This window comes from Pyrus communis, chromosome 16 (genome assembly GCF_041283825.1).
Source record: "Pyrus communis isolate YQ-2024b chromosome 16, ASM4128382v1, whole genome shotgun sequence".
NCBI lineage: Eukaryota > Viridiplantae > Streptophyta > Magnoliopsida > Rosales > Rosaceae > Pyrus > Pyrus communis.
The window spans coordinates 27991489-28063577 of NC_142580.1; the positions used below are offsets into that span (position 1 = coordinate 27991489).

A 72089-nucleotide genomic window follows, 5' to 3' on the forward strand; every position below is an offset into this window, starting at 1 on the left:
ATGCACACTTTGAAGATTGCCTGCTCGTGAAAATCGTCTCAGGTGTATTTTTTTTTTCTGAGATTTTACTCCATAGAACCCTTTTCTTTTAACATATTTGAAAATGGCTAACCCTCTAACATTTGCTTAGATTTGAGTCTCAGCGGTGATACATGTGCACCGCGTCAGGGTAATATATGGTGCCCGTCCTTCTTATCTTCTAATGGCCCTCTTATAGGTGAAGACTCCGTGATGAGGGGTGCAACATGGCTATGGTAATAGCTAGGAACCTCTTCACTCTTAGAGATAATAGGCTGCTTTCAAGACGATCCGATGAGTTGGCCGTTTAAGAGTCCTTAGCTCTCAGTGTTCAGTGTACGGGCTCTGTGTCCAACATGGGCCAACGCCTACTTGCTCGAACCGTCAAGTTGAATCATTGACGGCCGAGGTGGAAAATTTTAGATAAGAGATCATACAACTTAAGCGCGAGAATAGAGATTTGCATATGCTTGCAAATAATTATTTGACGAGCATGAAGAGGAAGCTTGATCAACTGCAAGAATCTAAAGGTCGAATTCAAAGTGACCATCAGAGGTTTGTGGCTTTCTTCCAGAGGCACCTTTTACCTTCGTCATCTAGTGTTCAACCAAGTATTGAGGCCTCGAATAATCTATCTTCAATGCCTCCCGCTGCTGGGGTTTCGCCAAGTAGTGAGGCTTTGCGTGAGCAACCTTTGTGAAGGCTCCCTCTTTCTTTCTTTCTTTCTTTCTTTCTTTTTTTTTTTTTTTTTTGTACTTATTTGTAATTTCTCAGAGATATCAATAGACATGCTGTATTTCATTCAACGTATTATGTTAAGTACAAACAAAACATATTAAGATGTGTTACTTCCTTCCTTTTTTTTTTTTTTTTAAATGATACTTTTGCAAGGTGGTGCCATGCACCATCCTTCCCCTATTTTCTTCTTTTCAATAATTCTGTCGCCACCATCTCTTTTCCTTTTTTTTCTTGACTTGCTAACAGTAGCTTGCACCTTCTTTTTGTGTGCGTGTACATTGTTCTGATGACGAGTATGGTAGATTGGCACTGCTGGGTTCCTTGCTGCACTGCATACGGACCATTTTTTTTTAATATTTTTTTGCACGGTCATCTTATTACATTCTTTATTGCATGTGGATTGCTGTTTGCATAGTCACCACACCATTATTTGCACAGTCATTGCACTTCATTTACTTCTCTAGGTACCTCAATGAGATTCCTCGCCTGCATCCTTTTCTGCATGCGGACTCGCACAGTCACCGCATCATTACCTGCACAGTCACCGTACTCCATCTGCTTCTCTGGGTTCCTGTACACACACACATATATATATATATATATATATATGGGATCGCACCATCACTGCGCAACCATTGCATAGCCGCTGCAATATTTGTTGTCTTGTGGTGGAGGAATGAGAGAAGGCATCACTTGAATCAGGCAGCCCTTTATTGAAGTCAAAGCAACCCAGCAGCTGGTGTCTTTTTAATGTTATTTTCTGCTTGTGGTGTCCTCGTCGAGGAAGAGGGAGACTCGGCCTTTTATGGTTCTGCTTCAGTTTCTGCCTGTAGAAGCTTTCACATCTTTGGAGCCGTATATAGATAATATATATATATATATATATATATATATATATATATGGTAGGTGTTTGTTCCACCACTTTGCATGCATATATATGGCAGGTAATGGTCATGGCTTTGTCCCGTTACTCCATATATATATATATATATATATATATATATATATATATGTTGATTGTCTTGTAGCTTGTGTTTGTTCCACCACTCTATGCTTTATGTTGCCTAGTGTTTGTGCAAGAGACTGTAACGGGGTTCCGCTGTGTAGTGCCTTTTGATCACAGTTTTCCCTCGATGGTATGCTGCCGTGTAGTGCTGTGCAAGAGACTGCAGCAGGGCTTCGATGTGTAATGCCTTTTGGTTATAGTTTTCCTTTGGTGGTGACGTCGTCATGCGGTGCAAGAAACTGTTTGCGTAATCGCTGCGGCGTTGCGTATTGCGATTGCGTGGCATTTTGGTTTTCTTTGCCACTGTAGCGTGTCTTGAATGACCGTTCTGTAGCTGCCTTTTTTGCCGTGCTGCTCAAGTTTTGTGGCTGATTTTGCTTTGTTGCAGTCATGGTATTTTTCAAGTGTTTTAAGAGCAACACCATCACCATTCTTGCGAAGGAAAGTGATTCGCAAGATAGGGGAACAACGTTGAAGCTTTACGCACCGCTGACTAGTCCTAAGGCGCTTGCTCTTCGTGCAAAAGACAACTTCATGCATATTAAGTCGTGGTCTTCTGAAGTATCTTGGGAGGTGGTAGACTCTGTTCGACCAAATACAAAGAAGCAAGCGTGCATATTAAGGATTCTTATCTTGAACCCTTCGCACCATGTTTGTGACAATCATCCGACTTCGTTTAAGCTTCTTGGTGATCACATTCGCAACGGAGCTATGGCTTGGAATGATACCTTGTCGACTACTGGAGAAGCTATTTTTGCTGAGTCTTATTGGGACTGGTTCAAAGATGTCTTGGGCCGATCTAAACATGTGCTTACTAGCGTGGGCCTTTACCATGTCGTGTACGCATCTTTGTTCAGTTATGATCTCCATCATTCCGTCCTTCATGCGTTCTTCGAGCATTGGTGTTCAGCGACTAACACGCTTCATACAGCTCAAGGAGAGATGTCAATTTCACTTTGGGATCTCCATAGGATAGGGGGTTTGCCAATCCAAGGTAAGTTTTATGACGAGGTCGTTCCTAGTGCGGAGGAACTTTCTCTCTGCAATAGCCGAGGATTGCCTGCGAGTTGTTGCTGTTTGTTTTGGGCGTATCACAAGTTTTCCCAAGATGCTCGAGGTAACTCAGGTGTGAAGATTTCTTCATGGATCCGATTTTGGTATTGGGAGGACATAAGGTACAAGAAGTCCTTGAAGAAAAGAGGTTGCAACAAGACCACTAAGCCAAAGGGAGATCCATATCCGTCTGGTGCTATTGGTTTAGCTAGACGCCGCTCCCCTGCCGAGTTAAGAGCGTTTAAGGACCTTGGCATAACATCAAAACATGTGGAAGAATCTTACATAGCTGCTTTCTTGGCTTGTTGGCTTTGTAAGTTTGTTTTTCCAATAGGCGACGTCAACTTTGTTCGTCCTAGAGTTTTCAAAGTTGCTAGCAAGATGGCTGCAGGTGAATCTTTTAGTCTTGCTATCCCGATCTTAGCTAACATTTATAACAGCTTGAGTGTTGTTTTGAACTCGACAAGCACTGAAGATCGTGCTGTGGTTCTTCCCTACCACTATGTGTATGGTTGGTTGGGTAAGTACTTCGGCACTCATTTTTCTTCTTTAACTTTAGACAAGTCGAGGCCTTCTTCACCGACTTCAGTCAAGCTGGGGCCTTTGATGACGAAGTATTCTGGCATGCTTTCTACGAAAAACCCCGATGATTCCCAGGCACAAGCGCTGTTTAAAAATTGTGAAGGCTTGAGGATGGACCATTTGGCGAGAGTTAGCTCGGTGCGGTGAGGCATCATGGATGATTCACATCTTCACTTCTTGGACTTGTCTTACCTTATAAGTCTTCGCTCAGGGTATGTTTCTTTGCGGCAAGAAGACCGATGCATCGTTCAGTCGTATAGTCCCCACCGTTTCAGCAGGCAATTTGGTTTTGTCCAAAATGTTCCAGGCAAGCTGAAGGAAAAAAACCAATTAGAATCCTTGCAAGCCGCGTATATGCATTGGGAGTCTTGTACCCATGCATGTACAAATGCTTCTATCACCCTGCTGGCTAAAGATGAGTTCAAGAGTAATCTAGTGACCCGTGCTTACATAAGTTGGTGGTCAAAGGTACGTTATGAGAACTTAGGGATGGTAAGTGGTACCAATTCTTCTCATTCCCGCCTTGATGTATCGAGGGGGGGTTATTCTGTGGTTCCTACGCAACTGATACCTTTTGATTGCGCAAGTGTTACTACTTTGCAAGATAAACCAGTGGTTTTAGTCCTTCAATGCCCACGCCTATCTTCTCAACATATGGATGTATCTAAAGAGGCTGGTGATGAAGTTGATTCGCACAAAGATGGACTTGTTTTGCGACAGCGTCAACAAGTTTTAAACAAGCGATGACTTGAAGACGCTCCGGTTGACAGCGATGTCAATTTTTGTCATAAGAAGAAAGAAGTGTTTAGGCTTCCTCAACTCGATGGCAGTGTGTCGTTTGAGAAAGATGTATGCATTTTCTTCTCTCTCGTGACTTCTTCTGCTTTCATTGTTTTAGCTTTTGTTTCTAACAGCTTTTTTTGTTTTCTTTAGATTGGGCCTTCTTGTTCTTTTGACTTGGCGACCACAGGCATTTATTCCTATACGGAGATGTTTGGAGGCGACCTACCTACAGGCGGGGAGATCGGGGATCCGCCTGGTGCAAAGCTTGTTCCAAATCCGCCAAGTTTCCCAAGTTTGCTGTGTGTAGGTGGAGGTATGCAAGAGCCCGTCATGCATTCAATACCTTTGCCAGCTAGCTCTGAGATCTCTCTAAGAAGGCCAAACCTTAGTGGTACTGAGCAGCTTATTCATCGCATCAATCTTCATGCGGCAATGGATATCAAGAGCCATATTGAGGGGAGGATTTCAAAGTGCCCGTTGGAGGACCTTGCGTTGCTTAAGGAGGATTTGTCGAAGCTTGTTTCTGCGATTGACAATCTTAACGTTGATTCTTCATCCTTAAAGATCAAGATTGCCGAACTTATAGCCGCCTCAACTGAGTATTCTTCCTTGCGTGCTATTTCCTCAAAGAAGTTGAGTCCAGATGTTAGAGCTCATCAGCTTACAGCAATAGACTTGTCATTAACCCAAGTCTGGTCTTCTCAGCAAGCTGTTTTGGGAGATTATCAAGCCATAAAGACTTCTTTAGCTTCCGTCTAGGTGCGTCTAGATACGTTGATACGAGAGCAAGAATAGTTAGGCATCGAAACATCACGACTTGAAAGTGTTCTTGGGGAGCAAGGAGCTACACTTTCTCAATGCCAAGAGGAGATTTCATGCCTAGAACAAGAGAAAGGCATGGCTATGGAATTGCCCATCTTGTCCCCCACCGAGGTAAAGACTTTGAAGACTTTGGAAGGCTTGCTTGAAGATCGCCTCCCTAGTTTTAGGGACATAGTTTTCAAGTAGTATCTTCTGCTTTTTTTTTGTAATCAGGCTCTGGGGCTAACCTTTTCCTTTAAAGAAATGAAGTGTTTGCATTCTTGAATTTGCTCTTTATTCTTCAAAGTGTTTGTGTTTTTGTTGATGATGTGAATGTACTTGAAGTTTTGAAGTTTCAAGTTGCCTACGTACCCTTGGTTGAGGAGGGATCAAGTCATGACGTAGTTCAAATGAGTGATGGTTTGTTTTTTTTTTTTTTTTTAATTTTTTTATTTTAATGGTGATTTTGATGATGATTTTGCCATACACAATTTATGCTTTTACGGGCCATGAGCATAGTGCGTTTTTTTTAGGGGTAGTAGCACTTCAAAAATCTGCCGTTGATGGGGCCGATCTTCAAGCCGTTTTCTGCCATGATTAAGTAAGTGCCATTGGTGTAGACCTCTTGTATTATGTATGGTCCATCCCACTTTGATGTGAACTTGCTTTTTGTCTTGTGAGTTGTGATGATAGGCCTACGCAATGCTAGTACGAGATCTCCGGCTTGGAAAGACCTTGGGCGGACCTTCTTGTCGAATGCCTTGGATAGCCGTGCTTGGTAGCATTCCAAGTGTTGTTGAGCTTCGAGCCTTCTTTCATCTAGTGCCTCCAACTCTTGAAGGCGCAACTTTACATTTTCTTTATCAGTCAAGCCTTCTTATACAGCCATCGTTAGTGAGGTGATTTGACTTTCTAGCGGTAGAACAGCTTCCACACCATATACGAAAGAATAAGGCATAGCTTGGGTGGGAGTCCTATGTGTAGTCCTATATGCCCAAAGTGCTTCACTTATTCTTTCATGTCAGTCTCTCTTTGTTCGGCCAACTACCTTTTTCAGGAGGTTACACAGCGTCTTGTTGAATGCTTCCGCAAGGCCGTTGGCCGGAGCATGATACATGGAAGACTTGTGCTGCTTAAACTTGTATTTGTCGCAGAGCTCATCCACGAGTTTGTTGGAGAACTGTTTTCCGTTGTCAGTGATAATGTAGCGAGGCACACCATATCGGTAGATGATATGCTCTTTGATGAAACGAACGACAGTTTCCTTTTTTTAATTCTCTTAAGGGTAAGGCTTCAGCCTACTTGGAGAAGTAATCTGTTGTAGCTAGGATGTAAGCTTCTCCTGCAGATGACTTTGGCGTAATTAGTCCTACAACGTCCAATCCCCATGCGTCGAACGGCCGTGAAGCAATTGTAGGGTGTAATGGTTCAGGCGGTTGATGTATGAAGTTGGCGTGGAATTGGCAAGCTTGGCACCTTTTGGCATGTTCCAGGCAGTCCTTCACTATGCTTGGCCAGTAGTAACCCATTCTTTTAAGCTGGAAATGTAGCTTTGGTTCAGACTGATGTGCCCCACACACACCTGAATGTGCTTCTTCCAAGGCTTGATTGGCTTCTTCCTCACCTAGGCATCTCATGAGCATTCCTTCAAAAGAGCATCGGTAGAGTGTTCCTTTGTAGTAAAGGAAGCGAGCTGCTCGTCTACGTATTTTGGAACGGTGTCTAAGATCATCTGGAAGTTTTCCGTGCTCTAAGTAGTCGATCAGCGACTGTCTCCACTCTTTAGCATCTACTGGAAGTGCTGAGATGACATTTGTACCATCTAGTAACATTTCAGTAACGAGCGGGATCACCCATCTTTGGCAAACCGGCACTTCTGCAGCTTCATCTTTTCTTAGTGTTATACTCGAGGCTAGATTGGCGAAGGCGTCTGCCATTTAATTTTCCTTTCTTGGCACATGTTCTAGTGTCATGGCCTCGAACTTTTGTAGCAGTTGAGTTGCCAGCCGAAAATATGGGACGAGATCATCTTTCCTTACCTCATATTAGTTAAGAGTTGATTGATTATGAGCTTGGAGTCGCCATATACCTCAAGAGCTGTGATTTCCATGTTGATCGCCATTTGGAGCCCGATGATCGACGCTTGGTACTCAGCAACATTGTTGGAGCATAGCTCACTCAGTTGGAAGAAGTAAGATAGTATTTGCCTTTGTGGCGACATGAATACTACTCCTGCCCCCATTCCATCTGCTCGTGCGGATCTGTCGAAAAACATCGTCCATGTCGTGAAGATGTCGATGTAGATCACCTCCTCGTCAAGCAAGTCGTCTGAGATTTTCCAATTAGTTGGGATTGGGTGATCGACAAGGAAGTCTGCTAGCGCTTGTCCCTTGACGGCTTTAGCTGGGACGTAGATGATCACATATTGATTAAGAAGCAAGGCCCATTTAGCGAGTTGCCCTGTCAAGACTGGCTTAGACATAACGTATTTGACAGGGTCAGCTTTAGCAACCAGGTGGATGGTGTAAGCATGCATATAATGTCTGAGCTTCTGAATGGCAAACACCAAAGCGAGGCACTTCTTTTCTATTAGGGAATAGTTCAACTCAGCGTTGGTGAGAGTTTGACTGAGGTAGTACTCATTCTTTCTGGAATTCATTCTCTTATGCCAAAAGTGCTCCGATTGAACTTTCTTGAGCAGTAATATACAATATGAGCAGTTTCTCGGGCACAGGTGCCCCTAGGACAGGTGAACTTGACAAATATTTCTTTATGCTTTCAAAAGCATTATAGCATGCTTCGTCCCATACGAATGGAACATCTTTCTTCATGAGGTGACTAAACGGTTGACAACGCCCTGCAAGGTTAGAGATGAAGTGTCTGATGAAGGCTAGCTATCCTTGTAGACTTTTCAGCTTGTGCAGGTTTCTTGGCTCGGGCATGCTTTGAATGGCCTTGATCTTTGATTGGTCCACTTCATTACCACGGTGCTTGACGATGAAGCCGAGGAATTTTCCAGAGGTGACGCCAAACTCACACTTTAACGGGTTCATCTTGAGGTTGTATTTTCGCAGCCTTTCGAACACTATTCGCAAATCCTTCAAGTGGTCTAATCTTTTCTTTGTCTTGACCACCACATCATCTACGTAACATTCTACGTTTTTGTGTAGCATGTCATTGAAGATTTTCTGCATTGCGCATTGATACATAGCTCCAACATTCTTTAGACCAAAAGGCATCACCTTGTAGCAGTAGATACCTTTTGGAGTACGAAAGGTTATTAGTTCCTTGTTTTCGAGGACCATGAGAATTTGATTGTACCCAGAAGAGCCATCCATGAATGACAATGCCTCATGGCCAGTGGTTGCGTCCACCATGATTTCAATGATTGGCGAGGTTAAATCGTCATTTGGGCAAGCATCGTTGAGGTCCCGGAAGTCTACGCAAACACGTATTTATCTTGATTTCTTAAAGACAATGATGATGTTAGAGATCCACTTGGGGTATTGCACTTCTCGAATAAAGCCTGCTTCGATTAGCTTGTTGATCTCAACCTGGATTTGTGGGATGAGCTCGGATCGATAGCGTCTTTGAGTTTGCTTTATCGGTCGCGTTCCAGGCTTGACCGCAAGATGATGAACATTAATGATAGGGTCCAGGCCGGGCATTTCTTTGTAGGTCCAAGCAAATACGTCTTTGTACTCTAATAGCAGCTGGTAATACTCTTTTATCTCATTCGTACTTAATAATGCACTTACGAAGATAGGCTTTGGTTCCTCGCTTGTGCCTAAGTTGAGTTCCTTGAGATCATCAACCGTGGCTTGCCCCCCATCTTCGAGCTATGGTGGTGCAACAGTGACATCTTCCTTGGGGATTTCGTCTTCTTTGCCTTCTTGAATCGTGATGTGGAAGACATCTTGGACCTCCTCTTCAGTGCTGTCTTCTCGAGCTTGTTGGCATGAGGATTGTCCGATGTGGATGATAGTACGCCTTCTTACTTTCAATGGTTGATAGGAGCATATTTATGCGACTTAAATGGCTTGTTCTCGTACATTTACGTTATGTTTCTTTAGTTATTTTAGTACTTTAAGCTATTTTCGTGTGTTTGTAGGTCCAAAGGGCTAAAGGAGCAAAAAGATGCATTTTGGAGACTTTTGGAGCACTTTTGGGCTAAGGACGGATAGCTTATGCTTGAAGCCAAAGTGTTGGACGAAATTGAAGACCTAATTGGAGCCAAAGTGTTGGAACCTTGTTCTCTTTAGTTTTAGGACATTTAAACCTTTCCTAATCCCAATCATGCCATGCATAACACATATCCATTCTAACACATTGTCATTGCACATGCATTTCCTTCATTAGTTAACCCACATGCACTTATCACTTATCATCACCACATATCATATCACTTAATCACTTATCACTTATCATCACCACTTAACCACTTATCATATCATAACCACATATCATATCACTTATCACTTATCACTTAACATATCATCCACCTACTTCACCTACAACATCCACCTACTTCACCTACAACATCCACTTCACCTACAACATCCACCTACTTCACCTACAACATCCACCTACTTCACCTACAACATCCACTTCACCTACAACATCCACCTACTTCACCTACAACATCCACCTACTTCACCTACAAATGACATAGCCATATGTTCCCTCCACTACTCCTATAAATACCCTTGCATTCATTCATTCATGGACATCTCATTTCATACACAACACACCACAAACACATCCCTTTCTCTCTTAGCCGTGAGTCTCCCTTAGAATCCAAACACCATTTTTCCATTTCCCTATTAATCCAAACACCACTCCCCAAACCATTCACACCATCAAACTATCCTTAGACCTTGTGCTACAACAACGAGGAAGAGAAGAGTGCCTAAACGTTCATACAATTCAAGTTTGAGTTGTTGGAATGTTTAGGTGTTTCTTTGATTTCAATGTTTAAATTCAATTCTCTTTGTTTGTACGTATGAGGAATGGAAGAGAAGAGTGCCTAAACGTTCATACAATTCAAGTTTGAGTTGTTGGAATGTTTAGGTATTTCTTTGATTTCAAAGTTATAATAAACTAAACCCCCTTTAGCTAGGGGGTGATTCGAAATATATGTTTATGCTTGCATTTTGATTTGATTAATTCTAATTGCGTTTCATAAGTTGTGGTTCAATTTGTTTAACCGTTTGATTGATAACTTATTTATGAATGTTTATTAAGAATGCGCGCTTAATTTTCATGCATCAATATGACGCTAGAATATAAGTGAGTTTCACCTAATAGTTACGAACTTATATTCACAAGTAGTGGAGGTTGCTTATAAACAATCGCGTTAAATAAATTCTTGGCATAAGTTTCATGTGTAGTCCATAGTAACGAATGCCTCGTCAACACTTAAAGTTTTCATGATGCTTAATGATCTTTGATTGTATCTTTATTGTGCTTTTCACGTAAAGGACTTTTGGAGAATGTTGTGAATTGTGTTGCGCTAACCCATCCAATTCATTAACTTAAGGAAAACTTGACGGTTAATTTAAGCGGACCTAATTGACCCGGGGCGTTGAGAATTAATGATTTGTTGAAATGCAATTGGAAATCGTTTTATTATGCAAGTATAACATATGTGGAGATGAACCCCGTAGCTAACTTTCCATCCATTTGTTCTTTCTTTTCTTGTTTGTGTTTTCATGTTTAATTTAACTTGTTATTCAATTATGTTAAACATGTGAAACTAATTTCTTTTTAGTTAAAGGCGAATTTGAAGCCATGGACATATGTTGGTTATGATTTGATTTACTCCAGTTATGAATTCATGAACTTTAGATGTGGGTTACTTTTCTGTTTTGATTAAGAACTTGTTTATGTATGTGGGTTGAGGGTCGACACTTAATTTGCATGCCTAAGATTTGATGCTAGGATATAAGGGAATTTCACCTAATCGTTATGAACTTATATTCATGAGTAGTAAAAATCGCTAGTCACGATTGTGTTTAGTAAACCCTAGGCTGGATTAACATGCGTATTCCATAGTTATGAATGCCTAGTCAATGTTTATGATTTCCGTTGAACTTAATGATCTTTGTTGAATGTCTCTATCATGCGTATTCCATGTGAGAGACTTTGATTAGGAATAATTTGGTTGTAATGCGTATCCCATTCAATCCAATGAATCTAGGGAAATCTGAAGGTTAATTTAAGCGGACCTAATTAACTTGGAGCATTGTCATTCATCGTTTGTTGAAGTCATAACTGGGAGTCAAATTATATGCTTATGTTCATGTGTGGATAAGGAACCCTCTAACTAGTTTTTCTTCATTCTATTCCATCAATTTCGTTTGTACAATCTGTTTTGTTTCCAAGTTTCTATTTTAGTTTAATTTCGTCCAAAACCAATCCCCCATTTATTTTAAAGTGTTAGATTAGTTAGAAATACATTTATTTTGTGTTTTTACGTTTTTTTTAGTCAAATCCAAGTGATTAACAATCCCTCCTAATCCCCGGTCCAGAACGATCCCTACTTATACATATACTACAATTTGACGAAAAGAGGGTTTAATTTGTGTGCGTATAAATCTCGCATCAATGGTCCATTTGTGTCAACCTCTAAGATTGCTTGGCGCTTCATCCTTGAAGGAATCAAGCTTCGAACGTCGCCTTTTTCTGCTAACCCGTCGAGCTTTTCTTCATTTGGTGTTGTCTTCCTCTTTCCAGAAGGCTTCTCATTATCTTCAAATCTTTCCAAAACTGATCGTCACGTACGAGAGCTAGTTGTGTTGCTTTGTTTCTTAGGTTTTGACAACCTTTTGAAAACAGAGCTTTGGGATGTTGACACATTAAGCATCTTGAAGATGGAAGTTCGGTCTTGACTGCCAATGTGATTAAGCACTTAAATTCTAGGTCTTGAACGACTCATCCTATCAAAGACTGAAGTCCGAGGGACGGGTTTGGGCTCTTCTTGGTCTTGTTCAATGCTCACACTGACGTATTAAGCGCTAGTGTTTTTCGCTTTGTTTGAAATCATCACAGGTGCATTTGGTGTAAAGCCAAGTCCAGCTTTGTTGTTGTCAACCCCGTAACTATGCTCCTTCAACTTCTTTTGAGTCTTGGTGAGTCTACGTTCTTTGTCACTGACGGTGTTTGAAACCTTCTTCCCAGGATTAAAAGAGGAAGCGAAGTCATACCCAGCCTTATACATGAGTTTGTAGGCGTTTGGATCAAAACCTTCCTCGGTCCTCTTGGTTGGAAGAAAGCTTAATTCTACCCCTTTTGGTAGAGCTTTTATGAAGCCTTATGGTAGTCTTGCAACCTTAGCACCGCCTAGCTGTGTCAGAGGCAAAACTGCATTTATTTTGAGCAACTTCATATTATCCTTGTGCCATTGTGTATCGGCTTTTCTTGCTCCAGTTTCGAATGAAGATTGACCATTCTTTCTTCTTGACATCAGGATGTATCAGAATATGGGTGTGTTCAGTCCTTTTGAAGGCATCCTACTCCCTTTGGTTGTTGTAGGTTTAGCAGGCTTGTCATCGTCTTTGCTTGAAGATGGCACAACTTACTCTTTTTGCGTTTTAGGCATGGCTTGCCACTCTTGCTTTTTAGGTGCTGCTTTGCCCGTGGATCTGATCTCTTCTGGAAGAGCTTCGGGCACCATGTCTTCCTCCATGTAGAACTTGGCGTCTGTAAAGTGTGATTCGGCTTCGGTGAATGGCTTGGTGTCGCCTTGGATCACCTTCACTCCTTCTCGGTAAAATTTTAAGCATTGGTGAAGGGTGAATGGTATTACCCCATTTGCGTGGATCTAAGGTTTTCCTAAGAGCAAGCTGTAGGAAGTTTTTTGCATCAATCACGTGGAATATCGTGCTTGATTTGAGCTCACCAATGGTCATCTCCACTCGGATCATGCCTATCGCCCTTTGTCCTCCCTGGTTAAAACCCTGGATCAGCAAACGGCTTAGGGATAATTCATCTACCTTGATGCGTGGTCATTGTTGATTTTGGCATGATGTTTATGGCCGACCCACCATCTACAAGCATGCGGTTGACTTTGTGTTCCCTTACGTACCCCGAGACAAAGAGATGATGGTTATGAGGCTTTGATCCCAACAGTAAGTCTTTGTCAGTGAAGTTAATTGCGTCATGGGTGGCACAACATGTGGTACATTCATGTGGCTGAAGCTTCAAGTCTTCGTCGTTGCCTTCTTGCACTTCATGGTCGCCGGGACTTGCTAAGACTGCTGCTAGTGCTCTTCGCATCTTTTTTGGCAATTGTAGCGCTTCCTCGATGCTAAAGTGTGTTGGCAGACCTTCTTCGGGTGTGAGGGTCTTTTCTACCTCAGTGGCGATAACTTTGCCTTTTGAGGGCCTTTCTATTTCTACTTCAACCATGTGACAAGCAACGGTAGTGCATTGTTGGAAAAAGTCCTTCAGGAAATACTCGTGCAAGGAAACGAGAATGCGTGGCTTCTGCTCCATAGGATCCCCAGCATATGTTGTCTTATCAACTTTTATGTTTCTTTTAGGCTTCCCATTGTTGCGGCGATGGTAATTTCCTCTTTGTTCCGCATTTGGCTGTATGACTCATGGTTTTGGCTTCCTTGTCTTTTTGTAGGTTACCAATGTCCATCCTCCTTGATCATCGGTATGTACATCTTGGTCGCTTCCCTACAGTGATGATTGTGCAGGAGGTACCGTACAGCTTGAGCATTCACGAGAATGGTCAGGTGTCGCTTGGAAAGACATGGGATCGAACGATCCAAACGCAATTGTAATGGTATGCGTTGCAGCCATGTCTTCAAGGTCGAGCTCAATTTCCCCTTGTTGTGCTCACTTCATGATGAGTTCTTTAAGAACGAAGCACTTGCCAACAGGATGGCTCACAATATGATGGTACTTGCAATACCTAGGATCGTTTATGCGATTCATCTCTTCAGGACGCATGCATTCGGGTAGCTCGATCACCTTTTTTTCCAACAAGTCGTCTAACATTGCAGCCATGTTAGAGTCAAGAAAAGGGTACATTTTCTGTTCCAACTCCCTCAAGGTGCTCTTGTACCTGTCTTGGGTGCGAGAAGGCTCACATTTCTTTATCTCCTTCGCTTTCTTCTTGGAGAAGATCTTGATGGGCGCTGAGGAGGTCTTGATGAGGGTAGTGTTGACGGTGAAAGCTTCCTTAGCGGGTTTTTTCCCAGTCTTGTCTACATGTAGGGCTAACACTTTATCCTTCTTGAAGTTGTAATCGGCTCCTTCTTCCCGTGATTGGCGATACTCAGCTCCATGTCATGGGAACAAGTTGCCAGCTCCTCAAAAGTTCTCAGTTTTTTTCCTTGGAGGATATAATGTAACCCCCAATGCATGCCTTGAACGCACATCTCAATGGCGAAGGTTTCAAAAAGCCGATCTTTGCAATCCAGACTTAAGGAGGACCATCTATTGATGTAGTCGACGACAAGTTCATCCTTCCATTGTTTCATACTGGTCAGCTCTAGCATGCTTACAGTGCGGCGAGTGCTGTAGAAGTGGTTGAGGAATTCCCTTTCTATTTGATCCCAACTGTTGATAAACTCGGGTTCACGGTCGATGTACCAGTTAAAAACGTTACTTTTCAGCGAACACACGAACTGTTTGACGAGGTAGTCTCCCTCTGTCCCAGCATTGTTGCAAGTTTTAATGAAATGGGCGACATGTTGCTTTGGGTTGCCTTTTCCATCGAAATGCATGAATTTTGGAGGCTAATAACCCCTTGGCATCTTCAAAGCATCAATCTTCTTGGAGTAAGGCTTTGAGTACAATACGGAGTCTGTTGGAGGCTCATTTTCTTCGTCGACTTCTTTCTTTAATGGATCAACATTTGGGTCGACTTTCACATCGAGTCGCGCATCTAGTTGGTTGACGAGAGCGGCGATCTGCAAGTCCTTCTCTTCCACAGTCCGTGTGAGCTTTACGATTGCTTCATTCATCTGAGCTAGCTGCTCCTTGATTGAAGTTGCTCCAGTGGTCATGACTTGCATGGTTATACTGCCGCTTGAGTCGGCATCGGAGAGTATGGACTCTAAGTATTTCCTCGGACTCTCCTCTCTTGCGCCCTTAGCGAGGCTAGGGTGATCACAGGCTCGTGCCTCAAGTGCTCTTGTTCCTTTAACAGAGTTAATGCAGGGGCGGAAGCTGCGGTAAAATGAGCTCTTGCCTTGCTTGGGGTTGTGATGCCCGAAATATCACCACTTGCAGGAACAGCTTGAGCCTTTCTTGATGCCATTTGCGCTTTTTGATGATTTGAGGATAGAGATGAGAGGTAGAGATTGTCCCACTAGGCATGCCAAATTTGTAAACACAAATTTTCCTGAAACAAGAACATGTGTACAAAATAATATTTTGTATTGATTTTGGGGTTACAATCTCTTCTACAAATTTAGCCTCTGATTCTATCTTCGTAAGGTGTAGGTTTATGGATGAGTTGTTGATCCCAAGGGCCGTCGGGGCTTAATCTAGGGATGAACAGTTGATGAACGGATCTTCAAGGGCTGCTGGGCTTGATCTTGAAGAACGGGTGTATGGGTTTGTTGATCTTTGTTAATCCAAAGGGCCATTGGGCCTTGATCTTAGGATGAACTGGTGATGAACGATGAACACTTTCTTCAAGGGCCGTCAGGGCTTGATCTTGAGTTGGTGGAAGTTCCTTCAAGGGTCGTCGGGGCTTGATCTTGAAGGAGGATTTGATGAAGAACGAAGAGGGTTTTACTGATCCTTCAGGATTTGTTTGAGAGCTTTAGAGTTTCAAAGCTTCACGGTTTTGGTGTGATGTAAAATTCCTCCTTTTTCTCTTGATGGAGAAGCCTATTTATAGGCTTTGAGAGTGAATCATCACCATCCATTTTTTTGGTGAAGTGAGTGGATGTTGTAGGTGAAATAAATGGAGTTGGTAGGTGAAGTGAGTGTGTGATGTAGGTGAAATGAATGGAGTTTATAGGTGAAATGAGTGTGTGATGTAGGTGAAATGAATAAATGTTGTAATTTTAATGCATTGGTCAACATTTGTTTCACTGAAATTTAGATGTCCACAAGCATATCTAGGATTCTAATGTTATGAATATGTGTGCGCCTGCCCTTGTCGAATGAGGACCTACATATGTTCTAGAGTAGTACTTGTTAATTGCGATTACCAATTTCTAGGATAAATAAGACAACGCCAGTATTTATGATGCCTTGTGATGATTCAAACTCTTTTCGTTCTTAATGATTTCTACTTGTTAAACCTATGAACATGCCATTCTAGATTGCATGCTAGGGACAAGTTAAGTTGAAAACGTCATTCTCTTAACATACTACATAAGAAAGAGTAATAGATTAAGTTCTAACATTGAGCCAACTTGAGCATCTTCATCCAGAAATAAAAGGAATTTGAATTAAACATAACATGTTTGCATGATTATTTGGTGGTGGATAGCAATTCCCCTAACTCGTTTTTCTTAATTTGTGAACTACTTAAAATATGTTATTGTCCTATTTTTGTTCGATTTAATTTAAATAGAAAATCAACTCCAAAAATCCCAAAAATTTGTGTGAGTATAGCTCTGTGTGTCTAGTGTTTGCATATAAAATTTCATTGACTTTAGATAAGTGTAAGTCGGTCAAATAATTCGAATTCTTTTGAATTTGAATAGCTTTGTCATTTCCATTTGAATTTGCAGACCTTAGTGGTTTTCATTTACATATTATTTGTTTATATTTTGTAAGAGACAATTTTAAAATTTCTTATGTATGTGTATATTAAAGGTTATTTTGAGAATAATAGTGGGTGAAGAAATAATATTTTAATTTTTTAACTTTTTAAAATGGGTTAGATTATAACATGGGTGGAAAAATAAGACAATAGGGTGGGTCTAGTAGCTCTCATTGATAAATATGAGTTTTATTATTAATTTCATTTTGTACTAAATAGTAATTATGCAATAGGGTAAAATAGACAATTAACATTTAAAATTTAAGTTGGGTGTAGAAATATGCTAAATGAGTTTAAATAAAATTTCTCTTCTTCTCTATCTCATAACATGCATACATATGGCTGCACATAACACGTTGTCTTACATATATGCATGTTAACATGTTATAGGCTTTTTAGCCGAAATGCTCCTGAAAGTTCCATAACTCATTACTTTGGTTCCTGAGATTTGAAATCAATAGAATTGGTCCCTGAGTTTATCCACCATCAATCATTTTAGTCATTCTTTGAAAAATTATGTTAAATCATGACTAAAAAAAATACTCTCAATTAAATAAACAATGGGCAAAATGATTTGACAAAATTTGAGGGTATTTTGGTCATTTTATCCTTATTTAATGGAGATTTTTTAAGGAATGACCAAAATGATTGATGGTAGACAAACTCAGGGATCACTTCTGTTGATTTCAAATCTCAAGGACCAAAATAAGGAGTTATGCAAATCTCAGAGACCATTTTGGCTAAAAAAAACTTATGTTATATGATTTAGAATATCAATCTCGTGAACAATATTAATTTGATGAAATTTCATTTATATAGGTCCTATTAATTTTATTGGGCGATTAGCAGGAATGATCATTTGTTTAATTATAGTTTGAAAACACACACATATATACATGTCAAATAATGAAAACATATTAATCAAGGGAACTGTTATTAGCACTCCAAAAATCTCATTCTATACTCTTCACAAGTGTATTCTTGGAGTGCCAAAAGAGATTTTTTAGTGCTAATAACAATTCATTTAATCAATTATCGTACAAATATACTTTCTAATTAATCAATTATCTTACAGACACACACACACACACATATACAGCATGAAAATGCTACTATTATTGCATAGTACATGTTTATACATAATATTACTGCAGCTACACCTTGGCGATCGCTGCACGTTTGTTTCTTAGCCTCGAGGACCAAAAGGACATAGACAAACTAGGCCACTCTTTGTATCTGGCTAACGCCGGAGTCATATCGATGCCTATTGACTTTCCTGGGACACCGCTTCGCAAAGCCATCAAGGCCTCCAACCTCATCAATGGGAAGTTGACGGAGATAATAAAGCAAAGGAAGGCTGATTTGGCTGATGGCAAGGCTTCTCTGACGCAAGACATTTTGTCACACATGCTGATGACATGCGATGAGGATGGAACCTACATGAAGGAATTGGATATCAGTATTAAGATTATGGGGCTGTTAATTGGTGGTTATGAAGCTGCCGGCACTGTTTGCACCCTCATTGTCAAGTTTCTAGCTGAACTCCCTCACATCTACGATGCAGTCTACAAGGGTACGTAATTGGACCAGATGCTCCATAATTTGTGCACTTGGGTTAAATGACATCCAAATTACTAAAAATAATATTTACGGTTTCGTTGTTGTTGGATGCTAAATCAAATACTAATTACAGAGCAAATGGAGATTGCAAATTTGAAAGCCCCAGGAGAGTTGTTGAACTGGGATGACATCAGAAGATGAAGTACCTCGTGGAATGTAGCTCAAGAAATGATGAGATTGACACCACCAATTCAAGGATCCTTCAGGGAAGCCTCAACTAACTTTGTCTTCAATGGATACACAATTCCAAAGGGTTGGATATTATATTGGAGTTCGATCACAACGCACAAGAGTGTAGAATATTTCCAGGAACCCGATAAATTTGATCCGTCGAGGTTTGAAGGAACCGGGCCAACACCATACACTTATGTTCCATTTGGAGGAGGGCCAATGATGTACCCCGGCAATGAGTATGCCCGGATGGAAATACTTGTGTTCATGCACAACCTGGTCAAGAGGGTCAAATGTGAGAGACTTCTTCCCCAAGAGAAAATTGTAATGGACCCTTTGGCCATGCCTGCCAAAGGACTTCCAATCCGCCTTTTCCCCCACAATCACATTAATTGAAACCACCATAACCGTCAATTTGTTTGATTACACTGAGATATTATTTTCAATAATTTGTGGTTTTTACTTTGTACAATGATGATGATGTAATAATGTGAATGTGAACTACACATTCTAGCAAGAATGTATTATATGTTGTGTTGATTTACTGCTAGACAATTATCTGTCTTACCAAATAAATTTGAGTAAATTACACATGACTACCTCAACTATCGGTCGAATCACAATCTCATACTACATGTTTTAAACATTGCAATGCCATACCGCAACTTATGAATTTGTTGCAGTGTCAAGTTTCCATTAAATTTTCTGTTAATTTGGCTGTTAAATGATGACGTGATAAGAGTAGAGCCTACTTCTTTGCCAACATGAATAAAAAATTAATAAAATAATAATTATTATTTTATAATTAAAATTAATTAAAAAAAAAATCTCTCTCCCTTCTCTCCCCTCAGATCGCCTGTCATCACTTTTGCTCGCTCCCTCCTACCATCCCATCCCAAACCCAGAAAATATAAAATCATACCACATCCCCACCCTCCCTCGCCTCTTCTACCTATTCTCTCTAACCAATTCCGCCATCCTCCCCTCACCCCTTTCCCGGGCAACCATTCACAAATCCAACAAACCCAAACACCTTGGTCGATGGCTTCGTTTCACGGCATGGAATGGACTTTCTATCCCAATTTCGTGACCTTTCGCGCCTCCTTCCTTGCAAATAGGATAAAGATGAGATCTTTCGTGCCTTCTTCATTCTGCGGCCGTTGCCGCAGGAGATCTTTCGCACCTCCATCGTTTCGTTGCTAGGGTGGAATTGGAGTTTTGGGTCGGGAAGTGGGGGGAAGAAGAAGGAGGTTGCAAGTCAGAGTAGGATTGGGTTTGTAATGAGATGGTATGAAGAGGAGAGAGTGTGGGGAGGAGATGACCGGAGATCTAGGGGGAAAGGAATTGGAGAGATTTTTTTAATAATTAATTAATTCTAATTATTATAAGTAATAATTTTTTAATCTGGTTGGCAAAGGAGTGGGTCGCGCTCCTGCCATGTCATCATTTTAACAGGTAAATTGACATAAAATCTAATATAGATTTGATATTGCAATGAATTCATAAGTTGAGGTATGACATTATTATGTTTAAAACATGAAATATGAGATTAAGGTTTGACCCATAGTTGAGGTAGTTTCATATAAGTTATCCAATAAATTTTCAAAGCACTACACACATTTATATTGGGACAATTATAATACTAAAGGGTATAATTACACTAATAATTACACTAACACTGCATGAAACCTCCTCAGTTTGAGACATTACAGTAACACCTTCTAGGGTTTTAATTCTCTTTCATATAACTCTTGAGTCAATACTCTGCTTATAAATTTACAAGTCTACCCTTATTATTAAACAAAAGCCCATTTCTAAAGCCCAAGGAAATTATTTGGGCGGCCCAAAGTTTCAGCCCATAGGGTTTAGAAAGAAAACTAGGGTTTCCTCCTGGAGTCTATAAATTGCCTCTTCCCGGTCTCTCTCTCTCCTCAACTAGAACCGTCGCCTCTCCTTTCCTCTACTCGCCTCCTCCAAATCCAGGGCTGATTCTCCATCCTTCCCTCCCCTTCATCCTTTCTCTGTCTTGGCATATAATTCTCTGTATTGATGGCGTTGATGAAGCTCTTTGTGCCAAAGACGGCAGCTATCGAGCTCCGTCGATGACGGTCACAACCCTCTAAGAAGTTCTGAGCCTCCTTCCATTCTATTGTTTTCATGTTTTAGTTGGTTTTATAGTTTTTTTTTTTTTTTTTTTTTTTAATTAAATTGTTTTAGGAGTTTGGTTTGATCGAAGAAAGCGAGGTGACGATAGAAATTCATGTCTGTCAATCCACTGACTGGTAACAGTGTGATGTTACTGTGAATCCCGACAGGTTCCGATCGCTTTCTATCTAATTTTCCATTGTTTTCGCAATTCAAATAAAAACCATAATTTTATTTTTTGGTTTGACAAGAATGTGGGGGCAGGTGATGAATCAAATTGGTATTTATGGGTAATTTGCGTCTGAAATTCATTGATGTTTTATCTATCACCTTGGAGAACTGATGCCCTTGTTCCTTTTTTTTTTTTTTTTTACTAATTTTTATTTGTCTGCTTCTTTTATAAATGCTAATTATTAAATCATTGTGATATTTTTATGAAATTTGATAAATTATTGTCTGTGATGACAAATCCAAAGGCTTGTTTCTCAAGAACATTCGCAGTGGCCGACCAAGAGCTTTCGCCTTTCGCCGGGCTTGAGAGCTTATGCTGCTTTTCTCCTTCCTTGGATGTCTGAGAAACTAACTTTTATAGATGCATATAACTACACTGTATGTTGTTTCAGTAGTTTAAGATCTGAACGTCATTAATAATTAACTCACACTTGGATTACCGAAATTCCTCATCAAATTATTTTCAAAATTCGACAAAAAAATTATCTTCAACTAATCTCACGATTTTTTTCATGGTGTTGCATGATTTTTTATTTTTATTTTTAATGTGCTGCACATGGGTATGAAGTTATGTTTAAGAATGTGGTAGATTGTGTAAATTTTCATTATTTATTGGAATTTAAATGTTTTAAGCTTAAAAAATGCTCATAAAAAAATTAAGCTAAAATTCTTTGTAAATATGCTCTCTTTTCAACTCTGGGTAGTACTATTTACGCAGATCACAACGTTTTCTAATGAGGATTATGAAAGAGGCATGGTTCTGTATATAATATGGAGATTGCTATTCAAGTTACTATATGGTGAAAAATGGGTCTTTTGTTCAAATTTAAGGTCTCTTTGGGGCAAGTCAATTCAGACGACAATCAGGCCATGTGGTCATTCGCACTCAGGAGAAGAAGCTTAGGATGGGAAGTAAAGGTGGTCAGTACAGTGCTTGGGGAGACGTGGTTAGGTAACCGAGGCCGAGCAAGCTGCTTGGCACGCACCACTTTGAAAAGGCGGGTCATTTTTCATTTTGATTGAGCACCTATTACTTTATTGCATAATACCCACTCAATAAGTAAAAATGTGTTATTACGCTAGTTTACATAGGTGTGGCACGTTAAATGTAAGATTGGAAAAACCCAAGGCTGGGGAAGGAGGTGTTCATTGATGGTCTATATAAAGGGGTGAGAATCTTTTAAAAGGGGTCGGTCAATTCATAAAATAGAGAATTCGTGTAAATTGTTGAGCGCTAAATTTTTTTTTTTAAACTATAAAAATACATTAAGCGGAAAACCCATGAATACAACTGTTTCTTACTAAATCAAATTGAAGAGCATAAAGAGCAAATGAAGGAATACAGTGATTCCAAATATGACAATCATAAATAAGGCCTTTACAAGCGAATACATTTGCTATAAAGCTAGCATCTCAAAAAATATGTTTCCAATCAATGCAAGCAAAGTTAGTTGCCTTCCACTTAATATCTTCAGTAATGGTAACTAGATTCTATGGCATCACAACCTCGGTCCAACATTGACTAAATGACCAACTTAGAGTCACATTCAACCTCTAAGAGCCCTAGGCTCCACTTCTAAATTAGTGGCACCATCAAGAGTTAAAGCTCCACCTCTAATAAGCTACCCATTATGACTCCTTAAGGCAAACCTTGTCGTCGCCTTGTTCCGAGCCACCGAACTGACACATCCTAAGCTGGAATGTTCACGTGTCCATTTGAATCGTGATGTGCTGGCCAACACCCGAAGGGTGACGAGGCCATAAAGTAAGGTTGATGTGTAAAAGTAAGGACAAATTTAAACTTTAAATAAATAAACCAAAGTGCACAACGTGATTGGATGGTTACCCTTATTACAATACTTGAAGTTCAGAGCATAGTGCAAAAGGATAAAAGTCTCATTCGTAAAGGATGATTATTTAATACATAAGCAACCTACTTTGACCGAAGGACAGTCAGCTATTTCCACTGAAACCTCTTACTCCCACGACTTCAATCTCTATGTTCTGGAAGGGTGAAAAATAAGGGTGAGTGGGCCTATAAAATAAAGTTTTCTTAAACCTTTTTGAAAACGTGTAACCCTTTGTTGTAAAACAAGTTTATGATTTCCCAAAGTAATAATATAATAATAGGTAGTAGGGAACCCTTTAGCACAAATGAGTTAAAGGATATAGGGTGCTACTACGAAATATCTCATTATGAAAACTTAAATAGCTGTCGTAAAATCACAGTTATGAAAAATCACAGCTCATTATTTACGTTCTAGTAGTACATCACTTGAAGTTGGTGCTACGCGCATCACATACGAGTCCAAGCAACAAACCTAGGGACAGGTTGACACTTAACTCTAGATCCAAAGTGAACGTAAACGGTGCATGTGAGCATACACGTGAAGCTAGTCCTTGGCTTCGGACATTACAACTAACTAATAAACAACGTGCACACATGTGACAATGAGTATATATAATGAATAAAGATGTCATGCCACATTTTATACTCGCAGTTAATAAAAATATAAAGTGTAGAAAATCTAATAAGAAGATAACCATGGCATGTTACATCAATTATGTAAGGAAACAGTTATGTGAAAAAAATCACATATATATATATATATTCATTTAAAACCAAAAGACCCACTCATTGATATGTTGCAAGGTCATAGTCGCCTTACCTATTATGCCCGCGGTACTCCTTTGGGTGGTCATCTCCTATATGGGAAATTACTATACTAATTAAACAAATAATAATTGAAGCAAAACACCTAATTTCCCCTTAGTTTGCTCAAAATGGAATTTGGAGACAATTGGTATTGAATTTGGAAAAACAAACTGTGAAAATGGAATGAGCGTGTCGAAATACCTTAAGAAGTGTCCCGGGCAATTTTTCAAAATGTCAACTTTGATCAACTAACCGTCAACAGTTAACTTTAACGGAATATTCCCTTCTCAGAAGATATATTCTATTAAAGTTAACTAGGGGGAATATTCCCTCAAATTTCAGAAATGGGCTTAGGCTGGAACAAAGGCCCAAAGGTTTGGGCTCAGGCCTTTTTTTTTTTTTTGAAAAATGATCTGGGTCGATTTTGCAGATTTGGGTCAAATTTGGCCCACGGATCCAGGTATGGGCTTGGGCCGGTTCAGGTTTAGGCCCTTTTTTTTTTCTCTTTGCTGCAAATTTTCGTCGGAAAATCTGGGGAGGGTTCAAACCCTCCGTTCAAAGCCATTTCACAACCAAAATTCAGCCATAATATATCAAAATGAAGCTTAGGACGAGAGGACTAAGATTACCCTTCAAGGCCAAAAGTTGGTCGGAGATCATCGGAAAGTGGCTTGAAAGTGACGGCCCGAGTTGCAGTTCTCCGTTTTCGTCAATTTCGAAGTGGGTTCGGGCATGCATGCAAGCTCAAACGCATGGCCTAGGGGTAGTGGGAAGTCGTCCTACACCTTCAAACTCAACCACAACAACAAGGTTTTGTTGGGTTTAGCTTGGAAAAACCTACAACTCGCCGAAAAATATGGTGGGTTAGGAACCATACTTCGAAACACGTAGAAACTTGCATGCATGCTAGTAAACTACACAAAAAAACTCAAGGGAGAGCTTGAGGGTGGAAATCTTGACCTTACCTTGGTCGGATAAGTTTCCATTCGTTGGAGTTCGTCCAACGCCAAAACAGAACCTTGTTTTCATTCGAGTATGGCACCACCAAGGAGTTGCAAAGGGTTTGGGAGAATTTGGAGGTGTTGGTCGATGGTTGGTGTGTGTGTCCGAGAGGGAGAAGATGAAGAGAGAGAGAGAGAGAGAGAGAGAGAGAGAAGAGGAACATGCTAGAAAAAGAAAGAGAGAGTGGGAGGGAAAAGGAAGAAAGAGATGGAAAAGGAAAGAGGTATTCACCGAATTACCCCCTGAACTTGTAAGGAGTTGCCAATTTCCCCCCTGAACTTTAATTTTAGCCAATTACCCCCCTGAACTTGTGTAATTCACCAATTTACCCCCTACCGTTATATCTTAAAATTTTCCATCCAATTTTCCATCCAATTTGGTCACATGCTTGGCACATGCTAATGGTGTGAGGGTAAAAAGGTAATCATATACCACAACAAACCTAATCGATGTCGGGTATATGGGGAAGCAGGGGAACGCAAGCCGCATCCTAGGGTTACAAAGAGGAAAGATAATCAAGAAGCAGGGGAATGATGAGTATGGTGGTCAGAGATGGTGGACATCCTCCAAGATACAGTAAGTCTTCAATTTTTCCTTCTCAATTTCCTCCAAGATACAGACCAAGCAAATAATTATCAAATTATTCTCTCTGTCTATCCCTCACAAATGGCAAATATTCATAATGTTGTCCTTTAAAATCAACCGAGCTTCCATCAAACCTTTCTGGGAAAAACTCTTCTGGGTCGTTCCAAATCTTAGGGTCTCGTGCGATTGCTCCTTCATTCACAAGGATGAGTGTTTTGGGGTCCACATCATAGCCTTGGATTTTATTTTAATGCATTTGTTGGGTGAACCATCTTCATTCTGATTATATTTTAATGCATTTGTTGTAGGTAATCATGGAACTTGTTGTATTTTAATGCATTTAATTGGGTGAACCATCTTCATTCGGATTATATTTTAATGCATTTGTTGTAGGTAATCATGACCTATTCACACTTGAAATACACCATGGTGGTCACTTTAAAGATGGGCAGTATGTGGGTGGTATTGTGCAGTGGGTTGACAATTATACTAAAGATTATATGTCCATGCTTGATCTGTATGAGGTTGCTATAGTGCTTGGGTATAATAAAGAGACTGTGGGTTTTTACTATTGGCACCAAATAAAGGGTTTTTTGCAAATTGAATGCGATGCAGATGTGTTTCAGTGGGTTTCACTCATATCTCCTCAAGTTAGGTTGCATTTGTTATACTTGGTTGACTTAAGGAAAATCACAAACAATCTTGCGAGTGATCCGTGTGCAGCTACATTTGTTGATATGGATGTTCAGTTTGAGGGGTTTAATGCGGATGATGAATATGAAGAAAATAAGAGTGTGGAGGTTGTTGGAGACACTGTAGAAGGAATAGATGAAGAGGTTACAGATTCAGAAAAAGAGGAAGATGACGATGAGGTTACTCTTAAGTTCAAGGATTCTGACTATGAACAATCCGAGGAAGATGCTGATAAAGGTGCAAAAAATGTACAGGCAAAGGATTCTATTGAAGAAACACACAGAGAACTTGGTGAGATCTCCACTGAAGAATACAATTCAGAAGATTTAGATAGTGTTAGGTCTGAGTCTGAAGAGCATGAAACCAATGTGAGGGTTAGAAGAAGACTCAAAACACCTAAGCTACCTCAATATAGGAGAGAGTCAGATAAAATCAATCCCACTCTTCATCTAGGGTTGGAATTTCCAAACATGAAACAATGCAGGGAGGCAGTAAGGGCATATGGCGTGTCTGTTTGTCGACCGCTAGATTGGGCAGTGAATGATTCCAACAGATTACGGATCAAGTGTCTAGGAAAAACTGCAGTACCTTGTCAATGGAAATTGTATGCCTCTTTTGTGGGGAAGGGACCAACAGTTAGAATTAAAACCTATAATCCTGAACACATTTGTGTAAGAGAGGAGCATTCTAAATTTGCCACCTCCTCTTGGTTAGCTGATCGGTTCGATGAGGAGCTTAGATCGAAACCCGATATGAGTGTGACTGGTTTCATGGAACTTGTGAGAAAGCATTATGGTATTGACATAACAAAAAACCAATTTTACAAAGCAAAGAGAATTGCCAAAAAAGTGACAGAAGGTAGTATAGATGAGCAATATGCCAAGCTTTGGGATTACTTGGAAGAGTTGAAAGTGAGAAATCCTGGGAGTACTATCAAGGTAAAAACAGATTTCCAAGGTGAAAACCCTATTTTTAAAAGGTTGTACATATGCTTTGCTGCATTGAAGAAAGGCTTTCAACAAGGGTGTAGGTCTATAGTGGGTTTTGATGGGTGTCATATTAAGGGACCCCATCCTGGTCAAATCTTAAGTGCTGTTGGTGTTGATGCCAATAACGGCATGTTTCCAATAGCATTTGCTGTTGTGGAGGTGGAAAATAGGGAGACTTGGACTTGGTTTTTGGAGATCTTTTTCGAAGATGTGGGAATTGAGAATGGAAATGCTTGGACATTCATCACTGACAAACAAAAAGGACTAGGCGATGCTATTCGGAGTCTGATGCCAACTGCAGAACACAGACATTGTGTTAGACATTTGCATAATAATTTTAGAAGTGCAGGTCACACTGGACTTGCCTTAAAACAGAGATTGTGGGCAGCAGCAAGAGCAACTACTGTACCTGCTTTTGAAGCTGAAATTGAGGTGATGAATAATCAATCTGATAAGGCAGTGGAATAGCTAGCTGATAAGCCACCTTGCCATTGGAGCAGATCTTATTTCAGAACATCGGTAAAGTGTGATTTGTTATTGAATAACATGTGTGAGTCATTTAATTCTGCAATTTTAGATGCAAGAGATAAACTGATTATTACGATGTTACAAAGGATTCAAAAATATTTGATGTTGAGAATGGCTAGGCTAAGAGAGGCTAAGTGGACGCAACAAGTTGGACCTAGAATTTTAAAGATTGTTGAAAAAAATCAAATGGATAGTTTCAGTTGTTTTGCCAATTATTCAGGGAATGGTCAATATCAAGTGCATACTTTGGTTGGTAGTATGTTTGCAGTAGATTTGGAAAGGCACACTTGCTCTTGTAGGAAGTGGCAGCTATGTGGCATTCCTTGTCCCCATGCTATATCCGCAATTGCTAGGAAGGAGGCTAGTCCACAATTGTTTGTTCACTCACTTTACAAAAGGCCAGCTTATGATAGGTGTTATGAAGGGTATATTGCTCCTATGCCTGAAAAAGAACAGTGGAAGAGAACCTACCTTAGGCCTATTAAACCTCCTTTTTACCACAAACAACCTGGAAGACCTAAAGGCAAAAGAACAAAAGCACCAGATGAGATAAAGAAGGGGGCAACAAAGCTAAGGAAGTATGATGTTGTAATGCATTGCCAAACCTGTGGAGAGGAAGGACACAACAAAACAAGTTGTCCACAAGGGCTACTACAATCACAACAAGGTTTTGGACTCACAAAAGAGGTAATTTGATCAACAAGGATTGTATTTATTTTGAGTCTTGTTATATCACTTATCTAGTCGCTAAGTGAACATAAATAATGTAGAGTCATGGGCGAACAGTCGGTACAAGCATATCTAAAGGGTCTAGCTCAAATGCAAAAGGACCTAAAACGCCAAAAGGAAATAACACAATAAGTGGTCTTAACTCAAAAGCAAAAGGATTGGCCACAGTTGCAAAGGTAATTGTAAATTGGACTTGTATCAAATACTTATATTGTGTTTGACTCTACTATATATGCAATTGTATGAAATTACTAATTGGGTATAAATGGTTTTGATGTAGGAAATTGGTGCACATCACCACTCATGGGCTGCTCCATCTCAAACTAGGCCACAAGGAACTTCTAAACTACATGTAATAACAAGAATCTGTCTTTTTTAATTTTAAAAAAAAAAATGTTATAGATTAATTTTTGTTGTTTTGGGTTTGCTAACATTTTTGTTGCTTCCGTGTTGAATTGAAATAGGTGAACCGAGGTGGTCGTGTGAATCAAGTCACAAGGAAGGCTAATGAAATGGCATCACAACCCCAACATGTTGCCAAAAAAGCAAGACCATGGAGAGTGTAACTATGATGTGTTGGAGGGCCTTTCGTACTGTTAATGAAAATCTTTGGTGTTGAGGTTAAGTTGTTCTTTTAATGGGATTATGCTGCAGAACTATAAAATTGATAGGTTTTATTGGTTTTGGCACTAGGTGCAAGTCTGTTGCATATTTTTTGTGGATGTTGTTTACTTTATTGTAGTAAGAATCGTTAATTTCGTTTTGGTAAACTGGGCGCTGAGCCAATATTTTGCAGTTGCTAATTAGACTTTTATGGTTAATTTAGATAAAATTGTTCGAAGTGAACTAGCGGAAGAGAAGAAGAAAAATAGAATGTCCACATTATGAATAAAATTACTTTTTTACCCTAAAAAAATTGGCACGTGCTGTGCATGTGACTGAGTTGGATGGAAAATTGGATGGAAAATTCTCAAATCTAACATCAGGGGGTAAATTGGCCAATTTTACAAGTTCAGGGGGGTAATTGGCTAAAATTAAAGTACAGGGGGGAAATTGGCAGTTCCTTACAAGTTCAAGGGGGAAAACGACAAATACCCCAAAAGGAAAAGAGAGAGAGAGAGAGAGAGAATGTGTGACCGGCTAAAATGGAAAAGAAAGAGTGAGTGATGTGAGAGAATTGATGGAACAAAATAAGGGGGTTTTTAAAAAGGAAAACTAATGAAAATGACTTGAAAACTTTGAGTTTTAACGATAAGAACAAAATAAAGGGTAAAGTGAATAGTACTAGAATTGACGTTTTAGTATAAAAATGTGGTTTTTCGTTAAAGTGAATAGTATCATGAGCTTTTCATTAAAGTTCCCTCTTTAAAACCCAAACAAAATAATTTTTTATTTCCACTTGCACATGCATAGTCTACACAAAGCCTATTTAAGGCTATTTTCAAATTTCCCACGCCAAACCAAGGCAGTGGTGCACTGCACGAGGTTGGTTTTTAAAGTTTGAACTTATCTAAGGTGAATTTACACTGTTTTGAATATATATCTTGGTCGTTAGAACTTCGAATTGAATTCCGTTTGCGGCCATATGTACGTAAAAATAAGTACTGTTCAGAAATAATAGAATACGAGTGGGAAAGTGAAAGGAAAATTGAGGTCCACATGGAAGGCTTATGTGGCATCTCAGAGGTAATTTAGAAAATTTGTTGCTATTGGGAATAAAATACATTAAGTTTCGGGACGGGATGTCACAAAACCGCCAAATTTAGCTTAACATAACTCTGATATGGAGGATGCCCTTTAATAATCATAGAAGTATCATTAGTATTCCTTTCTCAAACCTTTGCAATGGGCTTTAAGATATCGCTCACCCACAGATATAGCCAATAACTTAGATCCCGCCGGGATGGGCATAACATTTCTGAACACCATATTATTACGGTCATTCCAAATTTTCCAACAAATGAGCAAACACAAGCTTAAACCACTAAGAACTTCATTATCAACATGCTTTAAAGAATTTAGCCAGTCTACTACTGAGTGGAAGTTCACATTAGTGAAATTGCCCAACTTAATTCAACAAAGGCCCTGAATCGATTTTGTGACACCACAATTAAAGAAGAAATGCATGTGGTCCTCGTCTGTTGAATTAGAAAAAAGACACACCTTATCACTATTATTCACAATTTGGCTTAATCTTTTCCTAGTATGAAGTCTATCACGAATGAACAACCACGCAAGCATCTTAATTTTAGGAGGAAGATTAAGTTTCCACATCTTATTAATTAAATTATGCTTTGTAGATTGAGTCAATGTCCCTTTTTGAATCCAAGTAACCGATTTAACAGAGAACTTACCATTTGTATTTGGACCCCAAAGTAGCACATCTTTGGAATCTTGCAAGGGAATTATATAATACATCAAAACAAATCCTATCAAAAATTTCTATTTTTCCTTTGAATTACTCATATATATCCTATGAATTTCATTTCGCACCGGAAAATTTTCTTCACAATTCCAATATTACTAACCACTTGCGAGAGCTTTCTCCTATTCCAACAAAAATTATCAATAAAGTCACTAAATTTCAAGTCCTAATTAATATTTTGATTTTCAATATTGGGTAAGAAATGGAACAACGAGTAAGGAAAACCCAATTGTGGGACCAAAACAAAATGTCCTTACCATTACCCACTCTCCATCTCATACCCTTAAGAATAACATTCCTACTTTTCAAGATATCTTTCCCAGCAAAAGAATGATTTTGTCTAATTTATTATCCAAAAATTTTTCCTTTCTATGGTACTTACTTTTTACTAACTTCACCCACCAGTTATCCTCCTCGGTCATCACCTTCCAACCTAATTTAGCGAGACAAGCGTTATTAAAATGATCTAGTCTTCTAACTCTTAGACTATCCACTTTGTTAGGAGCAAAACCGAATCCCAAGCCACTAGAAAAAAAATTTTGTCCTTACCTAGAAAAAATTGCTACAGTCTTTATTGAGCTTATTGACAATTGTGTCAAGAAACTTAAAGCATGACATAACATGATTGGGCATACAAATTAGAGTTAATTAAAACAAGCCTCCCCGCTCTGGAAAAAGTGCTTGCTTTCCAACCAACTAATTTTTGCTTGACCCTCTTAAGTAACTCATTTCCATTAATTTGGTCTTTCCAGAAAACAATACTGCGGATATCTAGATACTTACCAATAGTAGTTTTATCTTGAGTTTGCAATATATTAACAATATCAATTCTAATTGGAAGAGGGAGTATTCTCGGAAAAATACAAGGAGGACTTATGAATAGTTGTTGCAATAGTTTTCGAAAACTAGAGCTATGGGTATCAAACATTAAGCGACTAAAATACAAACTATTGGAAGAGGGAGTATTCTCGGAAAAATACAAGGAGGATTTACGAAAACTGTTGATTTTTGTAAATTTCTTCATTTTCTTATGAATAGTAGCCACAGCTTGAAGAATTTAGTCTTCTTATCACTAAATTGCAACCAACTAGCTTTAGCTCTCTGAGCCCACATAAATTAACACATGATTCAATTCATCTCGAAGAGATTTTTCTTTCATCAAATCAACATAGTTGTTGCTCATAATTTGCTTCTGAAGCTCATCAATTTCATTTAACAATTCTTTATTTTTCTCCTTTAAATTGCCAAAAGTATCCTTATTCCATTTATAAACTAGAAATTTAAACTTACTACACACATTCTGAATTTATCGATTAATATTAGGGTCACAATGCCAAGAATTTTGCACAAACGTTTTAAACTAAGGATGATTAAGCCACATAGCCTCAAATTTAAACGAGACATAGTTATTATTCTCCACACTAGAATTTAGAGATAATAAAATAGGATTATGATCAGAACCAAAAATAGGATAGTTATGCAAATGATATTCTGAGAATATATTTAACCATAAAGGGTTAGCCACCACCCTATCCAATCTCGAAAAAACAACTGTATGATCTGTATGACAATGAGTCCAAGTAAAAGGAACTCCAAACGCATTTAAAGATAAAAGATTGCCACGATTAAGAAAATTGATAAAATTGTTCGGTTTGATTACCTCCAAGCCCACCATGTCAAAAACAGTCTCTATCTTTTTAACGGTGTCTCCATCTTTGACGGCCACATGTCACAACCCCTTTTACAGAAGTAGTCATATATGGAAAGGGATCCTCTCCGGATCCCTTCCACCAAATCCACCTAATGGACCAATTCAAGCCTTGGAAATTTGATCCAACGGCTAAAAATAGGGTGCCCCTTTAAAGTTATAATAACATTAGTCGTTGGATCAAATTTCAAGAGCCCAGATTGGTGGATTGAATGGATTTGGTGGAAGGAATTCGGAGAGGATCCTTTTCCGTCATATATATATGTTGATGTTTCTTCTGTTTATCTTGCATTTGATTGCATGGTTTTGGTGATGTTTCTTGTGTAAATTTGGTTTTTGGAATGATGGATGGAAAATAGTGAGGTGACCACAAAAATTCATCAAACGTCATTCCGTTTAAACATCATTCCTCCCGTTGTTAAATGTTTTAATTGGGCAGGTGATGTTTCTCTAGGGGTGGGTTCTGTTTCAATTGGTTTGGTTTTTTGCCAAAACCGAAACCAAACCGAAATTTGGTTCGATTCGGTTCAGTTCAATTTTTTTTTTTGTTTTTATTCAGTTCAGTTTAATTTTGGTTTGGTTTTTTCCAGCTCGGTTTGGGTTTGGTTCAGTTTTTTTATAAAACCTTCTTCTTTTTTTTTTTTTTTTTAAAAAAATTTGAAAATTGGTTTGTGCTCTACAACTTTGCGTATAGTTTTTCTATTTCAAAGAAAGTAAAGGAAGAAAAAAAGAGAAAGAGAAAGAATATGCTAGAAGAAACAAAGAGAAAGAAGATGTAGGGAGGGTCGGGTGAGGAGAAAAAAAAGGAAGAAAGCAGAGGGTCGGATGGGGAGAAAAAAATGGAAGAAAGAAGAGGTTGGGTGGCGAGAAGATAAAGGACTTGGATTATGAGTTAATGGTTGGCCTAAAATAAAAGCTTAAAACTTGGGCCGAAACTTAAATTGGGCTTGGAATACAAACATTCAAGTATTAAATAAATAAATAAATATAATTATATTTAATTCGGTTCGGTTCAGTTTGGTTTGGTTTGGTTTTTGAATTACCGAAATCGAACCAATAACTTTCAGTTTGGTTCGGTTTTTTTTTTGGTTCGATATTCGGTTCGGTTTTTTTCGATTTTTGGTTTTTCCAACCCACACCTATGTTTCTCATTGTTATCAATGAGTATTATTTGCATCTGAAATCACATCCATTGATGTTTATAATTCGGACTCATGCCCTATTCTTTTAGTTAATCTTTTTTTTAATGATTACTTTTATAATTTGTTCTTTTGTAGAAATATTAAAAATATTTGAATTTCTTATTTTCAGTTCTTTGTCTTGTGAATTGAAATAAGCATCCAATAGCTCATTTTACTAGGGGTAATGCAACACTTAAGTAATAATTAAATCTTTAACATCCATGTTATTTAGTTTACACAAGTATTACCCTTTACTAATTCATGATTTCGTGTACATGAGAATGTGCTAGTCAAGTTGCACACTGGAACGTCCGTACTTTGTATATGCAAATTTGTAGAGCACTTGTTTTTCTTAAATGAGAGTTAAATTCGAGACAAAATTTCAACTAGGCAAATTGTATATACAAATTAATACAGCACTTGTTTTTCTTAAATGAGATTTAAATTCAAGACAAGATTTCAACGAGGCAAAAGATAAAAAAAAAAAAAAACAAATGCGCGTGCACACACACACAATATATATATTGAAACACTAAAGATTCAAGGGTTGAACTGACATTGGAGAGAGAACAAAAGTGTGATGCACAGACGTATGGAGTATGGTACACTAGTATAAGCTAGGGTTGAATTTACACGTATGAGATGTATGAATTGATCAATCGATCGTATATAGTGTCTGAAAAGTTCCAACTGTACGTGATCCATGCACCATCATCACATGTCTGCAGCATTGTCGGAGTTAGGGACGGCTCGGTTCCGGTTGCGGGACCTCCGCTTGGACTGTCGTTTGTGGCTGCCACCAAACTTCAACCTGCCAGTGTCCTTGAAGCGTGCCTTCTCGGCAGAAACGGTGACGCACTCGGGTGGTGGCACTGGGTAACGCAACGAATCGTAGCAATATGAGTAGTACATGTAACGCTGCCGAAACCTGCGCATGGCGGCTCGCCGCTGACGCGTGATGACGGAGTAGTCTTGGGTGGCGAGGTGGGTGTAATGTTCCGCGCACGCTTCAGCGGCAGGGATTTGCTGGATTGGGTCGGCGGGGCAGCCCTCTAGGACTAGGTCTTTGAATTCTGCTACGAAAGGAGCATATTTGTAATTCACCTTGTATTGCCCGCCGGAGGTGGCCCAACTGCTTGCATCCCATATGGTCGTATACAAGGACATTGGCTTGGAGGGGTAGTCAGCGCCCATTTCTTCATTTCGCACTACCTCTCTAATTGGGACTTCATCCACATAGAATCTGAACGTTACATTCACATATTCTCTTTAATTTTAGTCATCGAATTAAATAAACCAAATTAAAACATATGACAAGATTAAACAAGAGTTTAGAAAGAGAAAGAAGGTATTTGGTAATTTCTCTTTTATAAATAGTTGAATATTGCTACAACCGGTTTCAAACATGAATACATCAACATCTCACATTAACGTTATACAATGACTTTGTCGAATAACATAATTCAGTTCCCATTTATTCCTCACCAAGTCACTAGCATAAATAGCAGAAAGTATTGTGTGTGTCACACATAAGAGAAGGATGCTTTAAACATATATGACATGTTTTTTAACCAATAAATATGTGACATATTGTGCTATTATATTTTAGTCCAGACATTTAGCAATAATTATACATTATCTATCATTTAATTGATTCAATTAATAGGCTGATCTGGTATAAACATAACATGTACTTTGTCATAAAAGGAGATATAATGCCATTATAAATGTTTTGCAAAAATGCTACTCTTATCATCTAGTTGTATCATCTCTCTAATAGAGATGAGACCTACATGCATTGGCGGACTCTACTAACCGATTAAATTTAGTCGCTTTTTCGACCTCAAAACATTGATGAATGATACACTTACCATCTAATTGTATCATCATTTGCATTATTCCTCTAATAAGATAAGACTTACATATGTTAATGAGATCTATTTCTATTAGAAAAATAGTACAAATAACACCATGAGAAGTGTAGTATTCCTCAATGTTTTGGGGTCAAAAAGAGACACTAAATTTAATAGACTTGTAAGTAGAAGCAACCCAGACGCAATCCCAAAGTGCGTGGGGCCTCCCATGAGGTCAAATAAAGCATAAAACAAAGTCCACAAAGCATGGTGGTTGCGTATACGCGTTAACAACGAGAAATTTTTCATTATAACAGGAGTATAAATTGTATATCACGTATTTTTATACAAGTAGTGGAAAATTATATTTTCTAAGTTATTAACTTTTTAAAACATATATTTCACCATTGATATAGTGATATGTGGTGTACCACTCTATGTTCCAATTACACTGAAAAATCTCTGTTTAACAACAAGAATCATCATGATCCATATATAAATACTAAAACTTTCCCAAAACAGAAGGAATCAATGAAAGAAATCAGGAAGTAATTTCCTACACTTTATTTGTTTCTCCCTCTACGCATCATTATCTATTTTTAATCATTAATTTAAAGAAAATCTAATGAAAATGGCTCGAAGACTTTGAGTTTTAATGATAAGGACAAAATAAAGGGTAAAGTAAATAGTACTAGAATTGACCTTTTAGTGTAAAAATATGATTTTTCGTTAAAGTGAACAATACCGGGAGTTTTTCATTAAAGTTCCCTTAATTTAAATCAATAAGAAATAAAAATAAATGAACAGAAATAAACATCAACGTGTATAAGAAAGAAAAAGTGTAAAAAGAGAGGAATGACAATAAAAACAAAGCCATAAATAGCTTAAGAGGAAGTGAAATTAACTAATTAGCAAGGGCGGAGCCATGATTTTTTTCTTGAGTGGGCTAGCTAAAAATAGTATCATAAAATCATATGTTTATTTTTTGCTTATATAAAATTATCAATATAAAAGAACAACAATATAATATAAACTATTCTCAAAATTATAACCCTAACCGATAAATTCAAGGACCATATAAATAATTAATTAACCTACTAATTAAATCAAGAATAAGTAAATAAAGAGATTAAGAATGTACCAAATGTGACATTCATTGGAAAATTGCAATGGAAAGTCAAGAATTGCGGAGATAGGGATTTAATTGTGGATTTAAAGAACTTATGTTTCTTTTCTTGAGTAAGAAGCACAAAGGCTAAATTATATAGGGTAAATGGTTTTTTTTCTTTAAAGAATAGGATAAAAGTGGACTGGAGATAGAACTAATTTATAATTTTTAGCATAAAATGTATCATTTACTACCTCTCCTCTACTAAATATACATTAAAAAATAATTTGTATTGAAATTGAGTAGGCTATAAGCATGAGTTTACAAAAGAATAGATCTATTCACAAACTCATTTTTACTTCCAACACATCCTTGTTAATATTTTGCCAGTGATCATCTTCAATTCATTTGATCCGAACAATCAACAATTGAGAGAAGTGTGTAAGAAGTAAAAATGAATGCATGGATAGCATTACCCTTACAGAAAACCTCTTTGGGCTACAGACCACCTTAGCCTTGTGGGTGACTACGCCATTGCTGATTAGATGAGAATGGAAGAAAGGATGTATCGGACTTACATGGTGTTTTCGGGTGTCCAAAGGATGCTGTAGCGGTGGAAGTCTTTCGTAGGGTCGAACCAGAGGCGGTAACGCTCTTCGCGGCCGCGGTTGGTGCTGCCATTTCCGTAGAGGTTGGTTTGGAATCTCCATGGCTTCCCTTCTGTGTTCCCTAAGAATTCTATGTCCAACTCATCGTGGTTCTTCTCGAATACGTCCGCGTTTGATGTCTGTTTGTTCAATTTGGTCATCGCCACCAGACAGATTTAGAAGCAAATTAGAATTACCTCCCCTAGTTATTTAGAAAATATCAACGAATTTCCGTTCAATTCCTCAGACCAAAAACGGCTCAGACCAAAAACGGATCATTTCTACGTAAGAAAAAAGGGTTGTTTCAAATTAATTTACCATATATATACAATTGGGGTACGTAGAAATAACAAGAAACTTACGTAAAAGGCAACACAGATACCGGCAGTGTAATCGGATGGCAACTTAATGTTAGCGCTGAAGAAACCATGGTTGTAAAGATTGGAGGAGATGAAGCCAGAACCTTGATTAATTTTTATTTTTATTAAAAATAGCCGAGTTAATTAGTATGAATAAAAAAGAGTATTTCAAGAGACAATTAGAGAATTACAAATTAATTACGAACCTGTGAAGCGATCGAGGAGGAGACGTACACCTTTTCCGTCGGGTGACCGGACAAGGTTACCATCGCCGAAGAGAGGGGTATAGCTTTGGTCGAAGGGGATGGTGGTCAGGTTGTAGAAAGCTGCGTCCACGTTTCCAACACTCACAAGGATCAATAGTATTAACCTCAAAGGCTGGGAAAAGAGAGAAACTCCATTAAACCAATATCTACAGGGTTGTAATCCCTCCATTTGCTTTCAATATTTTTTTCTTTAGCGATTCAAATTTAATTTCTCTCTCTCTCTCTCTCTCTCTCTCTCTCTCTCTCTCATCCGATCCCACCTCTTTCTATTTCTCTTCCAACTCCGTTTATATATATATATATATATATATATATATGTATGTATGTATGTATACACATACACACACACAGAGCAGCTAAAAAAGGCCAAGGGGAATTCAATGCAAAGGTTACGAGAGAGAGAGAGAGAGAAGGATAGAGTATATGGTCCTCGGCTGCTGATTAGCCATTGAATGTGTTAATCAATTATTTCTCCACCCATCATTTTCTTTTTTGCTGAATATTTCTTAAAAAATATTAAACTTTTTTTTTGACAGATGATGCATCAACAAGTTAAATTGTTAGTTGTTAGGGAAAGAGGGTCAGTGAATTGCACTCACACCATGGTGTATAGACATTATTGTCTTCCGTCATTACAGTAAAACGTCATCTGACTACAAATAAGAACCGAAAACAACTTGTTTTTCCAAACTGGATTTTAACTTTTAGAAGGGATTTTAACACATTAAAATTTGGAAATAAAATAAAGGTGGTGGCTTGTTACAATTAGTATATAAATTATATAATGATGATTAATGTATACAGCAGGTGATTGGATAACAAAATATAATGACCACCAATCCAATATTCATGCAAAGGAATAAAGGATACTGATTCCTGACAACTATAAATAACAAATATGATATGGATTCTTGTGGTTTTAATTTACAATTTATGACAAAAAAAAATTAAAATACTAGTTCCATGCGGTGGTTCATTTATAATTTTAATGATAATGATCCTACCATGCAATTCAGATATGGTCAGGTTGTTATTCTAACCAAACCAGCAGGTCCATAACAGGAGAACAAATTTACACGTATATGTATGTTAAAATACCGTAAAGCCAACAGTGCCTCAAATGCTTCTATTTTTCTTTTTTTTTTTTTTTGCTGTCAAGACGACCATACTCAAAGGACGACGTTTTGAGCTAGATTTTTCTATGATTAATCTGTAGCGTTCTCATCATAAATTAGTTATTTGTTCAGCCCAAACAAATTTCATATTAAACGATTTTTATTATGATACTTATGCAATAATACGTTAATTATAATAAGTCAACAAGTAGACATGTATTTTACAAAATGAAGAATAAACTCCTTTTAACTTTACCAAATGTTTTCCTTCATGAAGTCGATAATATGACGTTGGAAAAGTGGCATGTGTCTAGTTCTTTTTTTTTTTTTTTTTGTTTTTTTTTTGAAAGGGGCATCATTTGTCTAGTTATGAGAAGTAGGTATATATGCTATAAGATTATGGAAATCAACATCTTCATAAGATGACTCAATCCTTTAATTGCAATTAGAACCCTGCATGTGTACCACACATATTAGAACACTAGTCTACTTTCTCGGGTCATATTATTTATTCTATGCCTCTATGGCCACTGAATATAAAGCAAGGAATTTTATATGTATACGATAAAAATAAAAGACAAGCAGAGCAGATGAAAATTAGCTCACAAGAAACGAGAGCAATTTATATGAAATAAATCTATTTGTTTTTGGCATCTTGATTTAATATTATAGTATCATGTAAAGAAAAGTTATGTATCTAATAATATATTATTACATAAAAGACGTTATATAGAGTATACCTGTTTTATGTTAGTCATTTTTCTGTTTTTATAAACAGGAGGATGAACAGAAGGGTTAGAACTTTCGGGTACTCGAATAATTTTGGTAAATGAAGTTACGTTCCAGGTGTCTTCTTGTTTTTTTTTTTTTTTTTAATTTCTAATCCACGTTCCAGGTGTCTAAAAAGCAAATTGACACTGAGGGGACGAAAGGGAGAATGCTTCACAAGCAAGCCACTTAAAGGGCATTTTGTAACATTACAATTGTGCATCTTTTGGCTTTATGAGGTTGAAAGGTGTAAACCGCGTATGAGAACAATAAATTTTTCATTATGATCGGAATACGAGTGATACATTATGTGTTTTTACATAAGTGGTAGGAAATTTTATTTTTTAAGTTATTAACATTTTAACATACATATTCCACCATTTCTATAGTGACACATGGTGTACCATCCCGTGTATCGATCACATTGAAAAATCTCTCACTTACGACGGCTCGTACATGTCATGCTGTCTTAGTTCTGCATGATAATTTCTTTCTCCTTTTTCACGTATAAAATTAATAGGAAACTAGATTATAATCCTTAAATAAGATCTATTTTTTATTAAAATTGGGTGTAATATTAAATACTGATTTTGGTCATTTGACTTCTATATAACCTATAACCTATAATCTAGCTAATAATTAATAATTTTTATTTTGTTTTATTTTTACTATTACAAATAGAATATTTTTACTTAATTTGTATTCATTATGGGTACAAAAATAGCTTAAGTGGTAACAGTACATATATGTTTATTTGCACATATATATATGTATACATAATTTGTGTACATGTGTATATGTGCATAAATATATATATTTATGTATCGATATATATGCACCTATATATTGTAAGATCCCACATCGCCCAGGGAAGTGATCCTTATATGTATATTCTCATCTCTACCTAGCACGAGGCCTTTTGGGAGCTCACTGGCTTCGGGTTCCATGGGAACTTTGAAGTTAAACGAGTAGCGCGTGAGAGCAATCCCAGGATAGGTGACCTATCGAGAAGTTCTCGTGTGAGTTCTCAAAAACAAAACTGTGAGGGCGTGGTCGGGGCCCAAAGCGGACAATATAGTGCTACGGTGGTGGAGTGGGCCTGAGAAGTGATCCACCTCGGCCACATCGCCCAGGGGAGTGATCCTTATATGTATATTCTCATCTCTACCTAGCACGAGGCCTTTTGGGAGCTCACTGGCTTCGGGTTTCGTAGGAACTCCGAAGTTAAGCGAGAAAGGGGCTAGAGCAATCCCATGATGAGTGACCCACTGGGAAGTTGCTCGTGAGTTCCCAAAAACAAAATCGTGAGGGAATGGTAAGCCCAAAGCAGACAATATTGTGCTACGGTGGTGGAGCGGGCCCGGGAAATGATCCGCCCCGGGCCAGGATGTGACATATATACATTTGTGTATCTATACATATGAACCTATGTATATATGTTACCTATGTATATGCACCTATATGTACATTTATGTACCTATACATATGAACCTATGTATACATGTACTTATATATATGCACCTATGTATATATTCATGTACCTTTATAATGTATATTGTTTATTGTGTCTGCATATTAATCTATTTGTTTCGTTTTGTGATTGTCTATATAAATTTTTATATAGTTTAACTCTCATTAGCAAAATGATTTAAAAAGTCTTTCATTTTAAATTACTAAATTTGATATGTAGAAATAAAAATCTCTATTTCTAAGGCATTATTGATGATTAAATTAGCTGTTTTAGGAAAAAAATTTGAAAATAATAAAAGTGGGCAAGGGTATTTAATATGATTGATAATGAGTTTTAAAGTTAGGGACTAAAAATAGATTTCTAAAAGCATCCCGGTTATAATGAAAAAATAATCTTCTTCAAGTCCTTAAGTCTAAATGCCCCTAAAATTAAACTTCTAAGTTGCGCAATAACATTAATTAGTTAAATAGTTAATTGTTAAAAAAAGAAGAATTGAGGTTAATTGAACTCTATCAGAATATATAAACGGTAGAGGAGCCATAATTTTAACAATGGAGTCATAATTTTAACAAAAAAAAAAAAACTTCATTGAATCCTTTCATTAAGCTTTGATGGGTACTTGCCAAGTTATGCTACATTTTATAGGCCCATCTAGTGAGGCATTTCCTGAACACATGTTGTCTACCATGTGGTTGTACACAAGAAGTAGGAGAAGAAAGACAAAGGAAAGACATAAGAAAATCTACAAAGAACTATAAATGGAGTTGCACAAAAGAAGCAATAGGTTGTAATTCAGTGTTTTTAACTCCTTTCAATTCATATATAGCTGTCATATAAAAATATACAAATATGTACATTAGGGTTATGAAACTATTCATGAGCAACCTATGATCCTGTGTTGACTCCTTCATAATGTATACATATGTTTATTTTTTGCTATTACTATAAAGTGCCATATGCTTGTTACAATACTTATCTTACAAAAAAGTTTGAATGTGGGAAGTCAGGGTATACTTTTGTTTTTCATTAGACTACTTTATGTAGATAATGATTATGTGAAGACTTCTGTCAAATCTTTCTATTTACATCATTAATGAATTTAACTAATAATATTAAATATTGACCCAAGTGTATAATAAGTGTTCTAAAAACGGTGTAGGCGTTGGTTGGTGCGGTACCGTTCCGATTAGGTGCCAATTGATGGACAAAAGCGGGAAGGTGTTAGGCGCCCGCCTTGGCGCTCCTAGACGGCCTAGACAATATCTAGAAAGTGGTGCTAGGCAGACTCGCATTTACAGTTCTCATCACCTTCCACCTCCGGTCTCACCCACATACCTCAAATTTCCCAATGAAATTTGACGATGAGAGAGAGAGAGAGAGAGACAGACAGACAGACAGAGAGGAGGGATAGATCATAGAGCTGTTGCAGGGAGGAATGAAGTAGAAAAACGGCAGATGATATTGAGAGAGAAGGGTGGGGTGGGAGCGGGTAATGCATGACAGGGTTAGTGGGATTTTCTTTAATTAAAAGTTTGTGGACTTTTTTTTTTTTTTTATGTATAGCAGGCCCAACTTCAATTTTTTAAAATAATTAAGGACCAATAGTAATTCCTGATCTTAAAAAAGCTCTAAAGTTTTATATAATACTTATATTTTATGATAAATATTAATTTTTGTATGTTCTGTATTTTATTTTTTCAACAAGTATGATATTTTTAGTGTAAACATGCACTTATTTTATATTATATAATAAATTTATTTTAAAAATACAAATTTGCCTAGTCCTTCTAGGCACCTAGGCACTAGGCTTCAGTCTACCGCCAACTAGCGCCTAGCGTATTTTAGAACCATATGTACAATCATACAATTAATAATATTTACAACAGTCTCCGAGGAAGTGAATGATCGTTGTCCTGTTAAAATTTCTGTTGGAAAATTTAGTGGATAACCAAAATGGCATGTAAAGATAATAACATTGTATCAAACATTATAAATAAGGCTGACCCTGAGATTTTTGGGTCCCTATGCAACAGTGAATTAAAGGCCCTAAAATTGCTAATTGTTGTGGCTTATTTTATCTGACAAGGAGAGAGGGGTGCGGCAGAGAGATAATGGAGATGTAATTCTGAGGTGTGTTTCGCTCTACGCAGTGCCTTTATTTAGAGTAAATAAGGGAGAAGAAGAATCCTTGTCCTCCAAGGAAATACAGTCCTAATAGGGAGAGAATAAATAGTAATAAAATTTGTTTAGGATTTACAAAATCACACTTTAATATAATATCTATAAATACTCAAGTAGATTCGTCACTGGGTAGAGTTGAGGAAGTTGACTCGTCAGCACTTATACTGGGAAGACGGTAATCTCAAACAAAGGAACTTGCATATGGAACTAAGTCTCACAAAAACTCAATGGCTATGGTAAACCCCGAGGTGGGACAAAAGCCCATAGTCTAAGGAAAAGTGCGTGAGAAAGTATAAAGTCAAATGAAACATGTATGAGACGTACATCAGGGATATGACCAACCCAAGATGGGTGCCTCGTCAAAACCTCGTTAGGTAGCAAAAACCCAATGGGAAAAATGCTCTTAATCATAGGAAAGAGTAGATTAAGCTCAAGTGAATATACTTTGGAATACTATCCTTGAGTTTGACATAATTCCAAAGATAACTAATAATGTTACAACTCAGAAAGTTTATACATACCTATATACCTATTCCCTGAACAAGCTTCTGAAACGTCGTCTTCCGTAGTGATTTGGTGAAGAGGTCGGCCAGGTTGTCTTGAGAACGGATTTGTGTGACTTCAATCTTCTAATATTTTTATTGTTGATGTGAGAATAAGAACTTTGGAAAAATGTGCTTGGTGTTGTCTCCTTTAACGTTATCCTTCTTGAGTTGTTCCATGCATGCTGTGTTATCTTCATAGATAGTCGTAGGGATGTCAACGACGAGAAGAAGATCACAAGTGTTTCGAATATGGCCCACAACTGCTCTTAGCCTGATGCATTACCGAATAACTTCATGCAAGACGAGTATTTCAACATGGTTTGAAGAAATGGTAACTAAGGTCTGCTTGGTTGACTTCCAAGATATTGCGGTGCTTCCAAAAATAAAGACGTAACCCGTTTGAGGATGTGGCACTTCTCGAGGATTCATAAAGAAAGAACAAGCTGAAATTCGTCGTACCCTTAAGGTAGCGGAAACTCTATTTAACACCAATTTAGTGGCTACGTGTCGGTGCATTACTATACCTTGCCAAAAGATTAACAGCGAAAGAGATGTCGGGTCTAGTGCATTGAGCTAAGTACAATAAACCGCCTATTGCACTTAGATAAGGAACTTCGGGTTCCAAAATCTCTTTTTCATCCTTCTACAGACGGAAGGGATCTTGTTTTGCATCTAGCGATTGAACGACCATATAAGTACTCGAAAACTTCACTTTATCCTCTTTAAAATGGTGCAACACCTTCTGGGTATAGTTCGATTCCATTCAAACAATACTCTATCTCAAGACCAAGATAGTATCAAGTTTTCCTAAAATCTTTCAACTAAAATTCCAGCTTCATGTGTGCCCAATTTTCTCAAGCTCTTCAAGAATCCTGATGGGATGCATGTCATCGACATAAACTGCAACAATCGCAAAACCCGAATGTCACTTCTTAATGGACATGAATAGGAAGAGTTCGTTATTCACATATTCCTAACTAATCAAATACTCACTCAAACGGTTAAAACACATCTGCACGGCTTGCTTCAATCCGTAGAGTGAACACTTCAGTCGAATGAAGAGGGTATTTCGTGTGCTAGAACTATTTGGACCAGTCAATGTAAGTTTTTCAGGAACTTTCATATAGATTTCCATGTCAAGATCCCTATAGAGATACACAATTACCACGTGTATAAGCTGCATATCCAGTCTTTTAGAAACTACCAAACTGATAAGGTAACGAAAAGTAATCACATCCATAACGAGTGAATAAGTTTTGTTATAGTTAATCCTAGGGCTTTGCGATAAACCGTGCGAAACAAGATGAGCTTTGTAACACACAATTCTGTTATTCTTATTACGCTTCTGAACCAAAACCCACTTGTAGCCAACAAGCTTTATATGTGTAGGAGTAGGAGCTACAGGCCCAAACACTTTACGTTTCGCAAGCGAATTAAGTTTGTTTGGGATTGCTTTTTTCCAGTTTGACCAATTAGTTTTATGTCGACATTTATCAACGGAACGAGGTTAAATGTCATTGCTCAGAATAATCTTAGTAACTACTGCATATGCTAATGCATCCTTGATTATCATCTCATTTCTACATCAAACATCATCCAAGATAGCACAGTGGACCGAAATCTCATGATTCTCAGGAGGGAGATTTGTTTCTTCTAGGACGCTTCCATAATCTAGAATTTCCTCATGCGTTGCATAGAATAAGTAGGCAATGGTTAGATTCACTGTAGGCTCAATAGCCTATGTCATGGGTTTCCTCTTCTGGAGTTGTGAATCCTTTGAACCAAAAGGTCTGCCATATTTCTGGGTAGGAGCAAAGGATTAGCTAGCCGCCAATGTACTTGGATCGGTCAAAGTGGCATCCTAGGCCTCCAAGATGGAATTTCGTCGTACATTTGGTACATTTATCTTTGCAGGCACAGGTACATTTGCAGCTGGTATATGTGTTCTCGTCACTTTCGTTAGATCAGTGCTTTCTAGCGTGCTCTAAGCTACGCTCTGATCTAGTATGCATCACATTTCAGTCTCAGACTGGGCAGTGCAAGGATCTAAATGAGACAAAGTGGGAGTCGTCCACGATAAATTGCGTCGTTCTTCAAGAACGTAGAGGTTTTTATCTCCCCTTAACGACAGGAAAACTATCTCATATAAGTAACAATCTGCGAAACAAGTGGTAAAGAGATCGCATGTCAAAGGTTCTAAGTAATGAATGATAAAAGGAGAACCAAACTGACATAGATTCTCATCCTTATTTGAGGATCCATTTTAGTACGTAAAGGCGACACAATCGGCACATAAACTGCACTACCAAAAACGCGCAGATGCGATATGTCAAGTTCGTATCCGGTAACCAACTGAAGGGCATTATATGGTTAGGTCGCGACGGACCTCAAGCGAACCAACATGGTTTCGTACAATATTTCACGGCCCCAAGCAGCGATTAGGAGCTTGGTGACCAATGATCGAGCAATCATTTGTAAGTGCTTAATGAATGCCATTGCCAGGCTATTCTAGGTATGACCATGGGGTACTAGATGTTTAACTTCAAACACAACTAACATGCAATAGTTATCGAAAGTTTTCGATTGTGAATTCTCTAACATTATCCAATCAAATAGATTTGATATGATAATCAAGGTGGTGAGCCCTAAGCTTGATAATCTGAGTCGAAAGTTTGAAGAAAGCAGCGTTTCTTGTGGACAACAAGCATACGTGTAACCAAATGTGTGGAAGTGTCAACCAATACCTTAAAGTATCTAAATGGTCGACAGGGAGGTTGAATCGGTCCACCAATATCCCCCTGAATCCTTTGTAGAAAAATTGGAGGATTTGAACGAATCTTGTCATAAGAAGGCTTAATGATAAGCTTTCCCATGGAGCAAGTTTGGCATGCAATATCTTCTTGAATCGTACCTTAACTTCGGGTTAAAGGATGGCCGTGTGAAGATTTGAGGATATGGTGCTTCACTAATTGTTCAGGGTGTCCTAAACGATCATACCAAAGTGTAATTTCGTGCGCAGTCCCTGAGGTAAGGTCCGCCACATAATGGCTTTCTATGGGGGCATATAGTTGTTGTATACAGACCACTCGGGATATACTTTATCTTCTTTAGAATACGATTATGGCCATATTCGTAAGAAGTGATGCAGAAATTCAATTCCATTTTCTATATAGGTTTCAGCATGATAGTTATTGTCTCGTATGTCTTAAAGCTCAACAACGTTCTTTTGGAACGTGGAGAATAAATTGCATCTTGAATGGTCAAAATAATATCATTGGACAACATTATACGAGCCTTACCATATCTTTCGATCATGCTGGATGAACCAAAAAGGATTGTTAGATGTGCATTCTTAGGTACGAAGTTAATGAAACAGATGAGTTCACACAAAACGGTGTGCATCTTTGCACTATCTACCAGACAACTAACTTTCCTACTAGTCATACCTAGAAACAAAATTAATTGAATCGGTCACATGCATAAAAGTTCTAAAATGATATATTCATTTAATTAACTAAGTATTTGAGAAAGGTAACTCATAAACTTAATATCCAAAATTAAAACAAATCACCAACAAATAATCCAAACATAAAGGAAAATTGTTCAAAACTTAATCCAAAAAACAAAGCGGGTTCAGCCACTTAGTGGAATTCGACCCTAGGGGTCTAAAATTCAATGAAAAAATGGCCCATGTCTAAGATTATAATTTTCCATAGAGACTTCCTGAAAATCAGAAACCTCCATTTTGTATCCCCCTATTCATCCACTTGAACAAAGTTTGATTCAAACTTCTTACGACGAGAATGATAATCACCTACAACCTTCAAGAAGCGTGGCAAGCACGGGACCAATGGTGCTTTGATCCACAGCTGTAATACCCTAAAAATTTAAATATATGAATATGTGGAGAAAATCGAAAATAAATCGATTTATGGTTATGAAAATTTAATTGAGAAATTTTAAAATTTTGTTACCGGAAATTATTATAATTTACGATGTAAAATTTATCGATAAGTGAAAAAGATGAAAATGCCCCTAGTTGGTTTAACGTAATTATACGAGGATGTATTTTATACTAATTTATTTGAATTTAGATTTTAATTAAACTAGTTACGAAGTTTGAAGTTTGGAAACTAATTATCTAAAATCCATAGACCTTTCAAGATCACAATTTATTTTTTATTTTTTTTATAGAGCTCGATCTCACGAACGTATAGGCGCAAACCATTTGTGAAACAGAATTATAATGAAGGAGTTATTAACGTTTAAAATTAGGGATATTTTTGTAATTTTAAACTTCTCTAGAAAGCTCCAGATTTTTGGAGCACTGAGATTGTGCCACGTGTGTGGCTGGGATGAAGGGAAAAAAAGAGAAAGGAAAGAAATGGACGGCTAAGATGGAAAGGAGAGGAGAGAAAAGGAGAAATGGGGGGAATGAATGGGCCAATCAGAAGGGGGGAGAGAATACAAGTGACGAATTAGAAAAGGAAGAAAGGAGGGAAATGAGGAAAAAAAAAAAAAAAAGGAAAGGGGGTAGAAACCGAGTCTCCCTGGATTCGTGTGGCCCGAGCGTCGGGAAACATGGAAATCGGTGGGTGCGAGGGTTATTTGCCGAAATCCTTTCTAAAACATTCTCTTCCAATTCCCACCACCATTAAACTCCCCTTGAGGCCTGGAACAAAGCCCAAACAATAGTAGGTGCGGCGGAGCAGGAGGTGACGGATTGAAGCCACCAAATTCTAGGGTTTCCGATGGGTTTGAGACGAATTGGTGCTTTCCCGCCCAAATTGGCCATAGTCAAAGGTATGAAACTTGCTACACTCACTGAGATCTACTTGCCTGTAAAATTTGGTAATTTTTGGAGTTCGTCGGAAAATTTGATTTTCGTTCGCCGGAAACCGCCCTCTACGGTGGCGGGTGGCCAGTGGGCTGATGTTGCCTTTTCATGTAAATTTTGATATTTTAAAATCCTTAATTGGTACCCATTTGAGGTGATTCAATTGTGAAAGCTAATGTTTAATATTTTCGGAAATGGATAAAAGAATGAATGGTGAACTACGAAAGGCTTAATCCCGTTCCGGGGTATGTAGGCAGTCTAACGGGAGTTAGATACAGCCTTGAAATAACCGAGATTAATCTTTTGTTGAAAATTTTCTAAGAAAAGGGATTGGGTGTTTAGTTTAAAGATTAACCTTATGTTTTTGGTAAATAAATTTAGCTATAGATTTTGTGAGAAATTAAGAATTTATTAAATAAATTGTGATCCTTAATTAAATAAACGAATTGTGATAAATGGTAGAAAATAAACAAGAGTTTAATTTGGGCCTATCATAGTAATTATCTTCCGAAATAATTTTTTTGGGTCAGGGCGTTACAAATGGTTTCAAAGCAAATGATCCTACTTTACAATGTGAGATATTATTGACGTTTGTGGATGTGAATTGTGAATTACATTGATATTGCATTATTTCATAAGTTCTATGATTAATAAAGAATTTACGTGGAATACCTCTATTGTGATTCACCATGAAGTGAACTGAATTGGATGGGAGCAGAAAAATTTTTAAATGTCATATTTCATGTTATAGCTTCAAAGACGAGCGCTTGATTAAAGTTTCGAATTAATTTGGAATTGGGTTGATATTATGCTATGCATTAGGAAAATTTTGAATTTTAAGATGATTGTGAAAGTGTGACAAGTAGATGGAAAAGTTGTAATATACCTAGGTAATTGAGGAATATTGAATTGGGCAAAAAGGCTCGTGGATGTTGTTTTGGGCAAAAAGGCCTGTGGATGTTGATTTGGGCAAGATGGCCCGTGGAATGGGAGGAATGTTTGATTGGGCAAAATGGCCCGTGGATGTTGATTTGGGAGAAATGACCTGTGAAATGTGGAGAAATAATTGAATGGGCACAAAGACCCAGTGTTTTCGGGAGAAAAGCTCCATGTGTGGGCTGTGAGAATGAGTTATCAATGTGATGTGTAGCGACCAAGCAAAAAAAAAACAAAAAACAAGATGAAATTTATCGAACGGGAAAGAAATCATAAATCAAAGTTATGAATTGTTCATTATAATGGGAATGGTGGGAAAACCGTGGAGATTTTTTCATTTATTGAATTATTGGTGGACATGAATAATAGAATGAGAATTTGAGTTCGTTTAATATAAATGGAAATTGCAGGTTGGTTTTAAATTCCTCACTTTTATGCAATGATTGTGATTAGAAGTTCCAATAATTTTCGCTAGAATTTCTAACATTTAGGTTGCCAATTTTGTTGGTTTGACTTGAAATTGTAATATTTACTTAGCCATTGCTGATTATGGCTTGAAATTTTGATATTTATTTGGCCAATGATGGATATGATGGGAATATATGATAATTGTTTGCAAAAATAATAAATAAAAAAAATTAAAAAAAAAATGGATATGGCAAAAATTTTCTGAGGTCTAGTATCGCCAGTGATTGTGGCCATAAATTTTTGAGAAAGAATCAAAGTAACGGCTATGTGTAGCCAATGTTGGTAAGTAGTTTTACCCATGATTGTGGTTCTTATGCTAGCATTTATCTAGCTAATGGTAGATATGGTTGGATAATTTGGTATTTATTTAGCCAACGAGGATTGCGACTTGACGTTTAATATTTAATTTGCCAATGTGTATAGCTAGAATTTGTGATATTTATTGACACACCCCGATCCAGAATGCGCACTAGGACTTCAAATCAAGTTGTGCTGACCAACACCTAGAAGGTGACGAAGCCATAAAGTGTAGTGATGTGGAAATGACAATAAATTTAAACCTAAAAGTGCCTAAATACAAGAGTGCGTGGTGAACAGGAATGAACCCAATTCACACGTGATGTCAGAGTATAAGTACATTACAGTAAGATAGGGTGAGAATTATACCATCGAAGGTAATCGTCTACAATGAGACTTGCCAAGAATCCTTGTAGATACAAAAGTTCAGCTGCTAAAACCTGGAGGGGCGAAAAACAATGGTGAGTGGGCCTAGAAATAAAGTTTTAATAAAAACCTTTTGAAAACGTCATAACCCCTCGTTGTAAAACCTGTATAGTTTCCAAAAAATCATACTATGTACAAGTATGAAAACAACTGTAAATAAACAATAATGCCAAAAGTATGCCACATCAGAAATACTCAACAACAATATAGATATGATCATGTGAAGTAATCTATACTAGCATATCAGTCGGAGTCACCTAATGTGACCTGTACGACTGCACCTATTGTTTATTAGTCATATGCTAACACGCGAGTCAGAGTCACCTAATGTGACCTGTAAGACATGACTAGGTGTAATAATAATCGCTCTACGATCATGTGAAGATTACCACTATGCACGGGACACCTATGAGTCGGAGTCACCTAATGTGACATGTGCGACAAGACTAGCACCTACGGGAGGTGAACATACACGTGAAGGACTAGCCCTGGCCTTGAGCGGGAGCACTAACATCGGGGTGTAGCAATTATGAGCATTCTCTATGAAAAACATGCCATAATGATTCAACAATTTCAATCAACATAACCTTACCTGAACTTACTTGCACATCCCGTAGGATCATTTTGGGCATTTCACAACTGTGCAACATTTCTTATAACATTATTTAATCATGGCATGATATGCATAAATCAATTTAAAAGCATTTGTGGAAACTATCAATCATATATATACTATAAAAAGGAAAATACCCACTCACTTGGAGTCCGCGTTACAATTCCCTAGCACGAATATCAAGGCTTCACGAACGATCGTCGCTTAGAACAAATATCAATTCACAACTCAGAATTCTTATTGATAGAATACGTAAGTTACGTAAAACACATCCCCAAGGATGTTCTAGAATGATTTGAAACCTATTGACCAAAAGTCAACCATCAATCAAAGGTCGATGGTAGGGTCTACAAACCTACGTAACTCGATCCGAAAGATCCGCCTCAAATTTCTGATCTGTAACTTCCATAGATGCACATTATGTTTCTAGAACACCATAATAAAATTTCATTACAATTCAACGGTTGGATCTTCGCCAATTGCAAATTCAAGTAGCGATCAACGTTTTATTTTATGAGCTTACAACTCCATCTTGGGAAGATCCACACGTCGGATTCCCAATCCGTTAGTTCCTATGGTCCTCAAATATTTCATACTATAAAGTATTAAGGTTTGGTGACGATCCAATAGTCGGATAATCAATGTATACAAGGGCCTTGTGGCGGCCAACTACGAAACTATACTAAAACATCATAATTTCACTAAATGGATGTCAAATACGGAATCAAGACATCAAAATTAGCCTAGGATGGTCAGGTGGGGCCTCGGCCCACGCACCGCCGCACGCGACTGCCGGTAGCCCTGGCTCGTCGAAAAATTCCACTATTTCTAAAAATTACCAAATTTTATAGGGATAAAGATCTCAATGAGAGGAACAACTTTTATACCTGTGGCCAAGGCCAATTCAGCCAGAAAATACCTCAAATTCCCCTTAACCCGTCGGAAACCCTAAAATAGGTGACCTTCGATTCTCCTTCCTCGGTGTTCCAACACCCCTACAACTGGTTGGGTCTTGTTCTTAGATCTAAGGGGAGTTGATTAAGGGTGGTGGTGGGTGGTGAAACTCGTCAGAACGGCAGAAACGCCATCAAGCACCTCCGGTGCTCCTATGGAGTTCCTCACGGTTTAGGCCTTAAAAACCCCTAATTTTTGGTGAAGATGGAAGAAGAAGGATAGCTGAGTAGGTTGCAGGTGGTGGATGTGGATGAATAGCATGAAAAATGTTGAAGATTAGCTGGACTTTGGCCGGGTCGAAACTAGGTTGTGCACGGGTTGAAAGGGAAGGGTTCTTCTCTCTCCTTCCTGATTGGTTGATCCCTCTCTCACTAATTTCTGATTGCTCCTTATTTTCTTTCCTTGAAACTGATTGGGTTTCTTTCCCATAAGGTGGGAGTTCAAATAATTTACAATCTAAAATGTAAGTAACCAATTTCAAACGTCCATAACTATACCGTTATAATCCGGAACAGTTTTCGCCTATGCGTTTGTACCAACGAGTACTACACAAATACGCTAAAAGAATAAGTCATACGTTTCTCTAGACGATGGTCAACGGAAGTCAAAGTCCTTACCTCTACGGCATTTTCGTCAATTCCCTCGATTAAAATAAATAAAAACGAAATTTTAGAGACGGGTTGTCACATTTATTTTGCCAATTAATGTGGCTAGAAATCTGAGTATATGTGTGAAAATCATGATAATTAATTTCGTTGAATTATTTATTTTCAGCTTGAATAAAATCGTAGACTGAGGTTATGATTTTATTCACTATAAATGGAACGGTTGGATTAGTTCTAAATTCCTTTTCATTATTCGATGGTTGGAAATCTCGGGAATGGGATTTATTTTAATGGGGGTCGAATGTAATACCCTGAAAATTTAAATATATGAATTAGATATTCATAATTATGAATAGGTGGAGAAAGTAGAAAATAAATCAATTTATGGTTATGAAAATTTGATTGAGAAATTTTAAAATTTTGTTACTAAAAATTATTATAATTTACGTCGTAAAATTTATCAATAAGTGAAAAAGATGAAAATGCCCCTAGTTGTTTTAATGTAATTATATGAGGACTTATTTTATACTAATTTATTTGAATTTAGATTTTAATTAAACTAGTTACGAAGTTTGAAGCTTGGAAACTAATTATCTAAAATCTAGACCTTTCGAGGTCACAATTTATATATATTTTTTATAGAGCTCAATCTCACGAATGCATAGGTGGAAACCGTTTGTGAAACGAAATTATAATGAATGAGTTGTTAACGTTTAAAATCAAGGATATTTTTGTAATTTTAACCTTTTCTAGAAAGCTCCAGATTTTTTGGAGCACTGAGATTGTGCCACAATGGTTTCCTGGCCACTTTCCAACGAATTACGCCTAGACAACACCTGAGAAATATGTCACACGAGAACTTCTCAGTGGGTCACCCTTCCCAGTGGGTCACCCATCCTGGGATTGCTCTCGCCTGAACTCGCTTAACTTCGGAGTTTCGTTGGAATCCGAAACCAATGAGCTCCTAAAATGCTTTGTGCTATATGGAGGTGGGCATGTACATATAAGGCACATCACCCACTCTCCGTTGGTCGATGTGGGATGTTACAATCCACCCCCGTTTAGGGGCCTGACGTACTCATCGGCACACTTGCATCCCACGGTAGGGTGGCTCTGATACCATTTTGTCACATCCCAATCTCGACTCTGCCGTAACATGATATTGTCCACTTTGGGCCCCGGTCACGCCCTCACAATTTTGTTTCTAGGAACTCACACGAGAACTTCCCAGTGAGTCACCTATCCTAGGATTGCTCTCGCCCGAACTCACTTAACTTTGAAGTTCCGATGGAATCTGAAGCCAGTGAGCTCCCAAAATGCCTCGTGCTATATGGAGGTGGGCATGTACATATAAGGCACATCACCCCCTTTCCATTGGTCAATTTGGGATGTTACAATCCACCCCTCTCGGGGGCCCGACGTCATCGTCGGTACACTCGCACCACACGGTAGAGTAGCTCTGATTCCATTTTAACACATTCCAGTCTCGACTCCGCCGTAGCCCGATATTGTCCGCTTTGGGCCCCGGCCACGTCCTCATGGTTTTGTTTTTGGGAACTCGCATGAGAACTTCCTAGTGGGTCACCCATCCTGAGATTGCTCTTGCCTGAACTCGCTTAACCTTGGGGTTCCGATGGAATCCAAAGCCAGTAAGCTCCCAAAAGGTCTCGTGCTATATGGAGGTGGGCATGGACATATAAGGCACATCACCCCCTCCGGTGGGTGCGAGGGTTATTAGCTGAAATCCACCATTTTTGAAACGTTCTCTTCCAATTCCCACCACCATTAGACTCCACTTGAGGCTTGGAACAAAGCCCAAAAAATAGTAGGTGCAGCGGAGCACCGAAGGTGATGAATCGAAGCCACCAATTTCTAGGGTTTTCGGCGGGTTTGAGACGAATTGGAGCTTTTTCCGGCCAAATTGGCCATAGTCACAGGTATGAAACTTGCTCCACTCATTGAGATCTACTTGCCTGTAAAATTTGGTAATTTTTGAAGTTCGTCAAAAAATTTGATTTTCATTCGTCGAAAATCGCCCCCTGCGGCAGCCCGTGGCCAGTAGGCCGACATTGCCTTTTCATGCAATTTTTGATATTTTAAAATCCGTAATTGGTACCTATTTGAGGTGATTCGATTGTAAAGGCTAATGTTGAATATTTTCATTACTAGAATATTTTCGAAAATGGATAAAAGAATGAACGGTGAACTACGAAAGACTTGATCCCGTTCAAGGGTACGTAGGCAATCTAACGGGAGTTAGATGCACCCTTGAAATAACCGAGATTAATCTTTTGTTGAAAATTGTCTAAGAAAAGGGATTGGGTGTTTAGTTTAAAAATTAACCTTATGTTTTTGGTAAACAAATTTTGCTATAGATTTTGTGAGAAATTAAGAATTTATTAAATCAATTGTTATCCTTAATTAAATAAATGAATTGTGATTAATGGTAGAAAATAAACAAGAGTTTAATTTGGGCCTATCATAGTAATTATCTTCTGAAATAAATTTTTCAGGTCGGGGCGTTACAACAGCAGTAGCACATGTCCACATCCATGGTGTCAGGTGCTTTGCCTTATTCTTGAAGTTCGAAGCCTCAGGAGCGAGGTTAGATCGCTTTTGGGCTCAATTTCCTCCCTTAGATGGGCCTTGGCTCTGTTAAGCTTGATTGGGTGGCTTCTAGCCACCCCTACCACGCCTAGAACAGCGATTTAAGTGTCAATTCTCGTTATGATGTGCTTCAGGCACAACGGTCTCACCAGTAGGTCAAACCTTATGATTCTTCATCAACAATTAATTATGCTTTTTAGCAAGAAGTAAAACAGAACCAAATCTGAATACTTAGTGAACTTCTGAGCCTTGTATTGTTGCTTCAGTTCACTCCTCATTACAAAAATTGAAATGATCAGATTTGACAAACTTCAGAATTGAATTCATTCACAGACTTAAAGTCCTGGAAGCACAGTTGCAGCCCATCATGTCTTGCTTCAGGCAAGAAGATGTCCCTTTGATGATTGAAACGATCAACCAAAACGACCCATAGTGCTCATGGATTTCCTCAGCAAGGTACTTGGTTTGTAGTGCATCGTGAATGTGTCTTCAGATGAAGATCATGGCAGTGACTTTCTTAGCTTCGCCAACCATGTTATCTATCTTAGCTTCAATGACCGGTCCTAAATTCTTTGCAGTGAGATGGAGCAGCACATCTTGGACCTACTTGAGGTAGTTTCTTTCAGAGACCTCTAAAATGGTGAAGTTGAGTTTTTTCAAATTAGACATGTCCCTGTTAAAAATAAATGGACGAGAATGTGGTTAGTGTAACAAAAACAAATCAATCCATTCACAAAGGAGTAGAACATTCGAATTTTCATGGGTGATGTTTAAGAAAACTTTGGATATAAACAAAGAAACATAGCATCACCTTTAGCTTTTGACAAAGTGATATCTAGATTCAACATAGGTTTCAGCATCCCATAGGAATGATTCGAAAACAACAGCTTCCCAAATGAGCATTGTCAATCCAAAGAAGGTAAGCGTAATCACTTCATCATTTGATGAGCAAATTAAACCATCCTTGGCAATCCTGATGTCAAGTGTCCTAAACAGGGCTTGTGTCTGCTTGTTAATCAAAGAAATAGCTTCCTTTGATCTTATAGTAGTATATCTCTGAAGAGTATCTGCATCCAAGTACATCTCATAGGATCTAAGTTGATATGACTTGCCTTTACCATTGTCCATAAAACCTCCTCCATCATTATCACTACTAACTTTAGGAGGTATTCGGATTAAAGAATCAGGATCCCACAACTAATTTCATGGTGCTGGATCTGGAGTGAAACCCTTAGAAAGAGTGTTTATGGTTCTCTCAAGTTTTATTTTACTAATCTCAACCAAGGAAGAAAGGGGGCCCACAAGTCGTTCACTAAGAACAAGGGATAAATGGCTCTGTATCATCTCATATGCTTTAGGAGAATGAATATATTCTATTTTATTTTCTGGGTTTGGCCAAAAATCAACTGTCGTAAGGATATGTATGATGGAGCAAGGACTGTCGTAAGAACTCATGAAGGACAAACTGAAATCTTCCCCATAACTGTAGGGTTACATCAAGGCTCATCTTTAAGTCCTTATCTTTTTGAATTGGTAATGGATGAGTTAATGGGACATCAAGATGATGATCCTTGGTGTATGCTTTTTGCAGACAATATAGTGTTGATAGATGAAACTTAAGAAGGAGTAAATGCGAAGCTTAACCTTTGGAGAGAAGTGTTTGAATCTAAAAGTCTTCGCCTAAGTCGGTCAAAGACAAAGTATATAAAGTGCAAGTTCAGTGCAAATAAAGGCTCAAATGGGTTAGAGGTGATGATTAGAGACCAGGAAGTACCAAAGAGCGACCGTTTTCGCTACTTAGGATCTATCTTGCAAAAGAACGGAAAATTGGATGGAGACCTCAAGCATAGAATACAAGCTAGATGGATGAAGTAGAAGAGTGCATCCGACGTGTTATATGACTGTTGTATGCCACTGAAGCTCAAGGGAAAATTTTATAGGACGACAATAAGGTCGACAATGCTTTATCGTAAGGAACGTTGAATGGTAAAGCATCAACACATACATAAAATGGGTGTAGCGGAGATGAGAATGCTTCGTTGGATGTGTGGGCAGACGAGAAAGGATAAAATTAGGAATAAGGATATCCGAGGTAAAGTAGGAGTAACCCGAAATTGAAGGAAAGATTTGAGAAAATTGGTTACGGTGGTTTGGACATGTGAAACGAAGGCCTACTGATGCTCCAATTAGACGATGCGATTACGAGATAGAGGTTCAAGGCTGAAGGGGTAAAGGAAGACCAAGGAAGACTTTGGAAAAGACTCTAAGAAAAGACTTAGAGTACCTGGATCTAACGGAAGACGTGACACAGAATCGAGCGCAATAGCGTTCTAGGATTCATATACCTGACCCCACTTATTGGGAAAATGCTTTGTTGTTGTTGTTGTCCAATAATTTACTCTGCCAGTGGGATGAGGTCTCTGATATCTTCGAGATCATTTGAAATTTCTTTGTCTATGAATTTGTGCACTATCAAGCAGTATATTATCTCTTCCAATGCCATGCACCTTTCTTTCTCCTTGACTTCAGCTATATGTCTAAAATTCATAATGTTATATAATTAGTTACTCATTTACCATACGCCAAAACAACTAAAAATTTTTTTTGAGGAAAACAAATAAAAGCCAAGGACCTTGTTGCATATGTTTAAAACTAGTTACAGTATGAAAGGAAATACGATAACAGCAACTTTTAGATACCTGATCATGTCTACTTCAAATTGGATTTTGAGTAAAGAAAGAAAATTTTGTAGTTATTATCAGTATTTTCAAAATTTCATAAACTTACTTGTAGAAAAGATCTATAAATGAAACAGCTTCTTTTCTTTGGGCACCTTTTTGCATTTGACGGTTCTGAAGCTGCTGATCAATGGCTGCAAGCAACAAATGTGGATGAGTTTACAATATTTGTGCCAAAAGCTGGCCAACAGGTGATTTGAATTGTTGAATTTATGGTTTAAATTGTAATGTATTTCATAAGTATCAATGTACAAGAGACCAAGTATATAAGAGAGAAGATAGAGGAAAGAGAGTTGGCTACAAGCAACCAAAGGAAACCCTAGTGATCGGGTAAACCAAGGCCTAACCTAATCCTTAAATCAAGGAATTACACCAAACACTAGGTTAAGCCACTAATCAGTCAAGTCCCTTAAATCAAGGGAAGATGGATGCTTTACAAGTTTAAGATATAATGATGGCATTGATAGCTAACCCTGGGGACCAAGAGTCTTTAAGGTTATACTTCAACATTCCCCCTCAAGATGGATCAATACATATTTCGACATTGATAGCTAACCCTAGCATTTTGGCTTTTTGAACTAGATCCAATACATATTTTTGTTGATGTAGACACAATCCCTTTGAAGATGTTGCCATTTCGATGCCTAAAAAATACTTTAACCTTCCCAAATCTTTGATGGCAAAGGTTTGATGTAAGGAGAGCTTCAGTGCTTCAATCTCAATGACATTAGCTCCAGTGATGATAAGATCATCAACATAGATAAAAACCACCAACTTCCCACTGGCGCTAGTTCTTACAAATAATGAAGAATCAACATTACTTCACAGAAAACCAGCCTTCACTAGTATAGAACTGAGCTTGGCATACCAAGCTCGTATGAACTATTTCAATCCATATATTGCCTTGTGCAATTTACAAACGATATTTCCTTCAATACGATTATACTCCGAGGGAGGCTGCATATACACTTGTTCCTGTAATTCTTCGTGAAGGAAAGCATTCTTCACATCCATTTGGTAAAGGGACCATCCACAATTGATTGCTACTGAGAGTATAACCCTTATTGAGTTCATCTTGGCCACCAGTGCAAACGTTTCCTTATAATTTACTGCAAAAGTTTGAGTGAAACCTCGAGCAACAAGCCTAGCTTTATGTCTCTCGATTAAACCATTAGCTTTGAACTTGGTCTTGCAAACCCAACGACTTCCAATAGCCTTTTTCCCTGGAGGTAATTGGACCAAGCTCCATGTGTATTCTCTTCCAGTGCATGAAGCTCTTCTGCCAAAGCTTGGTTCCATTGTGGGAATAGAGATGCTTCTTGAAAATTTCTTGGCTCACAATGCTTATCAATTTCACAAAGAAAAGCAGCATGAGTTGTGAAAAGCCTATGAAGACTGATACTTTCAATGATAGGATGCCGTGAGGCGTACGTCACATAGTCCTACAACCTAGCTAAAGGTTTTCTGGTTCAAGGAGGATTTCTCTAACCCCTTGAGGCTCCGTAGAAGATTGGGAATGATCTAAGTAGGATTCTTTGTCTCTTTCGCTGCTAGTTTGATCCCTGGAAGTCATTGAGTCAGTTGGTACTCCTTCATGCTCTGGAATCATAGTGGTTGGTCACTCTTCCAACACTGGATGATTGAAGTATTGAGGAAGTGGAAACATGTCAACTAGTTCCTCCCCCTGACTTTTGTGAGTGAAATAAGGGCTGTCTTCTTTGAACTTCACATCTCTTGATACTAGGCACTTCTTAGTGACTGGATTAAAGCACTTGTATCCCTTTTGGGTGGCAAAGTAACCCAAAACATACACACTTGGTTCCATGGCATCTAGTTTGTCATGATTCAAAGTTTGGATGTGAACAAATCAAACACAACCAAATACCTAGACGTGTGTCAAGTCATTTTGCCTACCCTTGAGTACTTCATAGGGGGGTTTAAACCCTAGCACGCGACTTGGAAGTCGGTTAATGAGGTAAATGGCAATGAGGATAGCAAACGACCAAAATTTTTTAGGGACATTCATATGTATCATGAAAGCACGAGTCTTCTCCAAGAGATCCCTATTTTTTCTTTCGACTACTCCATTTTGTTGTGGGGGGGTCCCTACACAATTAGTTTGATGGATGATACCTTGAGAACTTATGTATTGAAGCATATTGTTGGATAGAAATTCAGTGCCATTATTTGATCTTAAAACTTTAGGGCTTGTTTAGTATCCTATTTGAATATTTTTTTTTTTTTTTTTTTATCATTTCTCAAAACATTTCTTGAAAATAATTTTCTTTAAGACTCAAAAACTTGATTGGTTTGTGATTTAAAATTTTTAAATCTTACGACTTAAACTAGACAAAGAGATCTAAAAATAGGGAGGTCGTAGGAGAGGAAGAAAGAGGAAAGAGGAGTAAAGAAAGTAAGAGATGATTGAAGAAAAGAGAAAGAAAAGAGAGGATCGGACGAGATAGAGAGGAATGAGTGAGAGAATGAAGAGAGCAAATTGAAGGAGAGACAAAAAAGGTAAAAAAAAAAAACAAAAGGAGAGAGAAAGAAGAAACGAGAGAGAGAGAGAGAGAGAGAGATTTGGAGTGAGAGGGGAGGAGGGAGAAAAAAAAAAAATAAGTGAGTTTAAGTTTAAAAACTCACTTTTTATGTTTTTAGATAATAGACTATATTTTTTTGGTTTGGTCTTGAGTTCAGTTTTTGAAAATAGTCCTACCAAACAAGTTTTTAAGGCCTAAAACTTGAAAATTATTTTTGAGTTGGATTCAAGTAGAGTACCAAACATGCCCTTAATAATTGATTGAAATTTTGTTTTTACATGCATATGAAAATCCTTGAAAATGGTTGGAACTTCACTTTTTGATTTCATAAGATATAAAAAAACTCACTCGAGAGAAGTCATCAACAAATAAGACAAAGCACTTAAATCCTTCCATTGATTCAGTTATTGGTCCCTATACATCGATGTGCACCGTTTCAAAATGTTTACTTGTCGTAGACACTAAATTGCCAAAAGGCAGTCTAGCGAATTTTGAAAAACGACAAGTATCACATGTAAGCTATGATTTACAAAAGTTTGGGACCAGTTTTGACAAGATGACCCAAGAAGGGTGAGCTAATCTCTTATGCCAAAGTTGGCTTTCATCTATGGACTTCGATTGAGCTTGAAGAGCCTGAGCAAAACAAGGATTCTTGCACAGGTAAAGTCCATTTATAAAGACCCCTTCACCAATCATCTTCATGGTGAGAACATCCTGAAACATCACATTATTTGGTGAGAAAATGGCACAACAGTTTAGGGTGTTTGTGATCTTTCCAAATGACAATAGTTGGAAAGGAAAGGTTGGTACATATAAGGCAGTAAAAGGCTTTCTGTGTGAGAGTAAGTTGATTTCCCCTTTACCTAAAACTAAGACATTCTTTCCATTTGCAACAGACACATGTGAAGGACTTGAAAAAGGTTTAAAGTTATGCAAGTTTGTGACTTTGTTTGTCATGTGAACAGTGGCACTTGAATCAAGTATCCAACAATCTTTTTCAACATTAGTTAATAGTGTTGTAGTGAAAGCTTTGAGTATACCTGGTGCTTTATCCCATGGTACTCTCTCATTTCTAGTGAGGAAGCTGGCAAACTGTCCCAACATAGCTGTTTGATTTCCCTCTTCATTGCATTGACCATGTGAGGCTCTTTCGTGTCCCTTACTTTGTAGGTAAGCTGCAAATTCATTGATAAGTCACAATGGATTTGCAATGAACTCCACATATCCTTGTGGAGTGGTAGGAGGATAAGCATTAACAAGTTGTGCCTTGTAGTGGGGTTGCTAATTGGTATCATTTTTCCATCTTTGCTAAACTTAGGCTTGAGTTCAGGATGGAGTTCCCAACACTTCTCTTCCACATGCGCAACACCATTGCAATATTTGCATTTTAGGTGTGTATTTCTACCCTTGTACACTTTGGCCTCTGAGTTCTTGTAACTTAAACCATATGCATGAGCCTTAGTCAATCTCAAGTTGTGCTCAACATTCATCACCTTTGTCCTCACTTCTTTTTGTTGAATAGTGGCACATACATTGTTGAAGGTGGGCAATTCTTGACTCATTAAGATGTGACTCCTTAGATCCTCGTACTTAGAGGTTAAACTCCCTAATAGCTGGTTAATTCTATCTTCCTTAGCTCGTTTTAGGAGAATGGTAGGGTCTGTGGTGTGTGGGAGATAGACATCCAACTCATTCCACATAGTTTTGAGGATCCCAAGATGTTGACCAAACGTTTTCCCTTCTTGTTGAACACTAGCAATGTCCTTCTTCAGTTGGAAAACATGTGCATAGTTGTTTTGATTTCCATACATATCCTTCAAGGCTTTTCAAAGATCATGTGAGGAATTGGAGTAGCTAAAAATCTCAGCAACATGTTTCTGCATGGTGTTAAGCAGCAAGGACATGACAAGTTGGTCTTTGCACAGCTATGCATCATATGTGGGAGAAGAACTATCTAGAGCTTCCACGTTTCCATTTACAAACCCCAACTTTCCTTTGCCTCCAAGAGCTAGTGAAACAGCTCGAGACCAAGGAAGGTAATTGAACTCGTTCAATAGAACTAAACGCAGATGTTGACTGGTGTTAACCTCAACATCTGTGAAATTTGAGGAGAGACTATGCTGGGTCTTATCCTCATAGTTCACCGAACTTTCTTCAACCATGGTTTAGACTTTGAATAAAAATCGCAGCAATAAGAGTGAGCAGAGACAGTTTACCAAAGAACCTGCTCTGATACCATGTTTAATTTCTGGTTTAAATTGTAATGTATTTCATGAGTATCAATGTACAAAAGACTAAGTATATAAGAGAGAAGAGGGAGGAAGGAGAGTTAGCTACAAGGAACCAAAGGAAACCTAATGACTGGGTAAACCAAGGCCTAATCTAATCCATAAATCAAGGAATTACACCAAACACTAGGTTAAGCCACTAATCAGTCAACTCCCTTAAATCAAGGGAAGATGGTTGTTTTACAAGTTTAAGATATAATGACAGCCTTGATAGCTAACCCTAGGGACCGAGGTTATACTTCAACACTTCAACACTTCAACATGAATTGAAGAGGAGCAACTGGCACAAAATTATCACTTGAATCCTTTAATGCTCTCACAATCAACTCCCTTGCTCGGCAGTTATACAGTCCGTTCCCAACTTTGAGATGCAAAATGATGGACAACTCTGGAAAAGAACAAGAAATTTATGTTAATGCATCAAGCATCCATAACCTTGCCATATTGCCCCATGATGGATATGCAAGCACAAAATGGCATATGGCAATATAGTGCGAAACTATCCAAACAACTTTATTGATTGGATTTCAGCAATGTGATACTTGAATAACATATGTTTTCTTAAATAGGGACATCCTTAGTGCCAGAAGCCTCTATGTATACCTATATATAATGGTGAATAACCCCTTTAAACTGCTTGGAAGCAACTACCTTATGAAACAGATGCTTAGAATAAAAAGGTTCAAATTTTTTTAAAACTAAGACAAAATATATGGGAATGCAAATTCAATGAAGACATGAAAAATCAAGAGTAATTCCAATTAAGCAGCAAGTATCAAATCATATTAATCATTTTCAATATTTAGAATCACTGATACAAAATGACAGCAAAACAGACGTTCCGATACACAAATTCCTCCATGTAGCGTCAATGTCTGATTGATAAATGAACAAGCAGTTCACATCTGGTCTGAATACTTACGCCTCCATATATTTACAAAAAGGATTTTCCCCTATAAAATATGTTGCAAATGATATAAAGCTCTATTACTGTTAGAGAAGTTTATTCACAAAATAACTTTCCAATAAATCAAATTAAGATATCCAAATATAAGGTAAATCTCAGTTTACTACCTTCAAGTTTCATGGTTTTCAACATTTAGTACATGAAGTTTTTTTCGTCCTAGATTCATACCTAAAGTGTTCATTTTGGGACAGTCTCATACATCTGTTAATCTGGCTGTTAAGTCTTCCGTTAACTGATAACGTGACACCCATGTGGATAATGACTGGGCACCATATGTCATTAAGGGGTCCATGTAGAAATTAAAAATTCAATCAAAAAATTTCCCACCCAAATTTAAAATATTAAAATAATTAATTAAATAAAAGTATTTAAAAAAAGATAAAAAAACCCAGAACCCCCTTTGTCTTCCCCACCCGACACTAGACCTGGCATTCGTGTCGTGTTTCTCGTGTTCGTGTCGTTTTCGTGTCATACCCGATAACTTAACGGGTCGTGTCGTGTAATACCTGTTAAAGTAAACGGGTAATATGACCCGACCCGAAATCAACCCGTTAATATTATCAGGTAATATGACCCGACCTGTTACCCGTTAAGAAAATTATATTTTAAATCAATAAAAATGAAAAGAAAAACATAATTTGACCCAAAAAAATGTAAAACATAATACTAAATTAGTATATACATACTAAATTTCGGAGTTGACCCCTTAATGAAAGTTGTAAAGCTTTTCATTACGAGTGATTACATTTTTCACACTTATTATTATTAATTTTTCACTCAAATAAATAACATTGTTCATGAGATTTGGAGGGTTTTAAAAATCTACACTTATCTATACTTTCATCAAGTATAACATAAGATTTTATGGAATCCACTAGTGTAAATATTTTAAATTAAAGATCGAATTCATTCATTGTATTCATATAGGGTCAATGAGTGTAGCTGTAAAAAATCATCAAAATCGAAGTTAAAATAACCGTTAAATCGTAATTTTTCATATATAACCGTCGAAAAGTTTTGTCTCATTACTTGATCTCTGAATGTTTGCTTGTTTGCAATTTTTGGCATATGCAATCTCTAAGCATATATAAACAAGTTTGACGGTTGGATCGTTGAAATTAGTTTTGTAGGATGCGTATCCCATCAAAACGATAGATTCACTAACACTTAAGAGTTTATTTATACTTTCATTAAGTATAACATAAGATTTTGTGGTATCCACTAGAGTAAATATTTTAAATTGAAGATCGAATTCATTCATTGTATTCATTTAGAGTCAAGGAGTGTAGCTGTAAAAAATCATCAAAATCGGAGTTAAAATAACCGTTAAATCGTAATTTTTCGTTTATAACCGTCGAAAAGTTTTGTCTCATTACTTGATCTCTAAATGTTTTTTTTTTTTGCAATTTTTGGCGTATGCGATCTCGAAGCATATATAAACAAGTTTGACGGTTGGATCATTGAAATTAGTTTCGTAGGATGCGTATCCCATCAAAACGATAGATTCACTAACACTTAAGAGTTTATTTATATTTTCATCAAGTATAACATAAGATTTTGTGGTATCCACTAGTGTAAATATTTTAAATTGAAGATCGAATTCATTCATTGTATTCATTTAGGGTCAAGGAGTGTAGCTGTAAAAAATCATCAAAATCGGAGTTATAATAACCGTTAAATCGTGATTTTTCGTTTATAACCGTCGAAAAGTTTTGTCTCATTACTTGATCTCTGAATGTTTGTTTTTTGCAATTTTTGGCGTATGCGATCTCGAAGCATATATAAACAAGTTTGACGGTTGGATCGTTGAAATTAGTTTTGTAGGATGCGTATCACATCAAAACGATAGATTCACTAACACTAAGAGTTTATTTATACTTTCATTAAGTATAACATAAGATTTTGTGGTATCTACTAGTGTAAATATTTTAAATAGAAGATCGAATTCATTCATTGTATTTGTTTAGGGTCAAGAAGTGTAGCTGTAAAAAATCATCAAAATCGGAGTTAAAATAACCGTTAAATTGTGATTTTTCGTTTATAACCGTCGAAAAGTTTTGTCTTATTACTTGATCTCTGAATGTTTGTTTTTTGCAATTTTTGGCGTATGCGATCTTGAAGCATATATAAACAAGTTTGACGGTTGGATCGTTGAAATTAGTTTCTAAGCTGCATATCCTATCAAAACGATAGATTCACTAACACTTAAGAGTTTATTTATACTTTCATCAAGTATAACATAAGATTTTGTGGTATCCACTAGTGTAAATATTTTAAATTGAAGATCGAATTCATTCATTGTATTTATATATGGTCAAGGAGTGTAGCTGTAAAAAATCATCAAAATCAAAGTTAAAATAACCGTTAAATCGTGATTTTTCATTTATAACCGTCAAAAAGTTTTGTCTCGTTACTTGATCTCTGAATGTTTGTTTTTTGCAATTTTTTGTGTATGCGATCTCGAAACATGTATAAACAAGTATGACGGTTGGATCATTGAAATTAGTTTAATAGGATGTGTATCCCATCAAAACGATACATTAACTAACACTTAAGAGTTTATTTATACTTTCATTAAGTATAACATAAGATTTGTGGTATCCACTAGTGTAAGTATTTTAAATTGAAGATCGAATTCATTCATTGTATTCATATAAGGTCAAGGAGTGTAGCTGTAAAAAATCATCAAAATCGGAGTTAAAATAACCGTTAAATCGTGATTTTTAGTTTATAACCGTTGAAAAGTTTTGTCTCATTACTTCATCTCTGAATGTCTTTTTTTTTGCAATTTTTGGAGTATGCGATCTCAAAGCATGTATAAACAAGTTTGATGGTTGGATTGTTGAAATTAGTTTTGTAGGATACATATCCTGTCAAAACGATAAATTCACTAACACTTAAGAGTTTATTCATACTTTCATCATTTTGATGGGATACGCATTGATGTTATTCTTAATGAAAGTATAAATAAACTTTAAGCGTTAGTGAATCTTATCATTTTGATGACTTAGAATAAATATATTAATTATTTATATATTTTAAATGTTAATTAGACTATGTTTCAATTAGTATGTGATGATATTTAATAATAAAATTACATTTATGTTTTTTATTACGTATTTTATTTTTATTCAAGTTAAAATGTTATGAGAGATAAAAAAAAAAAAAAAAAAAAAAAAAAGCTGTCTTTGGGTTAAACATTAGGCGGGAAATGGATGGATATAGGTTGCAAAATTTCCCAAAAATTAGGTGGGAAATGGATGAAACTCTTGAAATATTAGGCGGGAAATTAATTATTATAATTTTTTTTATGTTTTTGGTATTTTTAAATTATTTGATATTTTTATTTTTAATGTGTTTTATGATTTTTAATCTCAATCTTTGCCTATAATATACTATAAAAATAAATAAATAAATAAAACTTAAAATTTAAAATTTATATAGAATAATAATAGAATAATAATTAATAAACAATATATACATATTCATTATATCTATTGCATTTTATAGTAAGTTTTTTTTAGTAGTTTAAAAAATTAAAATCATCAAAATAGCATTTTTCTTATCGTGTCGAAACAGATTACCCGCGTGTCACTCTCGTGTAAACCTGTTAAGGACCCGTTATTAACGGGTTATTATCGTGTGACCCGATAATGACCCGATTAGTTATCGTGTTGACCCGAAACCCGTTATTTTCGTGTCGTTTACGTGTCGTGTTAACGGGTCGTGTAATAAATTGTCAGGTCTACCCGACACCCCTCCACCTGCGGGAAGAGCTTGTGCTCCTTCACCCCGAGATAACTCATCGCCAGATTTTTGAATGCTCCGAAATCGTAAAGTGGAAAGTGGATGTGGACGTTGATCCGACTCGGTCCAAGAAAGGCCGGGTCAACGTGGTATTTCGAATTCATCGTGAACACCATGACTCTGTCCTCGGCACAGCACGAATTCAATAGCCTGTCCATGAAATTCGATATACCCGAAAAGCTCAGACCCGCGGGTTTCTTAGCGATATATCGGTCCAAGTCCTCGATCATAATGACCTATTTTGTTGTCGTCTGGAATAGCATAATCTTTAGCTCCGAGTCATCTTTGACACGCGAAAGATCCAGATCGTACAACTCGTACTCGAGAAAATTCGTCATGGTAGCAATGAAACTTGACTTTCCGGTGCCCGACAGCCCATCTAGCAGAAAGCTCCATTTCCAAATCCAACCCAATCAGTGATAGTACTGCTTCACCTTGAGAAACGACTCCAAATCAAATTTGACTTTCGATTTAAGGTCGGACTCCATTGATATGGTCTCCAAGGTTGATAGGTAAGTGAAGGGGACTGGCTTCCACGCTCTGTCGGCCGCATCGACGTTCATGTAAAGCTTCAACTCCCATTTCTTCTGCTTGAGCTTGTCGGCGACGACGTGGATGTGTTGTTGTTCCTACTCCCACTTGCGCCGCTGCTTTCTATTTGCCATATGACCTTGGCGCCGAGGAAATCATCCTCGATAGTCTGATTGGGGTCCAGCTGGAGGACAATTTCATTGGGTTTTTTCCCCGTGACAAGGTTGGTGAAGTCTGATTCTTCAATGGAGGTGAGCGAGTTGAGATAGTCGGTGACTCGTCTGTAGAGCTGATTCTCCTGCATACTATCGTTGAATTTGAGGACTTTAAATTTGGGGATGGAGGGGTGGAGCCATGGAGGGGGAGGAGGGGATGGAGGGGTGTCAGGTGGGGAAGACAAAGAGGGTTTTGGGTTTTTTTTTTTTTTTTTTTTTAATACTTTTATTTAATTAATTATTTTAATATTTTAAATATGGGCAGGATTTTTTTTTTTTAAATTTTTAATTTCCACGTGAATCCTTTAATGACATGTGACGTTCAGTTATTGTCCATATGAGCGCCACATCATTAGTTAACGAGAAACTTAACAGTTAAACTAACGGATGTATGAGACTGTCTCAAAATTAACACTTTAGGTATGACTTTAGGACAAAAAAAACTTCATGTACTAAATGTTAAAAACCATGAAATTTGAGGGTAATAAATTGAATTTTACCCTTGAATATAAGTCAAAAATGGAGTTCTCAGATCCTAATTACAGAAAACAACATAAAAACTTTTCTTTTTCTACACTTTCTACTTTCTAGGTAACTAGACAGGGAAAACAAAAAGTTTCTGATCTGGGTTATATCCAATCTTTCCCGAAGAAACGAAAGGCTCTATTGAAACCAAAACTCAATACCATAATTATAAATTAAATTTCTCACACTTTCTTAGCAGCCAAACGCAACAGCAGAACATGAATGAGTGAGTGGAGGAGAGAGCTTACTCTGAAAAAAAAAAGCAGCTGAAAGAAATGACTTAGAATCAACGAGTGGATGTGAATGGTTGTCGACGTGGTCATGGAAGTGACCGAATACTGGCCACCTGAGATCACCGCCGGAGGGAATTGACAATGAAACGCCGCCAATGACACCTGAAACCTGCATTTTTTTTTATAAGTCTGGTTGTTCCCGTAGCTATAGGACTCAACCATTTAGTTTGTTTTGGTTTTAAATAAGTTCCTATTATCTAGGAAGACTTGTTCTACGTAGAACATTTCCCCATGCACGTCACCTTCCGAGTAGTGTGGATCGTGAACTGGTTTTTAGGGTTTTCTGTTATTTCTGTAAAGGCTATATATTAGCCAAACTCTTCTTTTAATAAATAAGTCATTCCTCCAGATTGTTTCAGTTATTTGCAGCATTACTTTGAGTCTTTACAGTGTTGCTCTCGTATATTTTTGTTCTTGGTCTCAAAAAACTGGTATCAGAGCCCCTCACTGGGGCCTGAGAACTAGACCTGGCATTCGTGTCGTGTTGCCCGTGTTCGTATCGTTTTCGTGTCATACCCAATATCTTAACGGGTCGTGTCGTGTAACACCCGTTAAAATAAACGGGTAAAATGACCCGACCCGAAATCGACCCGATAATATTAACGGGTAATATGACCCGACCCGTTACTTGTTAAGAAAAATATATTTTAAACTAATAAATAATTAAATAAAAAAACATAATACTTTTTTGAGTGAAAAAAAGGTTGCAACTTGCACGCCCAAACTAATAACCCTAAACCGACTTATTACTAATAACCCTAAACCATTCCTCAAATTTGATCTTCTACCAACATGTCAAATTGTGATAGATTGATAATCTATAATGATAGATAATACATACCATATTGTCACATTCAACCAAAAAAAAACACAATTTTCTTTTAAGTATATATTTACATATCCAAAATAAGAGCATAATAAAAAAAACATTAGAACATTACAAAATATCAAATGTTCAAAAGATTTGCAAAATTAAGGACATTGGAACATTAGAACATCTTGCATATTTTCTTCCAATCAAACCTTTCAATTTTCCTCAATCACCATGGGAAAAAGTATTGGAACTTTGGCTTGATAGATTATCTTCAAGAGTTATATTGATGATGTTTTCACTGAGGCTTTCCACATTAGCACTCTCTTCCGCATAAACTAAACATAGAAAAATCAAACATTGTATATATATTATATACCATTCAAATTATGGGTACTAAAAATAATTATGAAAAGATATAAAAAATAGTTCTATATTATATAAACGATATACTACCTCCTTTTCCAAAAAGCCAATCTCGTGTACACAGCAAAGCTTGAACCGTGTCTGGCAACAATGAAGTACGATATTGATCTAGCACTTTACCCCCAATACTAAAAGCAGATTCTGACGCAACAGTTGAAATAGGAATTGTTAGCACATCTCGTGCTAACTAAGAAAGTATTGGATAATGAAAACGCTCCATTTGCCACCAAGAAAGAACATCTATATCTTGTCTTCTATCTAGTCTTTTATCATCCAAATACTTCTGTAATTCACCTTTTTCAACTGAGTTTGGACCATTGTAATTATTATCAAAATCCTACATCAAAAAAATAAAATAAAAACATAAACATCATAAAAAGTATGCATAACCCAATTTCTAATATAATATTAATAGTTTTAAAGTACTATGTATAAAAAGGAAAATACAAACTTTATGTTACCTCAAAGAGAGCATCTCCACCTTCTATTTGATGATTAGGCGTCGAGTTCATTGGAATATTTGAATAATTAAGATGAGCAGATGCTTCCGAGTACACATTAAAGAGAGCAGTCAATGTGGCATAAACATTATTATATTCCATAGAATTCACGCCATGAAGCTTTGTGTAAGCCCAATCCACAAAATGTAGCTTATAACGAGGATCCAAGATGATTGCAATTGACATAATCAAACTGTAATCTGACCAATACTTCTCAAACTTCAAGTGCATATAATTCCCCATCTTATTCATGAAACTATCACTGTCATCAATGGCTGCCTTAATTTGAAGCTGAATTACGAACACTTTTGGGAAGAATAAATTTGATGTGGGGTACTTTGTTCCAGAGAATAAGCATGTAACATCATAAAAGTACCCCAAAAACTTCGAAATCTTCACCACTTTATCCTACTCTTCAGAAGAAGGACAACTTTCAAAATTTGAATCACTCAATCCTAAATTAATAAAAGCATATCGATAGAAAATGGCACTATCTAGCATAAGATAGGTTGAGTTCCATCTAGTAGGGACATCTTGTCTCAAACCTCTCTTACTATCCAATATCCCTACTTGCCTAACAAATTCTTGAAACTTTAGTTTTCTAGCCTCAGAACCCTTTACATACTTGATGCATTCACGAATTTTTACCACCGAAGAATCAATTTCTTTAAGTCCATCTTGGACTATCAAATTCAAAATATGAGCACAACAACGCACATGAAAGAAATCACCATTCATCAAGAGAAGACCTCTAATATTTAATTGATTCCTCAAAATATTAACAAAACAAATATTTGAAGAAGCATTATCCAAGGTAATAGAAAATAACTTCTTCTCAATCCCCCACTCAGTCACCAACGTACTTATTTTCTCACATAATGCAACACCGGTATGCGGAGGAGGCATGTGACAAAAACTTATAATCCTTTTATTCAATTTCCAATCCTTGTCTACAAAGTGAGCAGTAAGTGCAAGATACCCATCAGTGCACTAAGATGACCATAAGT

At 37.5% G+C, this 72089-nt stretch overlaps 1 protein-coding gene, 1 long non-coding RNA gene, 5 other non-coding genes and 3 pseudogenes across 7 annotated transcripts; 7 read left to right on the forward strand and 3 right to left on the reverse strand.

Moving 5' to 3' along the window:
* The first annotated feature begins 13621 nt into the window (after positions 1 to 13621).
* Positions 13622 to 18909, forward strand: LOC137732927 (beta-amyrin 28-monooxygenase pseudogene; annotated as a pseudogene).
* Positions 18910 to 20432: 1523 nt separating this feature from the next.
* Positions 20433 to 22113, forward strand: LOC148690239 (uncharacterized). Its single transcript, XR_015958033.1, has 2 exons — positions 20433 to 20828; positions 21608 to 22113. It is a non-coding gene; the product is annotated as an uncharacterized LOC148690239 (long non-coding RNA).
* Positions 20564 to 20650, forward strand: LOC137733078 (small nucleolar RNA U61). The gene has a single exon (XR_011068396.2). It is a non-coding gene; the product is annotated as a small nucleolar RNA U61 (small nucleolar RNA).
* Positions 20753 to 20839, forward strand: LOC137733083 (small nucleolar RNA snoR14). Its single transcript, XR_011068401.1, has one exon. It is a non-coding gene; the product is annotated as a small nucleolar RNA snoR14 (small nucleolar RNA).
* On the forward strand, positions 20914 to 21009 carry LOC137733072 (small nucleolar RNA Z101). The gene has a single exon (XR_011068390.2). It is a non-coding gene; the product is annotated as a small nucleolar RNA Z101 (small nucleolar RNA).
* Positions 21112 to 21237, forward strand: LOC137733051 (small nucleolar RNA SNORD14). Its single transcript, XR_011068369.1, has one exon. It is a non-coding gene; the product is annotated as a small nucleolar RNA SNORD14 (small nucleolar RNA).
* A 2653-nt stretch (positions 22114 to 24766) lies between the features above and the next one.
* On the forward strand, positions 24767 to 28841 carry LOC137723458 (uncharacterized). The gene is made up of 5 exons (XR_015958034.1): positions 24767 to 25123; positions 25526 to 28029; positions 28113 to 28247; positions 28352 to 28423; positions 28536 to 28841. It is a non-coding gene; the product is annotated as an uncharacterized LOC137723458 (transcript).
* A 5062-nt stretch (positions 28842 to 33903) lies between these two features.
* On the reverse strand, positions 33904 to 38050 carry LOC137732047 (putative xyloglucan endotransglucosylase/hydrolase protein 30). The gene is made up of 4 exons (XM_068471341.2): positions 37559 to 38050; positions 37356 to 37456; positions 36925 to 37133; positions 33904 to 34628 (listed from the first exon to the last, which is right to left on the reverse strand). The coding sequence occupies exons 1-4, from the start codon at positions 37785 to 37787 to the stop codon at positions 34100 to 34102; spliced, it is 1068 nt and encodes a 355-aa protein (XP_068327442.2). The 5' UTR covers positions 37788 to 38050; the 3' UTR covers positions 33904 to 34099.
* An 18204-nt stretch (positions 38051 to 56254) lies between these two features.
* On the reverse strand, positions 56255 to 69460 carry LOC137730907 (UV-B-induced protein At3g17800, chloroplastic pseudogene; annotated as a pseudogene).
* On the reverse strand, positions 67691 to 68640 carry LOC137731179 (AAA-ATPase At2g46620 pseudogene; annotated as a pseudogene).
* Positions 69461 to 72089: the final 2629 nt, after the last annotated feature.

What these genes read in the sequence shown, in the direction of transcription:
- LOC137732047 (XM_068471341.2), bottom strand. Translation starts at nt 37,787, where the DNA reads ATGGAGGGATTACAACCCTGTAGATATTGGTTTAATGGAGTTTCTCTC. An exon ending in GTATCTGTGTTGCCTTTTAC is followed by an intron (nt 37,134 to 37,355) that starts GTAAGTTTCTTG and finishes TTGAACAAACAG; the next exon opens with ACATCAAACGCGGACGTATT. An exon ending in TGGACACCCGAAAACACCAT is followed by an intron (nt 34,629 to 36,924) that starts GTAAGTCCGATA and finishes TGTAACGTTCAG; the next exon opens with ATTCTATGTGGATGAAGTCC.